The following is a 72,089-nucleotide window of genomic DNA, read 5'->3' as shown; positions in this document are numbered from 1 at the left end:
GATTGGCTGAAGAGGCTCCCCTCTTTAGCCAATCAGTGCTGCCTTGCATTAATTGGCTGAAGAGGAGAGCCGGGAATTTCAAACGGCTCCTCTTCAGCCAATCAGTGCTGCCTTGCATTGACTGGCTGAAGAAGGGAGCCGGGAATTTCAGACGGCTCCTCTTCAGCCAATCAGTGCTGAAGAGGAGCACTGATTGGCTGAAGAGGGGCCGTTTGGCTGAAGAGGGGAGCCGGGAATTTCAAACGGCTCCTCTTCAGCCAATCAGTGCTGAAGAGGAGCACTGATTGGCTGAAGAGGGGCCGTTTGAAATTCCCGGCTCCCCTCTTCAGCCAATCAGCGCACTGAAGAGCGGAGCCGGGGATGTCGAAGATCTGCGACGCGGAGCAGGTAACGTATGCTCGCGGAGGGGGCGATCGGGGCGGGGGGGGGGCGATTGGAGCGGCGGGGGTGGCAATCGAGTCGGCGCAGGGGCTGCGGATAACGGGGGGCCGGGCAGCGCGCGGCCGGACGATTTATGAACATGTTACAAGATCAAAATGAACGCTTTTTCGATCGTTCGCCGCGTTTACACATACGATTATCGTTCGAATTCGATCGTTATCGCGATTGGCCTGATAATCGTTTCGTGTAAACGTAGCATAATGCTGGGTTTACACGAAAAGATTATTGGCCCGATCGTATGATTAACAATGTCGGAGTACCGATTTTTTTTTTCTTCATAACGATCAGCATTTGGACGGTACGATATATCTTACGGAAAAATAGTTTTGCGATCGCACGCCCTCAGCCCAGCCCGCAGCCCGGCCCCCCGCTCATCCGCAGCCCGGCCCCACAGTCAACCGCAACCCCTTGCGCTGCCCTGATCGCCACCCCCGCCGCTCCGATCGCCACCCCCACCGCCGCCGCTCCGATAGCCACCGCCGCTCCGATCGCTGAAGAGGGGAGCTGGGGATTTCGAAGACCTGCTACGCGGAGAAGGTAACGTATTCTGGTGGCTGGGGCGATCGGAGCCGCGGCGGGGGTGGCGATCGTGGGCGGCGGGGTGGCGATCAGAGCGGCGGCGGCGGCGATCGGGGCGGCGGGGGTGGCGATCGAGCAGGGGCTGCGGATGAGCGGGGGGCCGGGCGGCGGGCGGCCGGACTTTCGCGCGACGACTGTTTACACGGAACGAACGACAATTTAAGAACAAGATAAAAGATCAAAATGAACGATTTCTCGCTCGCTGTTCGATTGTTTGCTGCGTTTACACGTACGATTATCATTCGAATTCGATTATCGTGCAAATTCGAACAATAATCGTTCCGTGTAAACCCAGCATAACATAAGACAGTATGAGCCTGTTTGGCCGATAACTGCCCTGTGTAAAACTGCTTTATATCTGAAAGGCTTCTTTCCTGTGTGCAAGGAGGACATTATTGGTGTGTTAAATATAAGCATCATTGTGTAAATACCCAAACATATTTTCTTGCAGGCTGTTGTGAATACCATGTGTGGGTATGGTGTGCAGACTCTTGACTACTTAGAAGCAGGAGAATTTATACATACAAATGGATGCATTGACAAACTGGTCAACTGGCTGCATAGCAATCTTTTCTTGCTTGGAGGGGTTGCATTAGGGCTGGCTATCCCACAGGTAACTTTGTATTATATATAAGACCTTGTATATTTCTAATATCTTTTGACATGTCATCAGACATGCCAAAACGTATTACTCGCAGTGGGTCTCACTGCTGAAATTTGATAAAATACAGCTAGAAGGAAAGCACAGCAGCACGTGACTCTCCCCGGCTGTTATATCCTTTTTGTGTCATCACAGTCTATTGGGCAAAAGAGTCAAATCTTTAGCCAGCCGGGGAGTGGCATGCACTGCCTTAATTTGTGTTGAGGTGAATTGTGTCTGTTTTTCTATTCCTGGATAACCATTTTAAAAGACTACACAGTCTTTTAATGAGATTTTTCTCGAACCATAGAAAGTTAAGGCCCTATTCCACCAACAGATCTGACGACAGATTATCTGCCAAAGATTTGAAGCCAAACCCAGGAGTGGATTTAAAAAGAGGAGAAATTCAGTCTTTCCTTTATGACATGATCTCTGATTATAGTCTGTTCCTGGGTTTGGTTTCAAATCTTTGGCAGATAATCTGTTGTCAGATCTGTTGGTGGAATAGGGCCTTTAGCTAAATATTTAAATGGTAACTGTGACAAAGTACACAGATCCGGCACTTGTAATATCCATTCAACTGGTGGAACTGCCCTTTTTATCCAGTTGGGCTTGTACACAATACCGACCTGGGGTGGTCGTATGTGAATAGCTGGACTTCCGGTGGCCAAATGAATTTAAAGGAGAAGTCCGGCGAATTTTTTTTTTAAGTATTGTATTGCCCCCCAAAAGTTATACAAATTACCACTATACACTTATTACAGGAAATGCACATAAAGTGCTTTTTTCCCTGCACTTCCTACTGCATCAAGGCTTCACTTCCTGGATAAAATGGTGATGTCACGACCCGACTCCCAGAGCTGTGCGGGCTGTGGCTGCTGGAGAGGATGATGGCAGGGGGACACTAAGGGACCCAGGGCACTGAACATCCCTCTGCCATCATCCTTTTCAGCAGCCACAGCCCGCACAGCTCTGGGAGTCGGGTCGTGACATCACCATTTTATCCAGGAAGTGAAGCCTTGATGCAGTAGTAAGTGCAGGGAAAAAAGCACTTTATAAGCATTTCCTGTAATAAGTGTATATTGGTAATTTGTATAACTTTTGGGGGAGGCAATACAATACTTAAAAAATCTTCCCTAGACTTCTCGTTTAATGTGTGCCAGGTCTGCGTACTTAAGAACAGGTATGATTTAAACACACATGTTTTGTGAAAGAGGTTTTCCTGTTACACAACTTGGAACTACAGTTTTTATGTTAATTTTCTATTTTACAGTCTATATTTTCAAATAATCCTGATATCTTGTAGTTTCCATTCTGACTATTTGGCCTAACATTAAACTCATATGCAAAGACCATTTCCCTAACACAATACAGTGGTACCTCTGTTCTCAAACTCAAACGTTTTTCCATAGGAAATAATGTAAATGTATTTAATTGGTTCCAGCACCCACCAATAATTAACTACAGTACCCATATATTACACGGAAGTGCCTAGTTTAATCCCTACAGTATAGAACACTACTTTACTGTCAGCGTCTGGTATGGCAAAAGGCAGTCAGACAAGACAAGGACAGTGAGCCCTAAGCTGACCCCGCCAACTGTCCCTGCCTACTTGCCATAAGACAGTCCTAGGCGACTGTGGACAACCACGATGGCAGTCCCTATACTCAATAGGGTTAAACACAGAATAGTGACAGACAAACAAACACAATATATCCAAGGTCGACAATCCAGGTTGGTAACGGCAGACAGCAAAAGTACAAAATCAGCAGACAAGTTGGGTAAACAAAAATAGGCTTTAAGTCAGGGCAGGCAGCAGACAGGATAGAGAGGGAACAGGCAAGGGTCAGAGAAACACACAGCAGAAACCAGAGAGAGTACACTTAGCCTAGATTGCTCTAATAGCCACCATCTAGCTGTTGGCCATGCTTACTACTTATGAGGACCAGAAGTCGGGTCCAGATCCCCATTGGACTGGTGTTCAGATCCACAAAGGCTCTAACTGGTAAAGACACCTGCCTGTCAATGGAAACACCACACTGCTCAGCTGCAGGAATCAAGCTAGCTGAGTAGCTAAGAGGCAAAGCAAGTGGGGCTGAACAAATAAAAACAGAACCTTGTTCAGACCAGGTTCAGTGCCTAACTGAGAAGTGCAAAGGCACATTCCTGATATTTACTGTACAGTACATTTAAAACAAGAAAATTTCAACAAAACTAGCAGTTATAGTACAGTAGTCAACTCCCCACTCATACTTAACTGTATGGTGCATCCCCACCCCAGCACTGTAACAGATGGGAGAAGGTGGTACACTGACTGTACTACTACTACTATACTACTACTACTGTACTGTATATGCACTCCAGCAATATTATATAGTACTGTACTTATGTAAAGCTTCTCCAGTGCTAAACTAACCACATACAACCAACAATCCGCTCAAGTTCCGAATGCTACTTCTAGGTAAATTTTCATTCGAATACCGAACAGTTCAAGTTTGTTTGAACACTGAGGTATTACTGTATATAGCTACCAGAGGTACACATAGTAGCTGCTACTCAAAACACTGTGTACTCTTCCCTGATTGACCTCTGTAAAGGTCACTTTCTCATTTGAATGGGACAGGTCCTGTCCATTGTGTTATATAGTTCATGAGGCTTGCTGTAAAGAATGTCTTTTAAATGCTGTTAAAATAGCTCAGACATAGAAATAGAAACAAGCTAAAAAAAACAAGCAAACATGTTTTATAATGAGGCTTTGATCAGTAAAAAAAAAAAAATCTAGGCGATATTACATTACCTTTAAATGGAGCTGTGGTGTACTTTCCTGAACAGTGAGTGGACAGGAGCATGTGTGAGGTAATGTGTCACCTCAGATAATAAAACCTGTTCTTTTATTCCAATCTGTTTCTATTTTCTGAGTTTAATTTTTATTTATTCCACTATTTGTACATTGTAATGGGGGCTGTCATATTGCCTGGGCTGTTTTTAACAGCATTCAGTGACATGCTTTTCAGCGAGACTCATGGACATAGATGATGATAGGAAGGCTCTGTCCCCCTTGAGATGAATGTAAAACATCATTGAGCATGCCCTGTGACCTTTGAAAAAGTCATTCCACATGGAGCTGCTATTGTCTTGTATTGATGCTATCTGCCTACTGGTGTCAAAGGTGTATTGCTGTGATCAAGCAGTAATAGGCTTTTTTTCTTCACCCGTGTTTGGAATAAGCGCTAGGTTAGGGCTCGGCCACACTAGCGTTTTTCTTTGTTTCTAACGGATCTATATTAATTAAACGGATGAGCATAAACTGATGAGCAGACTGATGCAAACTGATTGCAAAATGTTCATCTTTTTTTAATGGTCCGTTTGTATTTTGGCTTTAAAAAACTGACTTTTGTACATCAGTTTGCATCCGTTTGCATCAGTCAGCATCCGTTTTTCTATCAGTTTATTTTTATTCTTTGGTTCCTTGCTGCTTCTGCGCATGCTCAGTGCAAAAACGGATGAAAAAAACGGATGTGAACGGAAATGCCTTCCGTTTTAGATCCGTCCTCATTGACTACAATGTAAAAAGAAAACGGAAGTGCACTTTCCGTTCGTGATCCGTTTTTTTTAAGCTGAAAGAAAAATACTGCAAACACTATTTTTTCTTCCGTTCAAAAAAAACGGATCTTGAACGGATTGCATGCAAACGGAGCACAATTAGGGCAAACGGAGCACACTAAAATAGCATGGGAATCTATTGGGATTTTAACGGATCCGACAGTTTCCGTTTTGCTTACTCTAAAACGAAAAAAGGTAGACGGAATGGTGCCGAATGGTCAAACGCTAATGTGAAAGTAGCCTTAGAGAGAAAAGAGACAGCCACTTCTGTGTATTGAATACACACAACTTTATGTTATGTGTGTATGTTATCTGACATTATTCGAACCTGAACAGTCAGCGTTTGATTCCATGAGGCTGCAAAACCTGGACGTGGGCCTAATGCTGCCAGGAAAACATGGATACAGCCTGTGACTGTATCTATGTTTTTCAGGATTTCCTAGGGTGGCACCCTTCTTCTGCAGCCATGGGGAATTAAACATTGCCTGTTCAGGTTCTGATAACTGTCAAACTCAAACATTTTGACAGATTTGCTTAACACTAATAGGGAATTATTCTTTAAATGTACTTTGGTTAATAATTTACTACTAACAAATGTAGAAATAAATATTGCAGCATTGTACGGTTGTTTCTAAGCCGTAATTGAAATAATCAAATCATGATGGTGCAAGAACTTGAAAAACTTGAAATACCCATTAGTAATTCTTGTCTGTTGTTTTCTTTCTTTTACAAAAGCTGGTTGGAATTCTCCTTTCTCAGGTTCTGATTAACCAGATTAAAGACCAAATCAAGCTCCTAAGATATAACATGCAGCATCGGTCAGACCCCTGGTACTAGATGTTTCAGCCCAAAGTTGCTCTGAACAGCAACAGTGCAGCAAGCAGGGAAAGACTGCCAAGTAACCAGTGTGGTGATGAAGCAGGAACCAACAGCACAGACAGATCAGCAGTGCATCATCTGTCTGCATCAGAACCTTGTCATTGTTGTATTTACTTGTTACATATTTAGAGGACTAAAATGAACACTTGTCACCAAGCCTCTGTACTGTTACAATGATAAGGTAATGGTAAGATTACATATTTAAATAACACTATAGAACTTTTTGAATGAAATAGTTCTTGGTTTAGGTACAGTGTATCTCCGGTACTAGTATATGCATTGCTGCATTGACTAAATTAAAAATTTACAAATGATTCTCTTAATACCTGATAAAATTATGAAATTATTACTCTTAAAGGGAATCTGTCAGCTGTAATTCGTACACTGTTAGATAGCTATTAGGTCAAGGAAACACATACCTTTCATATATCTGTCTGTGCTTCCACAACATAGAAACACAGTCAGAGATGGTGGGACTTGCAGCCGTCTTATCTAGAACAGAAATTAAAGTATACATAAACGGCAAAGGAGATTTCGTAATGATTGACTGAATACATTCAGCGTTTTTGAAAGTGCAGTAGCAATCACTTCATAAGTTATATGGCAGTATTTTACTGCAGGGTGTAATTTCTTTTGTGATCTTATATCAGAAATGGTTTTATTGTTTAACTGTTAAATTATTTTTTTATGTGTACAATAATCTGATATGATGGTCAAATCTTTATTGAAGTTTCAAAAAAGTGGCATATATGGACATTAAAGGGGGTACTCCAGTGGGGGGGGGGCACTTTTTTGCTGGGACCGGGGATGAGGTGGCCGAGGGAAAAGACGTCCACTCACCTCCCCAGTTCCAGCAGCGGGTCCCGCTTCGCGGCGCTCCGTTGCCCGGCCGTTTCCGGGCGTCTGATGCGGGCCCGAGACGTGACGTCTTAGGTCCACTCAGCCACTCAGTGACAGAGGCGGGATCCGCTTCGTATCGTCTCGGGCCCGCGTCAGACACCCGGAAGCGCCGCGATGCAGGACCCACCGCAAAAAAATGCCCCCCTGCTGGAGTACCCCTTTAAAGTGGTTATCCAGTTGTGTAAAATACATGTTCGTTGCACACATAGGTTGGAAAATTGTGTACTCTTGTATCCGTGCACAGAGAGGCACGGGTCCTGTTACTTTTAGTGGTCCAAACTTAAACAGCAAGTGACTATGTTCAGGTCATTTCTTGCATGTATACAAGTTTCTTTCTCAGACTAAAAAACATGGATTGCCACACTTTTGAGTATAAGACAAAACTTTTGTACTTTTGGAAAATGACCAGAAAGCTGTTACTAGCTATGTCTAGGCCATTGAAAGTAATGGAGCCTGTGCCTCTCCTTGCATTGATACGTCGGCACTCCATTTTCAAATTTTTTGGCATATCCCTGTCATTGTTTGAATGAGCCCTTATACTATTGGTGATTTTTGGTGTGGGCACAAATGTTATTGTTACTCTTGCATATGTTCCTGCATATTTAGGATCTGAGTAGAGTTTGACTTCAGTACCAACCTATAGACTGAACTCAAGTAAGTTGTATAGAAGTTTTCTAGTATCAAAATGTGCCTAAGGCTGGGTTCACACACAGTATATTTCAGTGAGTATTTGGTAACCTCAACCAGGAGTGGATTGAAAACACAGAAAGGATCTGTTCACACACTGTTGAAATTGAGTGGATGGCCGCCATATAACGGTAAAGAACAGCCGTTGTTTTTAAATAACAGCAAATATTTGCTGTTAAATGGTGGCCATCCACTTAATTTCAACAGTGTGTGAACAGATCCTTTCTGTGTTTTCAATCCACTCCTGGTTTTGGTTACAATATGAGGACCAAAATACAGAGCAAAAATACTGTGTGTGAACCCAGCCTACGTTCACACAACGTAACTTTTCGTAAAAGTACGGCCGTTGTGGCAGTATTTTTACATAAACCTACGCTGCTTAGCCTTTTATGGGATCCTGGCCGGAGCGTATACACATGGTATACGCTCAGGCTGTGATCTCCCACGGCACCGCAAAGAACTAACGTGTCAGTTTTTTGCGGCTGCTATTCAGTGAATAGCAGCCGCATAAATCTCTGTCAGTTCCCACAATGCTGTGGGGAGTTCTGATGCGGGCGCACACGGTTGCGCCCGCATCAGAACTCTGCGAGCCGAAAGATCTGTATTTTTGGATATTTTACAAAATAAAGTGACCTATTTTCTTATTCTTGTAAAGCTGTGTGTATGTAAGTACGAAAAGTATTTTTTAAATGTTCATTCTTTTTGGACTGTAGTGTATTGTATGTAGAAACATGGTTACTAGAGGATGAAATATAACACAATGTAGTAACATTACTGTCTCACTTGTATATTTTGAACACATGAAGGTTTAGTCTGTACAGTAGCGTGAGTTACCAGATACTAATTCAGGAGAAATTTGAGGAATGAAGAGAACAAGGTTTTAGAGTTTTCTACCTGGACTTCTATGGGTTCCAGTGAACTAAAACTAATTTGCCATAGAGTCTAATAGAAATTAGTTTGATTTACTTGAACCACAGGAAGTCTAGTAGGTTAAGATAGTAATAATCAATACAGAGGAAAATAGATACATTTTTATGACACCCTCAGTGAATGCAGATGTTTTACAGTCCCGAAATACTTAGATAATGTAGCATGCCAGATTTAGAAATACTTGTCTGGACAGGAATAATAATGATTCACTCATCTGGTAGCAGCTCAGTCCTAAAGATTGAGAAAGATGAGTGTGCATTACATATATCACTGTAACTTGGAAAATCCCGGCATCCTGACATCTCGCTCAGCCAATCGGTGTGCTGTCCTGCCTCAGCCAATTTATCCAAAAGGTTATAGATGGGGTTCAGGCCAGGGCTCTATGTGGGACAGTCAAGTTACTCCATACCAAATGCACACCCATGTCTTTGTGCACTGGGGCTCAGTGATGCTGAAACAGAAAAGTACCTTCCCCAAACTGTTGAAAGTATATAGTTGGTTCCAGTGTTAGGCTAGGTTTACACAACATCAAAGAAAGAGAAAAGGCATCCATTTTTTCTATTTTAAAGGACGTCAGTTATTGCCATGATTTAACTGACTCCAATGCAATGCATGGAAGTCAATGCAATGATGGACGTTCAATGCACACAGTGTATAAAATAACAGACTTTACCTGCGCGGACGTCAAAGTAATGATCATGTCAATTATTTTCGGACGTCTTTTGTAAACAGCGGACATTATTTTTTTGTTGTTCACACACAGTTTTTCTTTTTTCAACGTCCTTTCTCAGTTTTTACTATTAAATTCAATGGACTTTTCAATTAAAGACCCAAACTAGAATAATGTATCACCAGCAGCCATTGTACCGGGCGGCCAATCCTCAAAATAACAGACATCATTTTTAAAAATTATAAACAGAAAAGAAAAAAATGTTGTGGGAACATAGCCTTACAGAGGGAAGTGATTTTTTCATCAGATGATGTTGTTGGAGTGTTGAGAGAGCCTCATACACTTTATACTGATGACCAAACAAAAGTATAAAGTGTATGGGGAATTAAGATGGTTCCACCTGTCACTACTCATTTATATTAGTAAATTACACTATGAACACAAGGGAAAACAAAATAGGAAATAGGATTAATCTAATCAGATGGTCAAGCTTAAACTATCACTTTACAAGCAGTAGCCAGTAATACTGCCATACACCAGGTCTAGAGTATTGCTGCACTGCAGACTATACAGCATGGTCTAGAATACAACACTAATCAAATGCCATCATGGGCAGAATACACAATTACAAAGGACTAACCTATTTTAGTAAATCCCTGTATTCCCCATAAAATTGTGTCACTGTGAAATGTATTCCTTGTATCAAAGAGATGTTTCACAATATAGTTTCACAGTATTCAGTTAATGGTGGCTTTAGTAGGGCACGTTCTGTAGACAAAGTAAAGTCACTGCAACTTGCTTCACTCTGAGGGTACGGTCTGTTTAATTTGGCTGATTGCTGCACCTGTGCGACGGAGCCCACCTGTCTGTCTGCAAGTACCCCTACCCCCTCACCTGAGACAGGTGTCGGAACACAAATGAATAGGTGCCCATGGCCAGAAATGTGTGTCTGACCCACAACTTCCACCAGTCTACTCTTCTGTGCAGCTTTCGCCATTTTCAACAGAGGGGTGAGCAGTTTTTTTTTTTTAAGCGATAAGTTCTAGTTCTGGCAACAGTGTCTCATTTGTATCATTTGGGGACAATATCTGATGTTTATTTAATGCATTAATAGGTCTGCAGTGGATGGCCGCCATTTAACAGCAAATATTTGCTGTTATTTCAATACAATGGCTGTTGTACTGAAATAATGGTAGTTATTTACCGTTATATGGCGGCCATCCACTCAATTTCACCATAGCCTTTCTGTGTTTTCAATCCACTCCTGGTTTTGGATGCAATATGAGGACCACAATACTGACTGAAATATACTGTGTGTGTTCACACTACGTATATGTCCGGCCATAGTTCGTACGCGGCCGGACCTGTGCGGCTGAAACTACGGCCGTGGGAAAAAATAGACATGCAGCCGGATTGCGAACATGTGGGCGAACCGCGAACATACGCCCGCAGTACAGTTATGCTTCCCTAGCTTGTTTCGAAGCGATCTGAGGCAGGTCATTTGCTTGGAAATCTTCGCCCAGCCCAGTAAACCACACAGAACCTTTTGGATCTAAAAATCAAGTACGATTTGGCTGAAAAAAGTATTCTGTACGGGACCGAATTAAAATCCACGGCCGTGAGTTGGAACAGTTCCGTCCTCAAACAATGGTCTTGTTCATTTTTCACGGTGCTGCATACGATCCGGCCATAGGCTCATATGTAGTGTGCACTGTGGAGCCGTATATCATATACTTTCCAGCGTACGCATCAACCTCATAACTACGGGCGTATATTCGCGGTTCGCACTACGGCCGGAAATATACGTAGTGTGAACATAGCCTAATGTTGTAATTACTCCCATATGTCCTCATTGCATTCACACATATCTATAAAGTTTCATTCAATTCTAACTCTATCACCTTTTTGGGACTTTTTTTTTTTGTCAAATAGTGTATTTCAGTAGAAGTGATGTTTATTCAACCTCAAGAGGGCACTAGTGCTTCATTCAAAATGCAAGTTTTCTCTTTGAATGGAGGCCAGCTCTTCCACTCTTTCCTGTAGCCTAATACTGTAGGTTTAAGAGCTATGTGTCTCCATGTGAGTCACATGAGATGAGATGGGAGAAAAAGCAGGTATCTGCCAGTAAAAACTAAGGACAGAGCAGGACAGGTTAAGGCTGCGTTCACACTACGTATATTTCAGTCAGTATATGTATATTTCAGTCAGTATTGCAACCAAAACCAGGAGTGGATTAATAACACAGAAAGGATCTGTTCACACAATGTTGAAATTGAGTGGATGGCCGCCATTTAATGGCAAATATTTGCTGTTATTTTAAAACAACGGCTGTTATATTGAAATAATGGCCGTTATTTACTGTTATATGGCGGCCATCCACTCAATTTTAACATTGTGTGAACAAATCCTTTCTGTGTTTTTAATCCACTCCTGGTTTTGGTTGCAATACTGACTGAAATATACGTAGTGTGAACACAGCCTAAGCTACACCATGCACTTTACCTTTTCTGCTGTTTCTAATGCGTCTTCACATTTCTCTCTTCTTACATAGTTATAATACTAATTTACACATATTTTTACTTGTTGTGGAAATGACCACAGGCTCATTCTCTAAAGCCACATATGTTCCCAAATGCATATGAGAGTGCTAATTTTTAGGACCATGGCAACCAGACTTGTTACACTTCATTAGGGCAATTGTACAAGTGGCAGATTTTTTTCAAGCAGATCTATCACAATTAAGCCGCAATATCCATAAAAATTATGCTGCGTTTACACGGAACGATTATCGTGCGAATTCACACAATAACTATCGAATTCGAACGATAATCGTAAGTGTAAACGCAGCGAACGATCAAACGACGAGCGAGAAATTGTTCATTTTGATCTTTCAACAACTTCTCAAATTGTCGTTGATCGTTCGCCAAAAATTCGCAGATCGTTCCATGTGAACAGTCGATGGACACCGGACAGAGAATTCTCCCTCTGTAGAGGGAGAATTCTCTGTTCGGAGCCCTATAGATGCTGCGGTCGTGCTGACCGCAGTATCTATAGAGTTAACTCTCAGCAACGGAGCGCAGCGGGGATTATTTACTAAGTCCGGCGTTTTCTGTATAAATGTCCCCGCAGCTCCGACAGTATGGAGATTTATGTAGAGGTGCACTGTCTCTACATAAATGCCGTGCATGCGCCAGGAAACCTACACCAGCTCAGAGCTGTAGTAGGTTTCCTGATTTTTTTATTGCGAACCAAATGATGAATTGAGCGGACTCTGAGTCCGCCCCCTCCACACCCCCTCCCCGCCGCCCTGGCGTACCAAGCGGAAAATGGCCAGATGCAAATATTCATTCGCAAAACGGCCGTTTGCAAACACATTTATTCGCATCTGGCCATTTTCCTACAAAAAATATGCATTTTTTTCATTGATAAATGTCCCCCTATGTGTGAACATAGCCTTAAAGTGAGTCTCTGTAATGGAGCTCCTTTAAGAGAATTTCCCTTTTTACAGATTGGGAGTCAATGGATTGGGAACCTGAATCTATACTTGTAGCTCATTTCAATCATCAGAAAGCTATATAATTCAGTAATCCTCTCTCTTCGACAACTTACCTCACCTGGGTCAACATGTCATGTGAGAAAAAGATCAACAAGATCATAAAGGCTTCATTGTTTTCATAGTCATACTTTCCTCTTGGCACCTACAAAAAGAAGACATCACAGTGCTGTGTTTATCCTGTTTTATTCACCAAAATGTCATGGCGATATGGAATACTATAGGTGATAGCTGAAGAAAATGATGAATATTACAAGGTTACAGAAAAAGCTACAAAGTTATGAGCTAGTCAGCAAAGAGTTAAAATATTGAAGCATGACTTAACTGTGAGGGTGGGCACTGGGCCTGTGAGACAGGAGGAGGTACAGGGGAAGGGATGCAGAGCAGACCACACACACAGCCTCCTAATCCTCTGTGTTTGGAGCAAGCAGGGCAGAAAGCAGCCAAAAGAGGGGAAAGAAAAACACCCATGTTACCCCACACTGCCAGGGCTGAAGAATTGCTCTTCGGGTCGACTTTCCCCTCACAAATGGCAAGAATGTTAGGAATTCTGCAAAGAGAGCAGAAAAACAGCCGTACATTATTAAAGATGAATGTTTCTTAGAACCAGGTACACAGTGCTTTACTGAACACTACAGAACACAGAGCGCACACTAGCATGTACTTGACCGAGAGAACTACATTCAGGATATTTAGCATCATATGCATCATTCTTTATGTCTGGAAATAGCTGTCCCTGTTCTTTTCTTTAATACATTACAGTCAAATTCAGGGGAAATCTCTACCTCTATGGCCAGCTATACATATTACATTGGACTCATGTGCATATAAAGAATAACAATGGTGTTAGTGTGAAAATGATCATCACCCACAGCCCATTGGCTCCAACTACAAATGTAGACAGAAAATAAATACTATATCTATATGCTATACTATAAATACTATATCTTACAGCAGAAGCAGCAAGCTCTATAAAAAGTGCAGTTAAACCCTGTTTATTACATCGCACTCACATTCACAAAGTGCACTAAAAAGGGCCAAGTTTACAGGATATGTTTTTTTTTTTTTTTTTTTTTAAACACATGCTACATTTTAAGGTGAGATTTAGTTATTGCAGGTAAAAGATGCACAGGGCAATGTACATTTCATAATTCATAGCTTTCTCAAGGTCATCTTTTGTGGGAGAGGTTTTATTATTGAATGGCACCATATTGGGATTAATGTAACTTATTAATATAATGTAACTTATTAATTAATTTAAGGGAGATAAGGAAATATATATTTTTTTATAAATTAATAATATCATTATTTTTAATGTTACATTTACAGCATTTACTATGCAGTACACAAAGAACAAATCATATATATATATATATATATATATATATATATATATATATATATATATGGATAGATAGATAGTGGTACCTTGGTTTAAGAGTAACTTAAAATTGTGACTTGGTTTAAGAGCATTGCTTTGGTTAAAGAGCTCCCTGTACTGGGAGGGAGGGGGAGTGGAGGAGGGGCATGGTCTGCATAGCGGGGTCTACAGCCCTGTACTCTGACCCAGAAGGTCTCCCTCACCTTCCAAATCATAGCAGATCCTCTTCAGGCTGGAGCTTGCATCAGGGGACAGGACTGTGGAGGTAATCTCTCCATAGCTATTACCCCTCTCTCTCTGGACAGAGAGCGCTGCATGTATGTGCCCACATCTGCCCTGCTCATTCCTTCATGCTCCCTGCAGTCTCTGTCAGCCCTTGTGTTTCCTATCCTCTCCATTACTGTACAGTAACTTATAATATCACACATTCTGCTGTTTCTGAGGCCCCCTTCACACATCCGGAAAAACTGTCTGGATTTCCTATCAGGAAATCCGGACGGATTTCCGGACCCATAGGATTACATTAATCACGGACACCCTTCCGGATTTTTCCGGAAGGGTGTCCGTTCCGGAAAATAGGTCAGGATTTTTTAGATCCTGTCCTATTTTCATCCGGAATTCCGGCACGGACACTCCCATAGAACTCTATGGGAGCGCCGGAAAACAGGACGCTTTCCTGATGTACATCAGGAAAGCATTCGGAGTTCCGGATTGCCCGGCCGCCCGACTCCCCCAAGCCCCCCTACCTGGCATCAGCGCACTGCCCCGGACCGTGGCAGCGCTGGATCCTGGGACCTCACCGCTGCCCTGCTGGCCGCCCGACCTCTCCGTTCATCCCCCCGGACCAGGGGCGCTGCTGAGGTCTGGAGGGGAGTCAGGATCTAGCGCTGCCCGGCCTCCGACCCCCTATCCCTCACCCCCTCAGCGACGCTGCGCTGCAGGCCCCCGGCCCCGCCATCACTCCCCTCTCCCCTGCACCTGGATGCCAGCCCCCACCCCGGCCTCCGAACCCCCATTCCCTCCCCCCCTCAGCGGCGCTGCCTGGTCTCAACTCCACCCCCCCCCCCCCCCCCAAACCCCTGTGCTGACCTGCCCGACCCCCTAACCACATCTCTCCTCTGCATCCTGCCACCTCGGGGACCTCGACAGAAATTAAGGAGAACAGCAGGATCCAGGACAGGTGAGACTACCCCTTAAACTACAACTCCCATCATGCCCTGCGGCCATCCAGGTTGCAGAACTACAGCTCCCATCATGAATTGCCATCAGGGCATAATGGGAGTTGTAGTTTTGCAACCTGTGGTCATCCAGGTAGCAGAATTACAACTCCTATCATGTGCTATTGGCAGTTCAAATGGGAGTTGTAGTTCTGCAACAAATTAAAGGTTGACACGGTATAGGAGGGGGGAGACAGTGGCACAGTAGAACTACAACTCCCAGCATGGTGTGTAATAATATGCAGGACTACATCACATAATGGGAGTTGTAGTTCTGCAACAGATAAAAGGATGAAACATGGTATAAGGGGGAGATGGTGACACAGTACACAAGGGGTAAGGACACACGGGGGCAGGCGGTGGTATGGTACATGAGGGGCAGGCGGTGGTATGGTACATGAGGGGGAGACGTTGGCACAGTGCACTAGGAGCGATGTGGATACTGGTGATGTATGTTGGCATATTAGACCATATTGATATCCTGAAGGCATTTCCTGATGGTTTCCTGAAGGTAAAAAACAGATAAATGTCATCAGGAAAGTATCAGGATTTCCTGACAGTAGAGGTCTCCTGATCAGGATTTCCTGACAGTAAAAACTGACACTGACGTGTGAATGGGGCCTGAATGTTTGTTTCATCTGTTTTACATGTTATTCAGAATAATAAATCATTATTTTTGGGGTGTGGAACCAATTGTCTGCATTTCTATTATTTCTTATGGGAAAATTTGCTTTGGTTTAAGAGTGGATTTGGATTGTGAGAAAATGTGTAGTTACTATTGATATCATTTTGGTTACTATGACCCTTTGGTTGCTTGTTTAGTCATTTTGTAAAGGCTTAACCTTGCATGGTATTATTTCATATAAAACTTGTGCTGTGGAGTCTAATACGCTGATTCTCTCTTAATAATCACATTCAGTGTGAGAATTCTGAAGTGCGAGACTTTCCATCACTCCTACAATTGGAACTAATATATTATGCATCTCTGGTAGGTCTATCAGGGTGTTCTTGGCAACACAATTTATGACTGTTCACTATGTATTGATGCCAGAACTTGCCAAGCTGCTTTTCAGTGTTGGCCAGAAAACACAGCTCCTGATGTTCCAGGCATGTATGGGTGTGGTCACCATTTTAAAGTGGTTAGCTGTCATTTTAAAACTTGCTGAAAGCATCATTTCAAGATGAGACCTAGATGGAGTAACTTTTTAATGCATGAGGCAATTTCTATGGTTGCATACAGACTGTAGCTGTATAAAGATAAGCGATAATATCAAAACTATCTTCCCATGTGCTTTCAAACCAGCTCTGACTTGTTGAGACAGAGACTTCACAAGACCTCTTACAGTATCCGGTGGTATCTGGCATTAGCAGATCCTTTAAATCCTATAAATTGCATGACCCAGTCATCACGGATCAGACATTTTTTTTATTCCCAGCAAATCCCCCAGATGCTCAGCTTGATTCAATTTTGGGCAATTTGGAAATCAATCAACAACTTAAACTCGTCATGTTAAGCAAAATTCTAAAAAAATTTTGAAGTGTGGGAGGGCTAGTTATTCAGCTAAAATAGGCCACCTCCATTGTTGCAATGATGGGGCATACTTGGTCTGCAACCATGTTTAGGTATGTGGTACAAGTCAAAGAAACATTAACATTTCCAAGCAAAAGCATTGCCAGAGAATTGCATTACCTGTACCAACTTGTCTTCTCCCGATGCATCTTGGTCAAACTGTATTTCTTTCCCAGATGGGCTACACACACACCTGGCTATGCACATGACATAAAAGAAAATATGACTCATTAGGCCAGGCCATCTTCTTCTATTGATCAGCAGTGTAGTATTGTTGCTCAGTTTGCCCATTGCAAGCACTCTTAAAGGTGTAGAAGGGTCAGCATGGGCATTCCCATTAGTCTGTGTCACTACAGCCCCTTATGCCGCAGGCTGAGATGCAATGTTTATTGCAATTCTTTTTTATCATAGTCATCATTACCTTTTCAGCCATTTATGCTCCAATAACTTCTATCTGGCATCACACCAGATTTCTAATTCACCCATTGTCTTTCCTTGGACCACTATTGGTAGGAACTAAGCACTGCTTCCAACACATCAATTTCACATCAGCTGAGGGAGAAATGTATCAAGCCTGTATGTCACTTATATATAAATGTTTGTACATTCCATGGTTTTGCCCAATAATGTGCAACTTTTTGCCTTTCTGCACCAGCCATGGCACTTTTTCCTCCATGGCCCAGCAGATTTATCAGTAGCTATGAGGTAACATCGGGGACTGTAACTGCATGTGGTCATGTCCGTTATCCACTACCTGCTGCAGGTTGCTCTGTCCTGTGGTCAACTGTACACTTTCCTGCTCTAAGCTGGTTCCCTGGAGGATTGGGATCCCTCTAGTGGCAGGGGTGTGCCTGTTCACCTGTATTTATAGCTCAGCCCACAGGTTCTGGAGAATTCTAACCTGTTCACCTGAGGGTATATATAACCACCACCTCCACACCTCTCTGCTCAGCTGTTGGTGTGTTTCAGTCAGCAGACCACGTCTGTGCTCCCTGGCTATCTGACAATTCCTCGCTTCCTAGCGTCCTTCCAGCCATTTGGATTGTGTTCCATTTCTAATTTGCTGTTCAGTTACAGTCTGAACAGCACCTTCTCATATTTTGAAGTGTGACCGCAGAAAAGAGCATCTAGTTCCAAGCTCTTGTATTTCTTCTCCATCAGTCAGTGGTCACTGGGGAACTTCTCTAAGAGTGCTCCTTGGAGAACATATATCAGAACTCCTCTGTGATCCAGGGGATCCACCTCCTTTTGCCTGGTCCAATCATTACAGGGACAAAGTCAGAACTATACCAGAGTCAGAACCAGGATGGAACTGTGGAAGCAGGAAAACAGGGAAACATGGCAGAGGTAAGAACACAAAAGATCCAATTAGCAGGAGATACATGCATGTGAAATACTGGAGGTACCAATCACAGGCGACTATGGCCAGTAGCTGTTGGAAATCTGGCGGTGTGAGGCAACATCAGACACCAGCATTAAACCTGATTGGCCTGATGTCTGAGATCAGCCCCTGTCATTGGGACTGGTGGCCAAAACTGGTAGCTGCTGGATTGGATTAAAATACCCACTTTCTATGTGGATGTTGTTTTTGAAATTTTTAAATCAGCCTTTCTGTATGAATGGAAAGGCTAATTTTTAACCTCTTCTCAGGGCCAAAACATCTCCAATGACCAAGATACTGAATGATCCCTGTACCCCTTGGGGACCTTAAACTCCAGTCCCCCCTGTACATTGATTGGAGAAGAATTATATATATTGAGCAAAGATTTGTGAAACACATTATAAATTTTGAGAAATTCTGGTAGTTTAAGACAAAAAAAGATGATTAATAGTAAATGTAGTAAATTCATAAGGACCAAGTACTGAGGAGTCAATTTACAGGAAGGCACTTTGAACCCTTAATGTCAGCTGAACCTGACATTTGCATCTTACCCCTCTCCTCCCCATAGAGAACACAGGAATGTTTGTCGTGTATGGAGAGGATGGGAGAAAAAAGTTGTTGGCCAAATACTCGTTTGGCCAACAGTTTTTGAAGGTGTATGACCACCTTTAGTTCTTTGTAGAAGGCTACACTTTATTGTCAACCGAGACATTAGGACCCTGAGAGCGACTCCTGTAAGACGCTTTTTTTTTTTTTCAAGAATGACCTTAGATTTACCCACAATGTAAACAGTTCCTTAGCTGCCATAACCACTCCAGATTATTAGAAGGCAATGAGGAAAATAAACAATTACCAGGATGAAATAAAAATTATTCTAATGTTTGATCAAATCTCTCAGTCTGTCCATTAGTGTCTCACTGAAAGGCAAGGGCCAGAAATTAAAAAAGTGCCAGCCTTGTAGGGTTTTATTGTGAAGCAGTGTTTAGAACATCCAGCTAAAGGAGATCCTGTGGACAAAATCTCAACTTGTCAGCAAAAAGGGTCAGAGGAGGAAAATTGTTCTGATGAACAGGATGGGCACAGTCAAGGAAATCATAGTGGAACACAACGCTGCTGCTCCAACCAATATGTCCAAATGCACAACTTCTTGTTCTTTAGCACAAATGATCTATAACAGCAGACAGCCATTTTGAGTGACATTGATAAATCCCCTCCAAAGTTCTGCATTAGATTAAAGTTCAGACAATAGAATTCTGGTGCATTTGTAATAGCAAATCTGCCTATGGTCTGTTGATTTTAGACTAATGTTCTGTTCCATGCTGACAGGAGGGTCAGAAATAGGTGCATCATAATAATGCTTTTATTTGTAAAACGCAAACTGTTTCCGCAGCACTTGATACAGTTTGTCAATTTTGATGAACCCCTCCTACCAGATGTCCACTGTTCAGGCAGGAGGAGGTGGTGTTACTTTGTTCTCTTCCCACACCCTCTCTTTCCAGTTATATCTCCAGATTTCCTTATTACCTAAGGCATGAAAAACTGCTATCCTGTTGCCACGGGGTGCATCCATGATGGGGAGAGCACCACACCACCCTGATAGGTAGCCCCTTAAGTCCCACTCAGTTGCGAGTATTGGAACATAAATAGGGAAACAACAGGGTGGCCCCTTTTTGTCAATGTCTAACTCAAAGTGCGACTATTGCGATCATGACAAGGGCTTGCCAAGGCAGGCTTCCATCCACAGACAGCCATTTCGGGGTATTTGGCCCTCGTCAGTTTGGAGCAGGATTCTGGCTAGTTGGGGCAATGATAAATCAACCAACAAAACACAGTAATCACTAAACTCAAGGAGAACAGTGAAAAAATTCCAATGAAGTACTCAATCAAGAGTCTCCACTGATGCCCCCAAAAATTTAAATATGCAAAACAAGAGTCCGTGGAGCCTCGGTTGCGAGTCTCAAAACACGGGATAGCCAGATATTTCTAGCCTGTTGCCACGGAGTGCTTCCATTATGGGGAAAGCACCACAGCACCCTGATAAATAGACCCTTAAGTCCCACTCAATTGCGAGTATTGGAACATAAATAGGGAAACAACAGGGTGGCCCCTTTTTGACACATTGAGTTAGACATTGACAAAAAGGGGCCACCCTGTTGTTTCCCTATTTATGTTCCAATATTCGCAACTGAGTGGGACTTAAAGGGCTATCTATCAGGGTGGTGTGGTGCTCTCCCCATCATGGAGGCACCCCCTGGTAACAGGCTAGAGATATCTGGCTATCCCGTGTTTTGAGACTCGCAACCGAGAATCCACGGATTCTTGTTTTGCATATTTAAATTTTTGGGGGCATCAGTGGAGACTCTTGATTGAGTACTTCATTGGAATTTTTTCACTGATCTCCTTGAGTTCAGTGATTACTGTGTTTTGTTAGATGAAAAACTGCTAGAAACACATTGAGAGTACTTTTTTTTAGTAGGGGACAGAATTTCCAAAATGTCACTAATGAGGAGATTGGGATGGGTGTCACGGCCATGGGTTTCCTGCCTGTGGTTCCTGACGCCTGTTCTTCCTACCATCTGCCCTGCTGCCTGTGGTATCAGCCGTGTGTCCTGCTGGATTCTTGCCTGCCAACGTGTCTCCAGCTGCATCACACATACCACCACTAGGAAACCCAGCCAGGGGTAGTGGCCTGGGGGTCGCATGCTGCAGCAAGTCCATCCCGTCTTGCAGCGGGTCCTGGTGAAGACCAATGGCCCCTTGTTGGTCTGCTCCCTTGTACGGCTTACGTCATGGCTAGTGGTAGTACAGCGGATCCACAACTTCAGTCGTTACAGTGGGTCAGTTTCTGGTCTAAATCTCAATTTAGTGCCAGACAGAACTTTTCCTTGTAGATAAAATGTTGTATTACATGGTATCCATTGAGGTAAATAGCTATATGACAAGTAGATTGGCTCTCTGTTCAATATAGATGAACCCGAGCGTTCGGCATTTGATTAGCGGTGGCTGCTGAAGTTGGATAAAGCCCTAAGGCTATCTGTAAAACATGGATATAGTCATTGGCTGTATCCATGTTTTCCAGACAACCTTAGAGTTTTATCCAACTTCAGCAGCCCCGCTAATCAAATGGCGAATGCTTGGGTTCGGATGAATTCGAGCAAGCTCGAGGTTCGCTCATCTCTAATAGCCAAGATGTCAGGCTTACCTGTACTAGAAAAATAAAATGTGGAATCTGACTGCTTTCTGTAAAATCCATTATTTTTATATAACAGCTGCCAGAACCAAGTGTTGTCATGCAATGCAGAGAATATGTTTTTATACATTTGTACAGCTAGAGCAAGCTAGAAGTAGTCTGTGATCATGGTGAAAGTGCGTGACCAGTACATAAAATGACAATGCTAGCGTTATGTGTGGATCTTCACTTGAGCCCTGCTTTTCCTCAAGCACTCACCACTGACCTTAACAAAGGAGAGTGGAGGCATTCATATTAGTCCCTAAAATGGTCACAATTTCATCCAGAATATTGATAGAGATGTAAACAGTCTGTGGAAGGAATCTTAACTAACATCTTGTGTGTCCTCTTCAAGAACATACTGGTGGAAGGGGGAGACAGTATCAATATACAGTCTCATAGGGAGACAAATATATTTTATGTACTCTTAAAGAGGTTGGCCATTTTTTGGGTGTGTTTTGTTGCCTCAATGAGTGCATTACTGATGATTCCACCCTCCCTTATTTCTAGCTTTCCCTGACGCATTCCCATCTTTGACATGCCGCGTATAAGGGGGACATGTGACCATTACATCACTCAGCCTCCTCCTTAGATAAACACTTATCCTGACACAGACCTTTTAAATGTGAAGGTGCTGGAATGATCCAGGAGGTGGTGGTAGCCTCATGTGCAGTAGGGGACATTGAATAAAAAGTGGACAGTAGAAGTATAGAGAAAAAAAAATGTAGTATAAAATGTTTGTCCATGTTTCCTTTGTTGTGTTACACAATAAAGACGGGATCTTATCAGCAGGCAAGAACGCTCACTGGCAAAAACTGGCCTATGTTAAACAGCCAGCGATTAACCAATGAACAAGAGATCGTTTGTTGGTTGATCGTATCTTTTGTGTAGGCATTAAAATCAATGATAAGTAGCTGCAAATCTTACTGTTTAAATAGGAATAGGCAGAAAACTATGAAATTAGGGCTGCACAAAAGAATCAGATCTTGCTGAACGGCGCATGTTTTCGGCACATGTAGGGAGGGATGGTCCGAACCTGCCAAAGTTCGGGTTTGTATGAACCCGAACACTCGGCATCAGATTCCCGCTGTCTGGCCGCTCCATGCAGCGGGTGGATACAGTGGGAGGACCGCCTGGAAAACTGGGATACAGCCTATGGTTATGGCTGTATCCCAGTTTTCCAGGCGGTCCTCCGGCTGTATCTACCCTCTCCACAGAGCGGGCAGACAGCGGAAATCATTTCCGAGAGTTTGGGTTCGTACGAACCCGAACCGAAGCAGGTTTGGACCATCCCTACACGTAGGGGGTGTAAATGGACCCTTAGGCTAGAAACACGTAGCAGAAATGCTACAGATTTTCTGGAGCAGAAAATGAGTCAAAGCTAGAAGTGGATTCAAAAGGTGTTGTATGTCTCCTTCTTGGCTCTTTGCTGTCATTGCAGTGCATTTAACTATAAGCACTCATTAGGAGTGCTTATAGTTAAAGAAATAAGGTGCTGATGCTGGTGGCCAACTGGGGGACTGGCCAGGGAGAGATGATGCCAGCCTTCATGCTCCTAATTTGAATGGGTGGATCAAGTTTACTCTGCGTTGTTTTGATATGACCTTTTTATCTGTGTTGTTGACGTCTCCTCTTTAGGATACTGATTTGACTTTCACGTGGCCTCCTGGTATTGACTCGGCTTAAGGTATTGCTCTTGGTTATCCCCTTTGACTGTTTTCTCTGGTTTTGATGTATGACTGAGACTTTTGGTTCTGCTTGAGTTCTTATTTGGCATTTGCTGTGTACTTTGACTTGGCATGTAAACATTGCTTTTGGCTCTTTTTTCTTTGATCAGTTGTCCTGGTTCTGACATCTGTCTGGGACTTGTGGTTCTTTTTCTTATTTTGGATTGGCTGTAACCTTCTATGCTTTTCCTAGACTGGTGGTTAGAGATGAGCAAATTGCTTATCTAAACAAAGCAAATCACTTCATTTGATCAGTATGCGGCTTATCACCTGCCTGCCTTTTAACTCTGTTCCGCTCCCTGCTGTTCCTCCCCGGGTGTCAGAAAAAGCTGGATCCAGTCCTGGGAAACTGTGAGAAGTTTCCCAGGACTAGATGCAGCTTTTCCTAAAACTAGAGGCAGAGGGACAGGGAGCGGAAGAGAGTTAAAGGGGTCATCCAGTGCTACAAAAACATGGCCACTTTTCCCCCTCTCCATTGAAGTAAATGGAGCTTAATTGCAAACCACACCTTAACTGGAGACAAGAGAGGGGGGAAAAGTGGGCATGTTTTTGTAGCACTGGATAACCCCTTTAAAAAGCAGAAGGCTAATAAGCCGATTACCGATCAAATGAAGTGCTTCACTTCATTTAGATAGGTGATTCGCTCATCTCTACTCATTACTTATCTATTTCACCACCACACCACCCCCATCCTGTGCATATAGTCAATGTAGGGACCATCACCAAGTTAAAGGCTGCCGCCAACCTGCTAATTCAGGTTGTTCAAGTAGGCAGGAACAGGAGGCTGGGCCCAATTTAGGGCTCACTACTTCTCTGCCCCAGACATGACAGCATTATAAAGGATAAGTTATATAACTTACACATGATATGCAACACTATGCATTATTTTATGATTGTATGCAGGTTAGTCCCTTTTCCTCAGGAGAGCTTACAATTAATTTTCATATCAGAGACACATACGGTACATGCTACAGTCATTTTCCCTCTATTATTTGTTACACTGAAGGGGCCTGATAAAATTACAGCAAGAATGCAATAACAACCTATCCAGAAAATAAAACTTTCAGAAAAACATTACAAGAGCTGCACCCATTACACTCCGCTAGAATCCAGAACCTAGAGAGCTAGAATCTGTCTTGCCAAGGCACCCAGCCCGTACAATCCAGGATGCCCATTGCAAAAGGGCATGTGCAGCTGGTATCAATGCATTTAAATGGCTGTACAAATGATGCAGTGATCCTTCGTGCACCCTGGGTGCTCGATTAATCGTGCCTTGTAAAGGAACAGCCTTGTCCGACTGCGCCCAGCTGAAGATTGTCTAATATGAATGTACCCTAAGAGGTGGCGCAAGACAACTGCCCAGACAGGAAGTAGACGCGGTAAGCAGCAGCAGTGTGCATAGCAATTGGCAGCAATGAGTCAGGCAGGTGGTGAAGTGCCGTGGCAATTGGTGGTGGCGAACATAGTAACCGACAGTGTGGGTGGGACAATCAGTGACATGGATCTAAAGAGGTAAAAACAAAAAGTGTGCAGAGGGGCTGACCAAGCGGCTTGAAGAAGAGAGTGTGGTCCTCTGGCTGCACCCAGTGGTCATAGCGATGCGCCTCTTAGTGAATCCCCAGGGTAATTGAGGCATAATTTAAGACTAGCGTACTCATATGCTTGTCTTTATAAATGTCCTCCAAAGACTTTTGGGAACAGGTACTGGGAAAGATGAAGAGTTGTCCGGGGGTATGTGCTGTTTCCTGCTGGCTTCTGCATCTAAGACATTGCTGAAACCACATCTGCTCAGAGGTGGATGTGTGCAGGGGGTGCTTTGTGGACACCTGGAGCTTGTGCTGGAAGCTTGTGTGATTCAGGGTGGACCGGTTACCTGAGAGATAAATAGTGGCTAGTCACCAAAAGGGCAACCTACTGGTGCCACCACTGCTGTATTGAGCTATAATCTTTAATAGAGTTCCTACTAAAGTGTGTTGTGTATGACTTTCAGTCTCTTCCTTTATTTTGGCATAAATGTCAGCATGACTTGAGCTGGAAACTCTTCAGAGGCCACCAGCAGTTCAGTCCTGGGAGCTGTTTCAAGAATGTACCAATGTTTGATATAAAGTCGCTGCCACTGACAAACTGGGTAGAGCTTTTTAGAACTGTTGCCAGGCTTTACCAAGTGCCATAGGTCCATAGGGCTGATTTTGCTCTGAATTAGAAGGGGATGTCTAGAAGGTTGTGTTACCCTTGGAGCAGAGGAGCATCATGTACTATGTGGGTTACAATGGTGCCTCCTGATATCCTGTTTGAAGAATTGTGTTTTTGGTGTATTTGAATTGCAGCACATACAGAATCTGGTGCAGATTTGCAGATATCAATGTAACTAAATACATGAATCAATCTGCAGCAGATCCTGTATGTGTGATTGCATCAATATGCAGCAGATCCTTTATGTGTGATTGCATCAATCTGCAGCAGATCCTCTATGTGTGATTGCATCAATCTGCAGCAGATCCTGTATGCGTGATTGCATCAATCTGCAGCAGATCCTGTATGAGTGATTGCATCTTTGAATTAAAAAGTATAGAAATGTCTATAAAATTGTCCTACAGTGAACCACAAGTGTCCCTTTTTGGCCGTCCAAAAAGTTGGGAGGTATGTAAATGTCTTAGCCATACGTATCATACATGGATGTAATTATAGCTGTAGGAATCATTACAATTGCTATGAGGCCCAGAGGTTGGGGGGGGGGTCCCACTCAGGTGGGAGAACATTGCATCTTTTTGTAGGGAAGTTCACATCTTACTGTTAAGTTGGAGCACTGAGTGTGTTCCATAATACATGGTGTTATTACTTATACCTTTAATTTTTACTCCTCATGCTGCTGTTTCAATTTCTCGTCGCTAGGTAGTGGGGCCAATTCTATTTTGCTATGGAGCCCTATGAACTTTAGTCATGCCCATGCTTGCATACACCATTCTTGCTGCTGACATGCTTTATACTGTGACTGGTCAGTATGTATAGTAGGATGACTCTCAGCTGGATGACTATGCTGTAAACTTTGCTGTAGTACTGTAAACAGTTACTGTATGAGGGAGGAAGCAGTCAATCACTGCGACTGCATTAATGTGTCTGTCTGAGACATACTGTATGGTGGGAGGGCAGTAATTCTCCCAAAGACTAGTTGTCTGCCCATAATAACATCAGCATTACAAAGTTACAATAGTAATAAGAATATGATACAAACCTTTATGCTGCCCTCACCTTTAAATATTGTAATGTGATATGTGTTTTTTCTGCATTGGAATAACACATGAAATCCTTGTGGCAGCCAATGCAGTTTTGTGAGCAAAACACAGGAGTGATATACAGTATGTTATCATAATATAGTACCTACTATGTGCTGCGCAAGCCACTTGGAGGCAGTAATCTAAGGAATCTGTGTGCCTCTACCACTCCTTTGACATCTCACAGCTGCTGTCTCCCTTCAGGTCTCCCTTCAATCCCCTATGTAAAACATAACACTGTACAACTATGCAGGTGTCTGAACTATTTTAGGCATAATAACTTATTGTTGCTTTTCTGGCGCCTGAACTGATTTATTATTGTTAGGCCCCGTTCCCACTGAGCAAAACTAGTGGAATTCCGCCGTGGAAAGCCGTTAGCTTCCCGCTCATAATGGGAGTCTATGGGAGGCGCGCGCTCCTGCTCTCCCCACGCTGAAGAATGAACATGTTCATTCTTCAGCGCGGATAAAGCGTGAGCGCGCACCTCCCATAGACTCCCATTATGAGAGGGAGACTAATGGCTTTCCGCGGCTGACAATTCCGCCACGGAATTCCGCTAGTTTTGCTCAATGGGAACGATAATCTGAACAATAATCGTCCGGTGGAATAGGGCTCTAACAGGGCAGGAAGCCCTGTCAGTGGTGGCAGATATGGGCAGTGCTGGACTGGAGTATATGGGGCCCACCAGAGGAATTACTTCTGATGGCCAGGGCCGCCATCAGGAATTTCGGGGCCCCATACAACCAAAGTGTCTGGGCCCCCCACATTAATAAAAAAAAAATTGTGTGTTCGACCCACGCCTTGCTGGGAGGTATAATTTGGTTCAGATCAATTCTAGAGAACTGGCTCATATACCCCATTTTCCCCAGTGGCTTAAAATGTAACCTCTGTTATACAGTTATAAAATTGTAGAAACTAAATGTGAACAAGGTGCAATTTAAATGTCACCATACAGACACTTACTTGTATAGCTGTCTCTTGTGCTCTGTATACAGTGCATTATATTCACCCCTGCAACGTACAATTTATAGCGTGTCTACAAGCCCAGCAGGGCTCATTATGATGGAGACTAAAACTTATACAAGAGTGGGGTAGGGGTTCCCCTGTTTTCAGAATGCTGTTGAGCACTAGGCAATGCCCCGTTTGGGGTTATTGAATTTTAAGGGTCTGGGGGGCTGTTTGATTTGTATATGTTCACCAATATCCCCCCCCCCCCCGGTATGCTCACTAACCTAGAATATGTTGATAAGGCTAATATAATGAGGCTGTTCCATGTTAGTGAGCATATACAAATCACCCCGCCCCCCGGGCAGACTAGTTTAGCTCACCCAAGACAGTGATAGCCAATACATGGCGGTGAGAACGCTTTCTAGGAGATCCTGTTTGTGCAGCAGAGGTGTCTTTATCCTGCTCTGATTAGACTCTCGAAATTCAATAATCCCAGACGGGGCATTGCCTAGTACTCAACAGCATTCTGAATACAGGGGAACCCCTACCCCACTCTTGTATAAGTTTTAGTCTCCATCATAATGAGCCCCGCTGGGCTTGTAGACACGCTATAAATTGTACGTTGCAAGGGTGAATATAATGCACTGCATACAGAGCACAAGAGACAGCTATACAAGTAAGTGTCTATTTGAATTGCACCTTGTTCACATTTAGGTTCTACAATTTTATAACTGTATAACAGAGGTTACATTTTAAGCCACTGGGGAAAATGGGATATATGAGCCAGTTCTCTAGAATTGATCTCACACACAGACACCAGCACACATGTATACAGACACCAGCACACATGTATACACACATACAGACACCAGCACACATGTATACAGACACCAGCACACCAGGGCACGATGAAGTTTGAACTTCTGCAACCTGGAGAAATCACCTGATATCACCTGCAGTCCTATGTAACACCACATAACACAGTGGTATCTCTGAGTACAGATAATGTAGATTTCACCTGCAGTCCTATGTAACAGCACAGATAACACAGCGATATCTCTGAGTACAGATCATGTAGTAGTCACCTGCAGTCCTATGTAACACAACAGATAACACAGTGATATCTCTGAGTACAGATAATGTAGATGTCACCTGCAGTCCTATGTAACACAACAGATAACACAGTGATATCTCTGAGTACAGATAATGTAGATGTCACCTGCAGTCCTATGTAACAGCACAGATAACACAGTGATATCTCTGAGTACAGATAATGTAGATGTCACCTGCAGTCCTATGTAACACCACAGATAACACAGTGATATCTCTTGAGTACAGATAATGTAGTAGCTGTCACTTTGGGGCGCCCCTACTAAATAATGTTCTACAAAATAAGAAAAGTGTCATACAGTGACTCACAGGTGACGTCTTCTTTGATCTGAGGCGTCACTTTCCCTTTTCCTCTCCATCCGGCCCAGTCCTCCATAATGATTTCTTCCAGATATGTTTCATCTTTTCAGAACCTGCGAGACAAACAATTTAGGCTCCGCACATTTCTAACAGCTTCCTTTCCTTTCTCCCTCCTGTCGGCTCCCATAGTAACTGCGCTGTGTGGGATGCCCCCTGTATGTAGGATCCCCTGCTGTGCCCCCATGAGCTAATAATGCCCCCAGAGATGCCCCCATGAGTTAATAATGCCCCCAGAGGTGCCCCCATGAACTAATAATGCCCCAAGAGGTGCCCCCATATACTAATAATGCCCCCAGAGGTGCCCCCATGAGCTAATAATGCCCCCAGAGGTGCCCCCATATACTAATAATGCCCCCAGAAGTGCCCCCATGAACTAATAATGCCCCCAGAGGTGCCCCTATATACTAATAATGCCCCCAGAGGTGTCCCCATGAGCTAATAATGCCCCCAGAGGTGCCCCCATATACTAATAATGCCCCCAGAAGTGCCCCCATGAACTAATATTGCCCCCAGAGGTACCCCCATATACTAATAATGCCCCCAGAGGTGCCCCCATGAGCTAATAATGCCCCTAGAGGTGCCCCCATATACTAATAATGCCCCCGGAGGTGCCCCATGAACTAATAATGCCCCCAGAGGTGCCCCCATGAACTAATAATGCCTCCAGAGGTGCCCCCATATACTAATAATGCCCCCAGAGGTGCCCCCATATACTAATAATGCCCCCAGAGGTGCCCCCATATACTAATAATTCCCCCAGAGGTGCCCCCATGAACTAATAATGCCCCCAGAGGTGCCCCCATGAACTAATAATGCCCCCAGAGGTGCCCCCATATACTAATAATGCCCCCGGAGGTGCCCCCATGAACTAATAATGCCCCCAGAGGTGCCCCCATACACTAATAATGCCCCCAGAGGTGCCCCCATATACTAATAATGCCCCCAGAGGTGCCCCCATACACTAAAAATGCCCCCAGAGGTGCCCCCATATACTAATAATGCCCCCAGAGGTGCCCCCATGAACTAATAATGCCCCCAGAGGTGCCCCCATACACTAATAATGCCCCCAGAGGTGCCCCCATACACTAATAATGCCCCCAGAGGTGCCCCCATACACTAATAATGCCCCCAGAGGTGCCCCCATATACGAATAATGCCCCCAGAGGTGCCCCCATGAACTAATAATGCCCCCAGAGGTGCCCCCATATACTAATAATGCCCCCAGAGGTGCCCCCCATGAGCTAATAATGCCCCCAGAGGTGCCCCCATGAGCTAATAATGCCCCCAGAGGTGCCACCATATACTAATAATGCCCCCAGAGGTGCCCCCATATACTAATAATGCCCCCAGTGGTGCCCCCATATACTAATAATGCCCCCAGAGGTGCCCCCATACACTAATAATGCCCCTAAAAAAAAAAAACATCATACTCACCTAATCGGCGCTGTGTGGCTGCAGGCAGCAGCTCTCCTCCTCCTCTTCGGGCTCCATCTTGCGAGCCGCAGGGACGGGACTTCCGGCAGGCGTGATGACGTCACATGATCACGCCTGCCGGAGAGGTCACGGCCCGGCCTCCCATAGGCTGCTGGTATGAAGTGGCGGCAGCCTATGGGAGGGAATACAGGAGTAGGACGCTGACAGGTCCTGCTCCTGTATTCTGATCGCTTTAATGTTCCGCCCGCTCAATGTGCGGGCGGAACATCAAAGCAATCTGTGCATCCCGAGAAGCTGCGCGGCCGCAGCTTCTCGGGATGCTCAAAAACAGGTGGCAAGGGGGGCTGTGCGGGCCCCCCTAGCGTAGCGGACGGGGGGCGGCGGCTGGCGGGCCCCCCCCCCCATGTCTCTTAGGGTTCGGGCCCCATACGGCAGTACCACTTGTACTGCCCTATCGGCGGCCCTGCTGATGGCCCACCTTCCTTCTGTACAAACGAATGAAACAAGGTGGTTTGGTGCACTGGGGCTGGTACTATGTCCAGCCCCTTCTATTGAATAGTGAGGCAATGCTCTGCAATGCCATCACTCCAGTGCTCAACTATACAGAGTGTCAGATAAACATTAATAAAAGAGGGGTGAGCAGGGCAGATCAATCCACTGATCAGTACCCCCACCCACAGTGCACCAAGCCACCTCATATGCTCATAGTCATATGCACAAGTCAAGATTTCCTGAAAATTGGAAAACTGAGAATAAAGGTAAGAAAATTACCTTTATCCTCAGCATCCCGGCTCCATGGGAACATAACAGCAGGTTAGAAGACTAGAGTTTTCCTTAAATTTCTCTTACAAAAACTGTGGGGACAGACAAGGCAAAGTGTTTCCCTGCGGCCTCCTCATAGCATTGATGCACATATCTGTATTGTAATGGATAGAAGTAAAAAGACATGGGAGTTACTAACATTGCATGCTGCGGAAAACCATTTACCATCAAACCATGTTCCCTAAGGAAATGTACTGATAGAAGTCATAACCTTATAAAACTGCTTCATCATTACTGCCACAAACCCGTCACCTGCGGCGCTATCAGAACCGCTGTCTTACAAAAAAATGGACATCAGGTGAAAACTTAGCGTCAGGGTACAAACCCACTTGCCGGATCCGCAGCGAATCCTCTCGCTGCGGATCCCGGCCCTATTCTTTCAATGGCAGACAAAATCGCAGCCGGGATGTACATCCCGGCTGCGAGTTTGTCCCCAGCCCACCCCGTTAACCCCCCGGCCGTCGGAGCATATACTTTACCTGATTCCGGCTCCGGCTTGCTTCGGCGGTTCCCGGTGTCTTCAGCAAGCCAGCCTACCTTTTCTGCTCCCTTCCTCTTTGCTTCTCACATCGTTGTCTTCATATTTTCTCACATGTGCAACAACCAGCCAGAGGAGAGTATGAGTCATTGGAATGGCTGAGGAGCTTGTGTCTTAATTAGCCTTGGCTTTATGGTGTGCCACAGCCTTTTTCATGGTATCTGATAGCCATACAGGGTAGTAAAGCAAGTCCAACACTCCTTTGGGTAAGCTGTAGTCATAAGGAGGTCCACACAAGGTATTAGTGGAGTGGTTCCCTTTAGGCACACCCTGATTTTGGTATCATGGCTCATGGTATTTCAGGTGCCCTTGATGTTGGGGTGTTGCGGATGAAGAAAGAAAACCCCACCATGGTCAATGAAATAACTTAAAATAGACAAAAGTAATAATAATTTTCGATTGATTGAAAATATGAAGGTGCCCTTAATATTTTGTTGCAAATCCTTTTGAGGCAAACAGTGCATAGAAATGATTTCTGTAACTTAGTTCACAGATATTTTGTCCCAGTGTTTGTGGCTCATTGCTCCGACTAGACCAGGGCTTACAGAAGCAACCACAGCATAGACCAATGCTTTCCTTTTAGCCTTTCTTGGATATTTTTAGTTATGTGTTTTCGGTCATTATCCTGTTGGAGGACCTATGACCTTTGGTTGAGACCAAGCTTTCTGACACTATTCTAGAAAGACTTGATGAGACTTCATTGTAGCCTGCACATGTTCAAGATGGAGCAAATAATCAAGCCTTCTCCATGTTTCACAGTAGTTTTTTTTTTTTTTATATGCTTCATTTTTGTGTCTGTGAACATAGAGTTCCCATTTTGTCTCATCTGTTTAAAAGACATTCTCCCAGACTCTTGACTTCTCAATATGCATTTTGGGAATTCCAGTCTATCTTTTTCATGGTTTCCTTTTAAGAGCCTGAAGAGACTTACCACAGAGTCACACAGTCTTCATGAGCTGCCATTAAGGCTCTAGGATTTTAGGTCTTATTAATATTGTGGAGTGGAGAGTTGCTACCAAGTAAAGAATGAACACGGGAGGTGCAGTGGATTTTTTTTACGTTTGGTTTTAGTGAATTCATCCCTGTAAGTATTCCCTCAGTGACACCACAGCGGAAATTGTGACAACCATATCAATGGTTTTCTGTGTAATGGAATTGAGGAAAGGAGAAGGTGTACGGTCCAGCACTCCAAAATGTTCGGGGAAAAAATATGCTAATAAAACATAACTTTTAATCTATGCTGTTAAAATAACGTGTTTAAAACCAACGCGTTTCGCGCCATGGCGCTTAACCATGATTAAGCGCCATGGCGCGAAACGCGTTGGTTTTAAACACGTTATTTTAACAGCATAGATTAAAAGTTATGTTTTATTAGCATATTTTTTCCCCGAACATTTTGGAGTGCTGGACCGTACACCTTCTCCTTTCCTCAATTCCTACTGTGAACCCACGCTCGGCCGCGTGCAGGATCCGTGCACCCACCCATCCCCCTCCAACATCCAGGGAGCCTGTTGTCTGCCATTTCCAGGTGAGCTGATCCACTCCTTCACAACCTTCTGCATTTTCTGTGTAATGCAGGTTAAGATAGGTTCTTCAAAGCGACAGACGCTCTTTTTAATTAGTCAACAATCTAGCTAGGCGATGGATTAGGATAAACAGAGGACCTCTATTAACTCAAACTTCCCTAATAGGGTGTATAAAAATATTTGTCTAAATTGAACAAACCCCTTTAAAGTTAGTTTCAATAATGCACAGACCCCATACTCTATTGTAAACTCCCACTATTCTTCAGCTGTAGCAGTGCATAAACTCTACTGTGTATGCACAACCCTTCTTTGGCATAAGGAACATGATAGCAATGCTTATTCATGCACAGAGGCACCAGTGCATGCTATCAATTTAGCACCTTAACACTAATTGGATTGTCACTCATGGATTGTCACCAGTGACAACCAAACTCCCAAGTAGAGGAGACACATGGAGGAATAGAAAGTTCCAACAATATAGTCCTTTAGGCATTGTACCAGACAATTTTGTGAGACTTTGTTTATTTCTAAAATTTATTTTCTGTACACTGCTTTGATGTATTAATGGATGCTGTAATTGTATATTCTTCCATTCACTACAATGATGCCTAATGCTGGGTTTACAGGTAGCGATAATGCGCCCGATCACACATAGATTAAATCGGTGAAAGACTGTTTACACGGAACGATCTGCGAATTTTTTGCGAACGACCAACGATGATTTGAGAACATGTTCAAAAATCAAAATGAACTATTTCTCGCTTGTGGCTTGATCGTTCGCTGCATTTACACGTACGATTATCGTTCGAATTCTATTGTTATCGTGCAAATTTGCACGATAATCGTTCCGTGTAAAGGCAGCATTATGTTCCTTAATAAAACAAGTTCTAGCGGGTGATCGCTAGATCGTCAATGCAGCTCATAGCCTACAGCAGCAGTCTGCTGCCGCTACTCCTATTCCACGGAGCGACCGCAGTAGAACGCTGCTATATGAGTCGTTTGTCTTTCAACATGTTTGAAAGACAAACAACGCAATGATCAGCTGACATGAACAATGCCGGCTGATCATTGCCTTCTATTCCTCGGGACGATTATTGGCCGTAATGGCCGATAGTTGCTTCAATCACCCCTTGAATGAGAATCGGTGTACTGTATATCTGGGCACTAAAGCTGTATCCTTCATGGAGCATATCAGCTTCCATAGACAAAGCATTGGATCCTTTAGTGGCTGGGAAGACAATGTGGTGGGAGATGCAGAGAGTGGAGGAGGAGGAGGAATAAGAACAGCAATAGCCCAGATCAGATTACATTCCTCCTCTCCCTACAAAGTCCTTTCCTGGCCCCTTTAATACTAATATAAGGAGTTCTGGATGTAACTTACCTAGGAATAGTTGCTATCTACATGTCAGACCACTGAAGTCCCCCACATCTGGGTATTTACTAACAGGGGGTGAATACACAAGACCTTGGGGTTAAAGTAATATAAAGTGCTGGTAATAGTAAAGAGTGTGATCTCTTTCCCTGTGATCTGTGCTGATCTAGGGACCAGGCAGGATCCCTGTGTGAGTGTGAGGAAACTTTGCTGAGTGTGAGGTAGTAGTGGGAGATGTGAGAGTGAGGAGGCAGAGAGTGGAGGAGGAGGAGGAGGCAGCAGCAGCCATAGCCGGGATCAGATTACATTCTTTCACTCCTCTCCCTACAAATCCCCTTCCTGTAAGTTTTCCCGATGTGGAAAGAAGTGACTTGTTGTAGCTAAACAAGCTGCGGGTCCCAGCCATCTCTTTGGGAGTTTAGGACACCTTGGCTGGAGCTGAAGTTCTACTCCACAAAGTTGTTTTACGCTGCATGAGAAGAGAGCAAAATGGAGGAGGGCAAACTGCAAGAGAGGGGGACAGACGTGCACCCATCCTGCTGAACAGAGACAAAGCCAGGCTGCGCTGACTGCTGGAGACGAGAGTGGACGGAGTCTCCCATCCTCCCCCTTCCCTCTCCTAAACATGTCCTCCTCCATGGAGCTCTGGCTCTGCTGCATCATGGGGCTTTGGCTCTTGGATTCCATCTCCAGAACTAGAGGGGCTCAGTTCAATGAGTCTTTTTACATGGATAGATGCAAGAAGAGCACCACTTGTGAGCCCATGAGGTACAACGTGTGCCTGGGCTCCACTCTGCCCTACAGCCTGACATCCACTGTCCTGGCCGAGGACTCGGCGTCTCAGGAAGAAGTTCATGACAAACTCCTGCTCTGGTCTGGTGAGTAGTGGCCGACTCTCCCACCACACACCACTACTCTGCTGCCCACCACACACCACTACTCTGCTGCTGCTGCTGCCCACCACACACCACTACTCTGCTGCTGCTGCCCACCACACACCACTACTCTGCTGCTGCCCACCACACACCACTACTCTGCTGCTGCTGCCCACCACACACCACTACTCTGCTGCTGCTGCCCACCACACACCACTACTCTGCTGCCCACCACACACCACTACTCTGCTGCTGCTGCCCACCACACACCACTACTCTGCTGCTGCTGCCCACCACACACCACTACTCTGCTGCTGCTGCCCACCACACACCACTACTCTGCTGCCCACCACACACCACTACTCTGCTGCTGCTGCCCACCACACACCACTACTCTGCTGCTGCTGCCCACCACACACCACTACTCTGCTGCTGCTGCCCACCACACACCACTACTCTGCTGCTGCTGCCGCCCACCACACACCACTACTCTGCTGCTGCTGCCCACCACACACCACTACTCTGCTGCTGCTGCCCACCACACACCACTACTCTGCTGCTGCTGCCGCCCACCACACACCACTACTCTGCTGCTGCCCACCACACACCACTACTCTGCTGCTGCTGCTGCCCACCACCACCACTACTCTGCTGCTGCTGCCCACCACACACCACTACTCTGCTGCTGCTGCCGCCCACCACACACCACTACTCTGCTGCTGCCCACCACACACCACTACTCTGCTGCTGCTGCTGCCCACCACCACCACACACCACTACTCTGCTGCTGCTGCCCACCACACACCACTACTCTGCTGCTGCTGCCCACCACACACCACTACTCTGCTGCTGCCCACCACACACCACTACTCTGCTGCTGCCCACCACACACCACTACTCTGCTGCTGCCCACCACACACCACTACTCTGCTGCTGCCCACCACACACCACTACTCTGCTGCTGCCCACCACACACCACTACTCTGCTGCTGCTGCCCACCACACACCACTACTCTGCTGCTGCCGCCCACCACACACCACTACTCTGCTGCTGCTGCCCACCACACACCACTACTCTGCTGCTGCTGCCCACCACACACCACTACTCTGCTGCTGCCCACCACACACCACTACTCTGCTGCTGCTGCCCACCACACACCACTACTCTGCTGCCCACCACGCACCACTACTCTGCTGCTGCTGCTGCCCACCACACACCACTACTCTGCTGCTGCTGCCCACCACGCACCACTACTCTGCTGCTGCTGCTGCCCACCACACACCACTACTCTGCTGCTGCCCACCACACACCACTACTCTGCTGCTGCTGCTGCCCACCACACACCACTACTCTGCTGCTGCCCACCACACACCACTACTCTGCTGCTGCCCACCACACACCACTACTCTGCTGCTGCTGCCCACCACACACCACTACTCTGCTGCTGCTGCCCACCACGCACCACTACTCTGCTGCTGCTGCCCACCACGCACCACTACTCTGCTGCTGCTGCCCACCACGCACCACTACTCTGCTGCTGCTGCCCACCACGCACCACTACTCTGCTGCTGCTGCTGCCCACCACACACCACTACTCTGCTGCTGCCCACCACACACCACTACTCTGCTGCTGCTGCTGCCCACCACACACCACTACTCTGCTGCTGCCCACCACACACCACTACTCTGCTGCTGCCCACCACACACCACTACTCTGCTGCTGCCCACCACACACCACTACTCTGCTGCTGCCCACCACACACCACTACTCTGCTGCTGCCCACCACTACTCTGCTGCTGCCCACCACACACCACTACTCTGCTGCTGCCCACCACACACCACTACTCTGCTGCTGCCCACCACACACCACTACTCTGCTGCTGCTGCTGCCCACCACTACTCTGCTGCTGCCCACCACACACCACTACTCTGCTGCTGCCCACCACACACCACTACTCTGCTGCTGCCCACCACACACCACTACTCTGCTGCTGCCCACCACACACCACTACTCTGCTGCTGCCCACCACACACCACTACTCTGCTGCTGCCCACCACACACCACTACTCTGCTGCTGCTGCCCACCACGCACCACTACTCTGCTGCCCACCACACACCACTACTCTGCTGCCCACCACACACCACTACTCTGCTGCTGCCCACCACCATTTGGTTGCTAAGTTAATTAGCAGTGAGCTGTTAACTGTTTGCAGGCAAGGCTGGAGTTTCTGTCTCCTTTGTTACTATGCACAGGTGCCAGTAAACTTGGCTCGGGGGTTTACATATAGGGTCCTCAGATCCTGTTCACACAGCAGTTATGTGTACATGGACAGTGAGTGCGGTATTGTTATGGGGTGATCTGTGGCCCTTTTCTCTCTGGCTCAGGTCACGTGATTGTGTTGCGCTCTGATTGCTGATGAGGACACTTCCCATGCTGTAGGGGGCACTGTTTTTCCTATGGCAGTCATTGCCTTATAGTAACAGTTAATCACATTTAATCTAACTTACACTGACAATTCTTGTTGCTGCGGACAACTGCTTGTCAATTTGTCAGTATTAGGCCAGTTTAGGGTCCATTTATACAGAAAGATTGTCTGCCAAAGATTTGAAGCCAAAGCCAGAAACATCCTAAGATAATAAGAATGGAAACACTAAAAGGGTAGACTAGATGAACCCAGTGATCTTTTTCTGCCGACAATCTTCTATGTTTCTATGTAACAGAGATCTGGTCATAAAGGAAAGCCTGAGATGTCTCCTCTTTTCAAATTCATTCCTCGCTTTGGCTTCAAATCTCTGGTAGTTAATCTGTCAGATAATCTTTCTGTGTAAATGGACCCTTACTGACTATATTTAACCCCTTAAGGACCGGGGCAATTTTGATTTTTGCGTTTTCGTTTTTTCCTCCTTGTGCATAAAAGGCCATAGCAGTTGCATTTTTTCACCTAGAAACCCACATAAGCCCTTATTTTTTACGTCACTAATTGTACTTTGCAATGACAGGCTGAATTTTTGCATAAAGTACACTGCAAAAGCAGGAAAAAATTCAATGTGTGGTGAAATTGAAAAAAAACAAACACATTTTGTGTTTTTAGTGGATATGTGTTTTTACACTGTTCGCCCTGGGGTAAAACTGACTTGTTATATATGTTCCACAAGTCGTTATGATTAAAACGATATATAACATGTATAACTTATATTGTATCTGATGGCCTGTAAAAAATTCAAACCATTGTTTACAAATATACGTTCCTTAACCCCTTAACGACAAAGGGCGTATAGGTACGCCCTATTGCCAGTAAGGGCGTTCAGAGCGGGGCCGCGCAGCGACCCCGCTCTGAACCGCGGCGGTCCCGGGTGGCGCGTGTAGCCCGGGACCGTAGGTATTAGCGGGCACGGTCCGATCGCCGTGCCCGCTAATACAGTAATCAGATGCAGCTGTCAAACATGACAGCTGCATCCGATTACCGGATCCAGCATCTCCCTGGTGTCTAGTGGCGGAGATCGCTCCTCCGGGATGTTATCCCGGAGGAGCGATCTCCGTTTCTGAAGCCGGCCGGGGACCGCTCCAAGATGGCGCCGTCCCCGGCTCGGCACTCGTTTGTTTCCGGCTGCAGCCAAAAGCAAACGAGTGCCGATCTCATGGATCTCTGCAGCATATCTATGCTGCAGAGATCTCAATGAGAGATCAAAGTGTATATACTAGAAGTCCCCCAGGGGGGCTTCTAGTATATGTGTAAAAAAAATAAGAAAAGTGTTGTTGTGAATAAAAAGCCCCCTCCCCTAATAAAAGTCTGAATCACCCCCCTTTTCCCAGGTTATAAATAAAAGTAAATAAATAAATAAACAAACATGTTTGCTATCGCCGCTTGCGTAATCGCCCGAACTATTAATTAATCACATTCCTGATCTCGTACGGTAAATGGCGTAAGCGCCAAAAAATCCCAAAGTGCAAAATTGCACATTTTTGGTCGCATCAAATCCAGAAAAATTGTAATAAAAAGCGATCAAAAAGTCGTATATGTGCAATCAAGGTACCGATAGAAAGAACACATCATGGCGCAAAGAATGACACCTCACACAGCCCCATAGACCAAAGGATAAAAGTGCTATAAGCCTGGGAACGGAGCGCTTTTAAGTGACGTATATTTGTTGACAATGGTTTGAATTTTTTACAGGCCATCAGATACAATATAAGTTATACATGTTACATATCGTTTTAATCGTAACGACTTGAGGAACATGCATAACAAGTCAGTTTTACCCCAGGGCGAATGGCGTAAAAACACATTTCCCCCAAATAAACAAAATGCGTTTTTTTTTTCAATTTCACCACACTTTGAATTTTTTTCTGGTTTCGCAGTGTACTTTATGCAAAAATTCAGCCTGTAATTGCAAAGTACAATTAGTGACGCAAAAAATAAGGGCTCATGTGGGTTTCTAGGTGGAAAAATGCAACTGCTATGGCCTTTTATGCACAAGGAGGAAAAAACGAAAATACAAAAATCGAAATTGGCTCTGTCCTTAAGGGGTTAAAATCGCTCCATTCCCATGCTTATAGCACTTTTATAAAAAAAAATAAAAAATTCACTGCCACCTGTGATATATAATACCCTCAATTTCAAATGTATCACTGCCAAGGGTAAACTAAAACTTAACTTTAAATGTATCTCCAATAAAATTGTTCACCCAATTGATGCAGCTATAAACACAAACCAGCACCAAAACAAATCGATTAATCAAAAAAGAAAAGAAAAAATGCACTAAGGTATATACACACTGTCACAATCACATTATCCAACTGTGACATGTGACATCATGCCAGCTTGTTGGCTGGACTTACTCCACCACGACCCTGTGTATACAGGAAAAAAGAGAGAGGGGACACTATGGATGGGGGTCCCTACTCCTACTGGTGGTGTGGTACTTGATGACTCAGGGTAGGTAAGCTGGGGGCGTGTAGGGCATCTAGATTGGACGCCCCCTGCACCCAATCCTAACCCTAATTCTCCTCGTACTGCCCCTAAATAGGGTGGCTAACTGTCTCACTGATGATCCCTAGGCTGACTTATCAAGCTAGTGACAGATATAGCCTTCTCACACAGGATAAATTACTATGAGGGGTCAGAGAGAGAGAAGTGCGGGCTATTCAAACAGATGGTTGTAAATGTGAATTATATTTACACGGGGTTAGACACGGAGCGATCTCCCCACTAGACACCAGGGATGATGCTGCAAACGGTAATCGGATGCAGCTGTCAACTTTGACAGCTGCATCCGATTACTGTATTAGCGGGCACTGCGATCGGACCGTGCCCGCTAATACCTGCGGTCCCGGGCTACAAGCGGCACCCGGGACCGCAGCGGTTCAGAGCGCGGCCGCCGCGCGGCCCCGCTCTGAACGTACTTACCGCCCGTTAAGGGGTTAAAGGGGGTTTCCTATCAGAATCTTCTGATCCGTTCTGGGAGTCAGTCCGACCATTTGGGCATGCTTTAGTCCTGTTTCTTGGTGGAACGCAGGCCACAATTACTCTTTCATTATTATATGAACAGTTTAAAGGGGTAGTGCGGCGCCAAACATTTATTCACTAAATAACACACATTACAAAGGTATACAGCTTTGTAATGTGTGTTATGTAAGTGAATGCCCCCCTTTCCCGTGTTCCCCCCACACCGGAAGTGTGGTGCATTATACTCACCGCATTACTGTCGACCCCGTCCGCCATCTTAGGACAATGACGACATTTCCGGGAGGCCGGACAAACTGCTCCAGCCGTCCCTCATGCCAGCCCCCCTCTGCCGCGTCATCAGCTTCTTAGCCGCAATTGGCTGAGCACAGTTATGCTCAGCCAATCGCGGCTGAGTAGCTGATGACACGGCAGAGGGGGGACGGCTTGAGCGGTTCGGCCGGCCTCCCGAAGATGTCTTCATTGTCCATAGATGGCGGCCGGGGGTCGACAGTAATGCGGGGAAGTTGTATAACTTTGTAATGTGTGTTATTTAGTGAATAAATGTTTAACGCCGCTCTACCCCTTTTAAGGAAACTTCCTAGTAAAAGCACTGGGCAGTCTCTATAGTATGACATCATCATTGATGGCACATTAAGTGACGTGTATCTACGACCATGGGTTTAAAACAGGTAGGGGGCATAACACTTGTGTTGTAGTTATACTTATGGAAACATTGGTGAATTGCTGGATCCCTCGTGCCCAACAGACTTCTCTGACTTCTCTCTTGCAATTTTTAGGCTATGTTCACACACACAGTATTTTTGCTCAGTATTTTTCAACCAAAACCAGGAGTGGATTAAAAACACAAAAAGGCTGTGTTCACACACTGTGGAAATGTAGCGCATGGCCGTCATTCAACGGCAATTAATGGACATTATTTCAAAACAACGCTCGTCATTTTAAAATAATGGTAATTGCCATTAAATGGTGGCCTTCACTCATTTCCAACAGTGTGTGAACAGAGCCTTTCTGTGTTTTCAATCCACCCCTGGTTTTGGTTGCAAAATACTGACCAAAAATACTGACCAAAAATACTGAGGAATTGCACAGTCAGCAGTGCTATCCCATAGAGAGGTATGCAGTAAAAAATCTCTCCTGTGTGGTATACACTGTTGCCTGTGGGTGACAGATCCCAATGAGTGGCTTCCATTACATCTGACTGAGCTTCTACCAGCAGGGTGAACACAACCTAAGGCTATGTTCACATTACGTATCAGACCGGCCATTCCCGTGCCTGGATCATCGCGGCCCGTACTTATAATCCGTCCGGCCGCAAAGCTCTGATGCGGGCGCATCAGCGTGCGCCCGCATCAGAGCTTCCCATAGCCCACAGTGCTATGGGGCTATATTGCAAATAACTTTATTTACAATCAGTCATTAAAAAAAAAAAAAAACATGGCATACTGCAAAACATCCCAGGATGAAAGACAGCACAGAAAAACAACATACAACACGCAGCTAAAGACCCCACATTGTACATATTACACACTGCACTACAAAAACATTAATAAAGCTCATGTCAAGTGATAAGTGTAAGGGTCAGCCATAGGGTCGCTTATTGAGACACACCAAGGGGAGAGGGGGTGCCCAGTGCCTGGTTTATAACCAGATGTTTCTTGGCAAGCCACTAAGTGTGCTTATAACCGTTCATACCGTCCTGCTTACCGTGGCTGGGATACCAGTAACAGGCTGCTGGCCTGTTTTACACCACTTGAACTTGGCTGTTTTCAGCATCCCAGTCAGCTGAACTTTGTACAGTTCAGTGTGAAGAGATGCAGCTCACACAGGGCGGTTGGGTTGCTGAGGCCCCACTGTCAGGCATCCCTTAGGTTCCGTTAACACGGGGCAAAACTGGCGGAATGACAGTCTATGGGAACATGCCCATTCTTCAGCGCGGAGAGAGGAGGCACATGAGCCTTCCATAGACTCCCATTATGACAGGGAGGCTGGTGGGATTCTGAGGAATTCCGCCAGTTTTGATTCATGTGAACGGAACCTTACAACCTCTCTTTAAAGTTAAAGGAGTTGTTCACCCCCCCCCAAAAAAAAAATTCCTTCTAATCAACTGGTGCCAAAGATTTGTAATTTACTATTACTATTAAAAAATCCCCAGTACTTATCAGCTGCTGAATGTCCTGCAGAAAGTGGTGTATTCTCTCCTGTCTGACACATTGCTCTCTGATGCACAATTTCGTACACAATCACTGTATCCAAGTGTCAAAGAGGAGTCTTAATGAGGCGCTCATGCCTCACTGTGGCACACCTCACCACTCCTTCCCTCCCCTCTTCATGAATATTCTGCACCGGATGGCCTTCTGCACACTCGTGCCAGACTCCATGTTTGCGCGTGTGCTGATGCTGTCAAGAGCTGTGCGCACTGTCTTGACGGTTTGCCACTGATATCACAGGCTACACGCGTCTTCTTCTTATTGTTTGCTCAGGCACCGTAGACTGGGAAAGCAGCACATGCGTGCTGAGGGGCTATAGCCGATGCCCACAATCGGGACACGAAGCATGTGTGCTCCGCTCTTCTGGTCTACAGTGCCTGCGCGACCAATGAGAAGAGGGCGCAGCCTGTGATATCTGTGGCAAACTCTCACTGCAAATTCGAAGCGTGAAATCCACTGCGGATGCGGTACGTGTGAAGCTACCCTAAAAGTGACTCTGTACCCACAATCTGACCCCCCCCCAAACCACTTGTACCTTCAGATAGCTGCTTTTAATCCAAGATCTATCCTGGGGTCCGCTCGGCAGGTGATGCAGTTATTGTCCTAAAAACAACTTGCAGCCCTGTGCCAAACTTTGCACCACCCCTCCGGCCCTCTCACTCCATTTTTCCTATTCCTGCAGTGAAAACTACACAGGTGTCTTAACGATCCAGCCTATGTGCCGTGCTGACACAGGTGACGAATAGGGGACAATCTGCCTGGAGCATTCCTAATGATGAGGAGGGTGGGGAGGAGGGACAGAGAGGCTGTGCCAGCCTAATGCATACGCAATCTAGGCCACGGCCGTTGGGCACAGGGCTGCACGTTTAAGGGTGCCTTCACACGTACCGTATCGCTGCTTATTTCTCGCACAAAACTCGCATCAAACTTGCATGAAAGTAGCTGCGTTTTTTGTGGTGTTGCACTCGCCTGTGAAAATCATATGAATCAAAACTCGCATGTAAAAATCGCACCAAACACGCAGTGAGAATACACATACATTGGCTTGATAGCAATCAGTATCACTGTGGATTTATGTGCGAGAAACTCGCAGCGGTAAATACACAGCGATATGGTACGTGTGAAGGCACCCTAAGGGTACAAACACACACACCGTATATGCAGCAGATACGCAGCCGATACGCAGCAGATCTGCAGCAAATTTGATGGTGCAGATTTGATGCTGTGTTCAGTTATTTAGATCTAATCTGCTGCGTATCGCAGCAGTAAATACGCTGCTTATACGGTGTGTGTGTTTGTACCCTAAGTTGTTTTTTAGAACAATAACTGCATCACCTGCCGAACGGACCCCAGGAGAGATCTTGGATTAAAAGCAGCTATCCGAAGGTACAAGCAGTTTAGGGGGTCAGATTGTGGGTACAGAGTCACTTAAACATAAACAGATAATATAGAACTATTAATGCAACATGCCAGGGAAAGCTAGGGGTGGTATTTGAGTTTAGCTCCTTTCACTTCAATGGACCTTAGCTGCAATCCCCCACATAAAATCAGGACAAGAGTGGTGATAACACCTTTAACCCCTTCAAGCAAATGGGCGCATATGTATGTTCACAGGATAACAGTCACAAAAGCAGTCTCTTTTATCTGCTGTGTGCCTGGCTGTCACATATTGCTGCATTCAGATCCTGACAGTTAACCCTTCAGATGCTGCAGTTAATGCAACCACAGCATTTAACATGTCGGCACTCAGCGAAGCGATAACAAATGGCTGATGCTAGCAACAGCATCCCTAGGCCTCAGTCTGGCTTTTGGTTATGTCTAGAGATGAGTGAATTTACAGAAATAATGAAGTAAATCTCTGAAATTCGCTCATCTCTGCAATTTGCTTACTGATGCTCCTCCCTGGGTGGTGGGAAAAGCTGAATCCTGGGAGAAGTTTTCCAGGACTGGATCCAGCTTTTCCCAGCACCTGGGGAGAAGCAGCAGTCAGTTAAGCCCCTTTCCACGGGCCGTTGAGGGGAGCAAAATAGCACTGTCAGTGCTCGTTTGCTCCTCGTTCCCCGCTCGCTGCCATGGCTATAACACGAGGCAGCAGGTGAGTCCGGGGGGGGGGGCTGTCCAGGTGATCGCTAGATCGTCCAGGCAGCTCATAGCATATAGCAGCGGTCTGCTGCCGCTGTTCCTATTCCACGGAGCGACGGCAGCAAATCGCTGCTATCCCAGTCGTTTGTCTTTCAACATGTTTGAAAGACAAATGACGCAACGATCAGCCGACATGAATAATGTCGGCTGATCGTTGCCTTCTATTCCACAGGACGATTATCGGCTGAATACAGCCAAAATACACTGCAGTACACCTTGGTACTACTGTGTATTATACCTGCGATCAGAAAATCACAGTCGTCTTCCCAGTGGGACAGTAAAAAAAGGAGAATTTAAACACACAACCCCCATTTAGAAACATGACAAAAAACTAACTTTTTTTTAACAATAAATAGTTTTTACTACATAAGGCTATGTTGACACTACAGATTTCTACGGAACTTACGTAGTGCTGCCGTCTATGGAATCCCGGCCGGAGTGCATACACATAGGGGGAGATTTATCAAACTGGTGTAAAGTAGAACTGGCTCAGTTGCCCCTAGCAACCAATCACATTCCATTTTTCATTCCTCACAGATGCTTTGAAAAATGAAAGGTGAAATCTGATTGGTTGCTAGGGGCAACTAAGACAATTCTACTTTACACCAGTTTGATAAATCTCCCCCATAATATACACTCCTGTCGGGATCCCTAGCGGCGCCGCAAAAAACTGACGGCTGTACACACAGTGGAGCGTCACAGAACAGCCAGTGTCTTACGCCATGTGAACATAGCCTAAAAGTAGAAAACCATTTAAAAAAAATACATAAAATGTGTATAACCGCAATCAAACTGACCTGCAGAATAAAGGTACCATGTAAAAAACGAAAACGCAAAAACGAAAATTGACCCCGTCCTGTATGTGAATCACTCCCTTCCCGTGTTCCCCGACCCCCACCCCTGTACCCGGAAGTGTAGTGTAGTATACATACCTGATCCGTGTCGACCGACCCCGTCTGTAATCTTGTCAAAGACGTCATCTTTGGGAGGCCGGCCGACCCGCTCCTGCCGTCCCTCATGCCGGCCCCCCTCTGCCGCGTCATAACTGTGCTCAGCCGCAATTGGCTGAGCACAGTTATGCTCAGCCAATCGTGGCTGAGCAGCTGATGACGCGGCAGAGGGGGGCTGGCATCAGGGGCGGCTGCAGCGATTCGGCTGGCCTCCCGAAGATTACGTCGTTGACAGAAGATCCGGGACGGGGGTCGACACGCATCAGGTATCTATGGTACACTACACTTCCGGGTCCACGTGCGGGGGTGGGGGAACACGGGGAAGGGGGCGATTCACATACATAACATACATTACAAAGTTGTATAACTTTGTAATGTGTGTTATTTTGTGAATAGTTTCTTTGCGCCGCACTACCCCTTTAACCTCTTGGCTTTACTATCATGAGGCAGTTTTCAATCCTCTAGATGCCGGCTCCAGACCCCACTGCTCTCTGATGTGACTAGCCAATTGATTGCTGTTTATACTAGAAGTTGCTTTCTGTATGCAGCTCTTTGAGTGTCTCAGAGTTACATACAGAAACTTACTTCCTGTCTACACAATAAAAAAGAGAAACATTTATTTGGTATGTCATCATGTTCTAAGAGCCAAAAGCAGAATATTATTTACAATAATATTTTCACTTATGAGGAACTGCGTGAGGGCTTATTTTCTGGGCAAATAGTAGTGTGTGTGTGTGTGTGTGTTGTTTTTTTTTTTTGTACCATGTTTGTTTTTTCCCCTCTTTTAGAGGAAAGATGACCAATAAACTGCAAATCTGGCATGGTTTTTAGGTAGTTACAGATATAGGACTATGGATTTTTTTTTTTCCTCAAAAGGTGCAGGTGCTCTTACTATATTGTACATGTAAGGCTATGTTCACACAACATTTTGTTTTTCCTATTTCTACGGCTGTTGTTACCGATTAACAAAATACGTTGGCCGGGTGTCCATGGGATCCCGGCCGGAGCGTTTACACATAGTATACGCTGTGCCCGGGACCCCTAGCGGCACCGCAAACCATGTCAGTGCACACTATGGAGCGAGCAGCTGCGGCCGCAAGCTTCATAGAGTGCAGTGGGGAGTTCTGATGCGGGCGCGCACGGATGCGCCCACATCAGAACACATCAGGGCCAAAAGATCATCCGGCCGCCCGGTCTCCAAACTGCGGCCCTCCAGCTGTTGCAAAACCACAATTCCCATCATGTCCAAACAGCTAAAGCTTTGGGTTTGGCTGTCCAGGCATGATGGGAAATGTAGTATTGCAACAGCTGGAGGGCTGCACTTTGGAGACCCATGTATTTGACCATTCTTTATGGCAGAACCATAATAATAAATGTGTAGTCCGGCATGGTAAATGTAAGCCTTATGACTTCTGAGCACCAAGTCCTTTATAAGTCACATGCCTTCTAATGCACATTATGCCACTGTTTTAATTTTTTATCAATGTGCCCAAGTGTATGGACATACAGTGGTTTAATGTCTCTGTATAAAATGTACAGTGTAAGAAGCATTACATACAATACGTTTATCACAGCTGAACTGTCCGCTAGTTTACTATATATACATTTAATGAAATATAAACTTGTTTTTGTTTGTTAGGGTTACGGAATGCTCCACGCTGCTGGGAGGCGATACAACCCTTGCTGTGTGCTGTGTACATGCCAAAGTGTGAGGGGGGTAAAGTAGAGCTGCCAAGTCAAGGCTTGTGTCTGGCTACACGTGGCCCTTGTGCTATAGTGGAGCGTGAGAGGGGCTGGCCTGATTTTCTCAAGTGTTCCACAGATCGATTCCCAGAGGGATGCCCGGTAAGCAGTTACATATCGGTTGTTCAAACCTACTTTCTGCATGTTTATACTTGAAAAAAAAATCATGAAAACTGTTTTCATAAAACACAAAGTAAAAAGAAAATGAAATGTCATGTTATTACTGGCCAGTAATACAGATAAGAGTCAGACTGCAATACAGCAATGTGAAAAAACTGCTCTCTGTATCAGTGTCCTTTGTCATAGAGACATGTCAAAAGTTTTAATCGGTCCAGGTCTAAGTGTTCATACCTGTACCAATCGTCAGAACGAGGCGGGAGAAGCCTGCGCTAGTCACAGTCCCTCTCCTGGCTCTGTGTCATGTGATGAGTTGGGCTCCTAGTGTAAGTCTAGTGAGCCCTACTCTTTCAATGACACAGAGCTGGGAACGGACCACAATCCCGCTCGTTCTCACGATTGATATGGGTTTGAACACTCAGACCCGGACCGATCAAAACTTTTGACATGTGTCTATGACATGTGAAAGGTTTTTAAAAACACTGACACTTAAACCTCTCATATTGTCATAGCAACATGTCAGAATTTATGATGCTGGCCCCTTCATTTTTGTTCACCCTTCCTTGGAAAGCCAAGCACCGACTCTAAGACTGTCATGGTTGTCTGTTCTGCATTGTATGGAAAGCCTTATAATAAAGTGGTCACTTTTTATAGATGGGAATAAATCTTTATTCTAAATACATGATGGTATTCTCTCAGTCTGACGTGTGTGACCAGGCAGCACTTCCCTGAGATGTTGTGTAAGCCCAGGTGCCAGTCTACTGTGGTTTGCCTCAAAGCCACAATGTAATGAGGAGGCCAGAAAAGTGAAAGATGAGACACAAGACTTGAGTAATACTTTGCTAATCATTTTTTATTATCCATTATGTTACACTGTGCAGTGAGAATGTTACGGGCATTGTAGGCCCTTTATCAGGCTAGAAATAGTTAGAGGCATACAGAAGATAACACATTATGCTAATGCATAAGCGTCACATACTGTGTTACATATGGATCAAAATGTGATGATACTCTGTTATATCTTTGTAAAAATGGAAAAATTTTCAATAAAATATATTGAATCAGAAGAGAGCTATGTGAAGGGGGACTATGTGACTTGGAGTTCTACTCTGGCATATGCTGCTGCCTACTACCATTGCTTTCATTTTTTACTTCATTATTCCTAGCTTGAAGAAGGACCTGAAACACTTGAAAATTTGCACATTTTCTTACTTTTTGTGCATAGATAATAAAAATGCATCAGCAAAGTGTCAAGTCTTTGAGTTTAGCTTGATCCCATCTTATACCCCTCATGAAGGAAAATATCAATATGTTTGACTGTCTCATCAGAAAGTAATATATTTAGTAGAGCTTCCAAAAAGCTGTAACTAAAGGAAATAATACAAGCTGTAGGAGCATGTTTCATGTTTTTCGTCTCTGAACATCTAGCAGACTAACCACCTTTCTTTGCCAACATACATACCGATATTTATTTCTAAGATCTCACTAAAATTTTTGTTCTATTTAAAGGGATACTCTGGAGAGTAAGTTTTTTTCTTTTTTTAATACATTGCTTTAATACAGTTTTATTACTAATGCAACACAGTCCGTCTATCCACATATGTTTTTATCCTTCTGTTCCCTTGTTTGCAGAATGAGGTGCAAAACATCAAGTTCAATAGCTCAGGCCGCTGTGAGGCGCCACTGGTCCGCACCGACAATCCTAAGAGTTGGTACGAGGATGTGGAAGGCTGTGGTATTCAGTGCGAGAACCCACTGTTTACTCCAAAGGAGCATCGAGAGATGCACGTCTACATTGCCATATTCAGCTCCGTCACTATATTTTTCACCTTCTTTACTTTGGTAAGATTCTGGCCAGTGGAGTATACCAATTATTTCTTACTACAGTGTTACCACAGGTACATTATCAATGTTAACCTGTATTCACAATGCATCCTGATGAACACATTTATTGTATGCCCAAAGAAAGCTCCTAATGCATCCACTAAGTAGAGCCACAGACTCCAATGTTCCTGATTTTTTGGCCTCCTCCCAGCTGCTATGCATCAGCAACACTTTGCTTTTCAGTGCTCCACCGCACAGAAACATACTGCATGGTACATAGATTTCACTACATGGCTATACAGTGGTGTATGTAAGGTGTATACATTGAGGCGTACTCCTCGCGCATAGACTAATTGTTGTGTGGACATAGCCTTAGTGCCACGAGGACCCACTGAGCCAAACTTCCATGGTGATTTTAGCTTAGTTCAGCAAGAAACTAAACCCCTAATTAATTTCCTTATTTTTTCCAGGCTACATTTCTTTCAGATTGGAAAAATTCCAACCGATACCCTGCTGTTATCCTTTTTTACGTTAACGCTTGTTTCTTCATGGGCAGCATTGGGTGGCTAGCACAGTTCATGGATGGTGCTCGGAAAGAAATAGTTTGTCGTGGAGATGGTACCATGAGACTTGGAGAACCCACGTAAGCTCCAATAATTCTGTAATCTTTTTTTTATTTTTTAGATTGACTTGTGCCAAATGTATAGATAATAATGGCACAGGTGGCATACATAATTTGCCACAACCTACTATGGGAGTTAGATATATTTCCATATACAATCCCATGGCCACAATATATGTACACATATGAAAGCTTCTATGAGAGGTTTTCCAGATTAGAAAAACATGGCTGTTTTTCTTCCAAAAGGAGCACATCTTTTGTCCCTAATTTGAGTGTGGTTTTGCATCCCAGTTCCATTAAAGTGAATAGAGTAAATAAAGAAACAAAGTGGCGGAATTCCCATCAGCCTCCCTGTCACAATAACAGTTTGTTGGATGCTCGCGCCTCCTCTCTCCGCGCTGAAGAGTTAACATATTCATTCTTCAGCGCAGGAAGAAGAGGCGTGCAAGCCTCCCATAGTCTGCCATTATGACAGGAAGGCTGACTGGATTCTGCGGCGGAGAATTCCACTGTGGAATTCCGCCAGTTTTGCTCCATGTGAACGGAGTTAAAGCCCCTTTGGTAACACAACCTGTTTGACTGTTTACAAGCCACTGATGCTCACATTTTGTGGTTATGTGGCCACTTTTATCTTGCTATTAAATTTTACTTGTATGTAAGTAGAAAATAGTGTAGATGTTCATGCAACTTTTTCCTTTCTGCTTTTCTCAGATCAAATGAAACTCTTTCCTGTGTCATCATATTTGTCATTGTTTACTACTCCATGATGTCTGGGGTGATCTGGTTTGTCATGCTGACATATGCTTGGCACACATCCTTCAAAGCCCTGGGTACCACTCACCAACCACTCTCTGGCAGGACTTCATACTTCCATTTGATCACATGGTCCATTCCCTTTGTGCTGACTGTGGCTATCCTGGCGGTTGCTCAGGTAAGACCAGATAACACTGTTATAATTGTGGTAAAAGGGTTGTCCAGGATTTTTTTTAAAAAGTCAAATTTTCTTTCCCAAAAACTGGGCTGTGTATGGCAGCTCATTTGAGTTACGGCTAACCCACATTACTAGACACTGCCTATGGTCAATAGTAGCGTTGTAGTAGCAGTCCCAGTAACCCTGGACAACCATTTTTGGGTGCTTTCGCCCACAGTGTTATTTCTGCAGTTTTCTGTGTAAATAAAAAGCAACAAGTGGATCTAAGAGGAAGAAGAAATATTTGCTTTGAAATCTGTGCAGAATCTGCATCCACAACACCAGCAGCCTTTGATGCAGATTTATTTACAACCTGATGGATTCTTTTTTTTTTTTTTTTTTTTGTACAACACAAGTATATTGCAACAGGATGCCGTAGGATGTTAAATAGAAATACAAACCAATGCTAACTGGTCATTCAAAAAAAAAGGTTTAGCATTAAAAAGTTGATGTTTTTCACACCTTAGCAGCCACTGGCTATAATGCACAAAGAAGGAAATGCAAACTGCTAAATTTTATAAACATGAACAAGAATTTAGTGGAAATGAAAAGTAGTTGTATAGCAGTTAATCCATTTCTAGCATAAATTAATAGTGTGCTTTTTTTTTCGTTCGCTGTTATTGCCAGCATGTAAAAAAAAGTTTTGATTTTTTTTTTTTTCCCCAAATGCATTTATGCTGCATTTCAAAATGGAACAATTACTAAACACACACCATGTGAGTCAGAAACAGAATGCATATGTTTTTTCTATGGGCAGTTCCTTCTTTTTATTTTATTTTTAATAGCTCTAAAAGTGTATTCTACAAACTGCCCACAAGGTGGCATTTTAGAACCATTTCTTACAGATGAACATATGCTATTAGGCCTTATCCCTATAACTGTATACAAGATCTGTATTGCAAAAATTGTCCATGAGTAAAAAAACATAATTAGAAAAACTGAAATTGTGTCCATGGACCCATATTGTGTTATTGTGTACACTGTATGCCTCTGTGCATGTGGCCTCATGCCTCAATACTAAAGCTAGGTAAGGAATAAAATATAAAGAATACACTTGGCTTAGTACATTTACGTATTTTTCTTGACAGGTGGATGGTGACTCTGTGAGCGGTATTTGCTTTGTGGGATACAAAAACTATAGGTATAGAGCTGGCTTTGTTTTGGCTCCAATTGGAATTGTCCTGATTGTTGGAGGTTACTTCCTTATCAGAGGTGAGCATATGAAACTAACACACACATAAATATATATGTGTGTGTGTGTGTATATATATATATAATATATCTTCATGAAATCATGTCTGTTTTAAACTAGAAACATCTAGAATTCAGGCTTGTCGATAGACTTGCAGCTGTCTCTAAATAGACTGTCTCCGTTGTGATAATGGAGACTCTCTGTTTTACTAAACATGCAATTCTTTTATAGGCGTGATGACTCTGTTTTCCATCAAAAGCAATCACCCTGGACTACTTAGTGAGAAAGCAGCCAGTAAAATCAATGAAACCATGCTGCGGCTAGGTAAGGCTTTTCTAGTTATATTCACTTAATAAAAAGTCAGTCCATTTCCTTGCTGGGATGTGGTGTCACACAGAGAATACATGTTACAAAATGCAGCATCAGTGGCTCACATGTTTCTATAGCCAATAATGGCAAAAATGTTTTTGCATAAATCAGAACAGTAAGTTATATTGGAAATTGAATGATTACCCTCATGGACTAAACACTATCTCTATGTCTATAACATCAAGTGTTTTGCAATTAACAGCGCTCTAAAATTACAGGAGAATTCTCAGAGCCTGTGTGTCAGGACTGGCAGGCGTAGACAAGACAAGAGACAGTGGGCCCTAGATCTGAACCCACCCACTGTCACCTGCCTACTTGCCTCAGTCGGCCCTAGGCGGCCGTGGACAACCACGTTGACGTTCCCTGCGCTAAATACGTGCACACGGAACAAGACGGACAAACAACACAAAAGAATGGTCAAACAAGCCGGGTCCAAAATCCAAACAGGCAAAGCAGTACAAAATCAGCAAGCAAACGGGTAGTCAAAAAGTCAGGCAGGAGGTCAGGGATCAAGTCGAGCAAAACAGAGGGATTAGGAGTGGGGATCGCAGGAGTAGACAAGGGAAGCTGGGATCAGGGTATTAAGCTAATAACCAGCACTGGAACTCTGTCTTAGCTTCCTATTTATGCTGAACCAGAGCCCAGTCCGAATCCCCCATTGGACCGGCGCTCAGATATCCAGGTTCCAGATAGGCAGAGATTCCTGTCAGTCTAAAGACCTACTCAGCTGGAAAGATCAAGTCTCCTAGGAAATCAGATTAACTCCCGCATTGCCAGGTAGCAGAGAAGCAAGCGGGTGTGGCACACAGAAGCAAAAGCAGGTTCAGTTCACACCAGGTTTCAGCACAATCCTGACAGTACCCCCCCTCTTACGAGGGGCCTCAGGACCCTTATCCAATGGACCAGGCTTGGAAGGATTTAGTACGTGGTATCGCCGAACCAAGCGAGGAGCATGCATGTCTTTGACAGAAACCCACGTTCGTTCCTCTGGCCCAAAGCCCTTCCAGTGGACTAGATATTGCAGTGAACCTTGTACCCAACGAGAATTCAGAATCTTCTCCACCTCATACTCCAACTCACCCTGGATGATGAGTGGAGCAGGGGGAGATGACGGAGACACCGGAGGAACATACTTTTTTAGGAGAGCCTTATGAAACACATTGTGAATACGAAGTGATGCAGGCAGTTTTAATCTAAAAGTCACAGGATTAATAACTTCCACAATGGTATACGGACCGATATATTTGGGTGCTAGTTTAGCAGACTGTACTCTTAACCTTAAATTCCTGGTAGAGAGCCAGACCTTTTCCCCCAGTACGTATTGATGGCCAGGTATGCGTTTTTTATTAGCATGTTTTTGATATAACTCTTGGGCTTTAACCAAGCTCTGATGAGCTTGGGCCCAAACTGTGCACAGTTTCGTGAACAAGGCTTCAGCCGAAGGGTTAACTGAATCTGCGGAGTGAGTAGAAGAGTACCTAGGGTTAAAACCGTAATTGCAAAAGAATGGCGACATTTTAATTGAACGTTGTTCTTGATTGTTTAAGGCAAACTCTGCCAAAGAGATAAAGTCCCTCCATTTGTCTTGGGCATCAGCCACGAAACATCTTAGAAATTGCTCTAGAGACTGGTTGATTCTCTCGGTCTGCCCATTCGTCTGCGGGTGGAAGGCTGACGAGAAGGACAAGGAGATTCCCAACCGTCCACAGAACTCTCTCCAAAATTTCGCTACAAACTGAACGCCCCGGTCAGACACAATATTTTCAGGGATACCATGAAGGCGCAAAATGTGATTAACAAACAATGTAGCTAAGGTGCGAGCATTAGGCAGTTTACACAGAGGGATGAGATGGCACATCTTAGAAAATCTATCCACAACAACCCAAATTACAGTTTTTCCCTTAGACAGCGGCAGGTCAGTGATAAAGTCCATTGAAATGTGTGTCCAAGGTCTCGTAGGCACCGGCAGAGGACGTAAGAGACCCTCAGGTGGCCTACGGGGAACCTTAGACCGGGCACAGGTCTCACAAGCGTCAACAAAAGACTTTACGTCTCGGGCCCAGGAAGGCCACCAGTAATGACGCGCGAGCAAATACTTAGTTCCTGCCACCCCCGGGTGACCAGCCAACACCGAACCATGAATCTCCTCCAAGACCCGGAGACGAAGGTTGGGGGGTACAAACAATAGAGTTTCTGGAGTATTCTGGGAGTATTCTGGGGTGCAAGGGACTGAGACTCTGCAATCAAAGTCACCAGGTCAGGTTGTAAGACGGCCACTACTACACCAGGGTTCAGAATAGTATCGGGCTGGTCCCTATGAGTGCTCTCGAGGTCAAAGCTGCGAGACAAAGCATCAGCTTTGACATTTTTGGAGCCAGGCCGATAGGTGATCTCGAAGTTGAAGCAAGTAAAAAACAGGGCCCATCTGGCCTGCCTTGGTGTGAGACGTTTAGCTTTATCTAAGTATACAAGATTTTTGTGATCAGTAAGCACAACCACCTTATGTTTTGCCCCCTCTAGGAAGTGTCTCCATTCGTCGAACGCCATTTTTATAGCTAGTAACTCTCTGTTCCCAATATCATAGTTACACTCTGCCTTAGAGAACTTCCTAGAGAAGAAAGCAATGGGCCAGAGGTTGGTAAGAGTAGCTGACCCTTGAGACAGGACCGCTCCTACCCCCACCTCAGATGCGTCCACCTCCACAATAAAAGGACGCTCAAAGTCCGGTTGTGCCAGTACTGGAGCCTCTGAGAAACATTGTCTTAGTTTGTTGAATGCCCTGATAGCGTCTGGGGTCCAGTTTACCAGATCTGATCCCTTCCTGGTTAAATCCGTGAGGGGTTTGGCTATAAGCGAAAACCCCTTAATGAATTTTCTATAATAATTGGCGAACCCCAAAAACCTCTGCAGAGCCTTCAGGTTATTGGGACGCTCCCAGTTTTCGATGGCTATGACCTTAAGGGGGTCCATACCAAACGAGTTTGAAGTTATTTTGTACCCCAGAAATGAGACTTCCTGTATACCAAACTGGCATTTTGACAGCTTTGCACAAAGGTTATTGGCTCTCAGAAGCTCCATGACTGTACGGACATGCAGGATGTGTGAGGACCAATTGGGAGAAAAAATTAAAATATCATCAAGATACACAACTAAAAAACGACCCAGATACTCTCGGAATACATCATTTACGAAATGCTGGAAGACTGCTGGGGCATTGCATAAGCCGAAAGGCATAACAAGGTATTCGAAATGCCCTTCAGGGGTATTGAAAGCAGTCTTCCATTCATCACCCTCCTTGATCCTTATCAAGTTGTATGCTCCCCGCAAGTCAATCTTGGAGAACCATTTAGCACCCACTATCTGGTTGAACAAGTCAGGAATTAGGGGTAGCGGGTGTTGGTTCTTAACAGTGATCTTGTTCAACTCCCGGTAGTCTATACAGGGCCGAAGCCCACCATCCTTTTTACCCACAAAAAAGAACCCCGCCCCCAGAGGAGAGGAGGATGGGCGAATGTGGCCCTTACGGAGACTATCCTTAATATACTCCCGCATGGCCTCCCTCTCAGGACAAGACAGATTGAAGATACGACCCTTGGGATATTTGGCATCGGGAATTAAATCAATCGAACAGTCATATGGTCTGTGAGGAGGCAATCCGTCCACTGCACTTTCATCAAACACATCCACATAATCAGACAAGAACTCAGGAATTTCTCCCTCCCCAGGGGAACATTCTGCAAGAGACACAGCAACGCAATGGGAGGCACACTTAGGTCCCCATCGAACAAGTTCCCTGCTGGACCAATCGAATACAGGATTATGTGCTTCCAGCCAGGGTAAACCTAAAATCACATCAGAAGAAACATTTTGCATGAGAAGAAAATCCAGGGTTTCAACATGAACAGATCCCACCTTAACTTCAAGGCAGGGGGTAACATACTGTACATTCCCTTGAGCAAACGGGGCAGAGTCTGCTCCAGTGACATTTACTGGACACTTGAGCAGCAGGGGACATACCTCTAAACCTGACCAGAAAATGGGGTTAATAAAATTTGCAGAAGACCCAGAATCGACCTGGGCATACCCAGAAATACATCTCCCCCCCCCCCAACATCAGAGAAATAGGCAATAAGAGCTTGTTCTTTTTGGTGAAGGTTACCTGTGCGCCTGAGTGACCCCCTCGATAGTCACTCAGGCGCCTGGAGTTTTCTGGTGGTGGCACCGGCCTGGAAGGACATCCTCTTACACGATGTCCAGCCTTGCCACAGTATAGGCAGAGGTTGCTCAGAAGACGGTGAGCTCGTCTGGTCTTGGCGTCTGCTTCCATGGTTTCTCCCAGAGTGGGTATCACAGGTGGGAAAGGTTTAGGGAAGGAGGGTCTGGTATGGTCTAAAGTACCCCTTTCCTGCTGTCGGTCCCTCAATCGTCGGTCTACCCTAATGGCCAGGGTCATGCTTTCCTCAAGGGTGCCAGGCGTCGGGTAGGCCACTAACATGTCTTTAAGTCGGTCGCTCAACCCGGCCCGGAATTGGAACCGGAGGGCAGAGTCGTTCCACATGGAAGGACCGCTCCACTGCCTGAACTCCGAGCAGTAGTCCTCAACCGGTCGGTCACCTTGCCGTAGCATAGTCAGGCATCGCTCAGCATTGGCTGCACTGTCCGGGTCATCATAAAGCAGTCCCAATGCAGAGAAGAACCGGTCAACTGTCTGCAAGTCAGGGCAGTGAGGTGACAAAGAAAAAGCCCACTCCTGAGGGGGCCCCAGGAGAAGGGACATAACAATACCCACTCTCTGAGCCTCGTTACCTGAGGAGCGAGGACGCAGTCTAAAAAATAGTTTACAACCTTCCCGGAAGGCTTGGAAGCTTCTCCTGTCCCCCTGAAATTTCTCTGGGAGCTGGACGGGAGGCTCAGGAGGTACCGGGGAGGTCATGGTAATTTGTCGGGGAACCGTCTCTTGTACCTGGACCCGTTCAGCAAGCTCCTGGACTGAGGTATTGAGCTGCTGCATACGGTCCACTATCGTTGTCAGGGTGTCCATGACCCCAAGGCAATTTTTGGCTGGTTATTCTGTCAGGACTGGCAGGCGTAGACAAGACAAGAGACAGTGGGCCCTAGATCTGAACCCACCCACTGTCACCTGCCTACTTGCCTCAGTCGGCCCTAGGCGGCCGTGGACAACCACGTTGACGTTCCCTGCGCTAAATACGTGCACACGGAACAAGACGGACAAACAACACAAAAGAATGGTCAAACAAGCCGGGTCCAAAATCCAAACAGGCAAAGCAGTACAAAATCAGCAAGCAAACGGGTAGTCAAAAAGTCAGGCAGGAGGTCAGGGATCAAGTCGAGCAAAACAGAGGGATTAGGAGTGGGGGGATCGCAGGAGTAGACAAGGGAAGCTGGGATCAGGGTATTAAGCTAATAACCAGCACTGGAACTCTGTCTTAGCTTCCTATTTATACTGAACCAGAGCCCAGTCCGAATCCCCCATTGGACCGGCGCTCAGATATCCAGGTTCCAGATAGGTAGAGATTCCTGTCAGTCTAAAGACCTACTCAGCTGAAAAGATCAAGTCTCCTAGGAAATCAGATTAACTCCCGCATTGCCAGGTAGCAGAGAAGCAAGCGGGTGTGGCACACAGAAGCAAAAGCAGGTTCAGTTCACACCAGGTTTCAGCACAATCCTGACACTGTGTATATCTTGTATAGTGTGGTGGACTTATGCCTTTTTATCAAATCTGGCTCATCTTAATCCACCCTTTTTTCACCTAAGGCGTAATTTATTAGGAGGCTTGAGCCTTTTAAAGGGAAACTAACAGCAGGTTTGAAGACTGTATGTTCCTAATGGGACGCTGAGAATGAAGATAATTTTCTTACCTTCATCTTCAAAACCTATTTTGTTGAATCTTGCATTCTTTTAATATGTAAATTGGGGGTTTGATGCACTGGGGTTAGGACTACAAATCAGTGCACTGGTCCATCTGCCCCTCCATTAGTGCCATAGTGACAATCATTGCAGAGCGCCACCCCATTATTCATCAGGAGGGGTGGATGTATTGGTGCAAGTCTGTAGTCCCACCCCCAGTGCACCAAGGCATCTCATTTTATTAAAACTCAAGATTGCAAGAAAATGGCATTGAGGATGAAGGTAAGAAAAGTATTTTGTTTCTTAGTCTCCCTGGCTCTATGGAAACATAACAGCAGGTTAGATCCTTCCAAGTTGTTGTAGTTGTAGGTTTCCCTTTAATAAATTCGGCTCATCTTAAACCAGCTTTCTTTTACTTGAGACTTCTTCCATCTCATTGTTCTGACCGACCGGAGTTTAAGCAATGAGACCCCGACCCATCAAAACTTTTGCCATGTCCATGTGACATGTTTGTTTTTGTTTTATGACAGATAAGTTGCTGTCCATAGTACTGTAATAGTAATAAGTTTCTATCCATATGTTGAGACCATAAAACATCAGACTTTCCTGCCGTTGACACCATATGTGCACTGTAAATGTGGTCCGAACAAAAGTGAAGTGGATGTCATAATGTATAAATAGTATTGTTATAGCTATATTTTTGTAAAGTGTGGCACAGATTTTGTCCCGTGTAATTTTTGTCTCTTCATACACTGATTTAAAATAATAATAATCATAATCCAGAACTATGAAGATTTTGCTATACAAGACATATATTGGGCAGGCACTAACGTACCTTATAACCTCACATCCTATTGTTCCTACAATGAATCTGTGACTACTGGCACATGCTATTGGGCTGACAGCTGTGAACGGAGTGTCCCTCCCTTTCTAACATTTTTTCTGTTCTATAAAACCTTGTAACCCTGGATCTGTGCCAAGTAAATTAGACTTATTGTTTGTAGCAAATGACCAGTGTAGATTGACTCTCCATATGTTAACATTTAAAATGCATTTGCATCTGATCCCAGTTAAGCAGGCTTTGGTAATCCTGTACACATTCATGTAAGTCCCATAATGCAGATGTAATGCTGATATACTGGCCAGGATTAGAATGTTAGAGCTATCAAATACATTACAGTAAAAATATAAAAACACATGGCTGGAATAATGGTCCTGAGCTACCTTCAAATGTGTCCATATATTGGTGGAGGAAGATGCAGAGAAGTAAAGGTTACATGACTATGAAGTAGTGTTAGTTTCAGGTGATTTTCTGCCACACCACACCCATGCTCACCTTGGCAGAGATCTGTATGGTTTATGAGGCTATATCTTTATATTGTCACCTCCTGCATGAGCTACTGTATACATGGCCTCCAGCAGCAACCTATCACCATTCAGTCATATGTGGTGGTGTTACTAGAGGCTTGGGGGTACAAAGACTGCTGGGGGACCGGACAAGGCGAGCTTACTGAAGTATTTTTTTTCTTCCACTACAAAATGTGCACCAGACTTCGCAAGAATTAGTGCAGATTTTTTTTTTCCCTGCAAATTATGGGTCATATTTGCTGTGGAAATATCCACAGCAAATGTGACCTATGTGGATTTTATATTCAAGCATTGTCACGTGCCTAATGCCTGTCTTCATCATCTGTTTCAACATAGGAATATTTGGCTTCTTGGCATTTGGTTTTGTGCTAATCACCTTTAGCTGTCATTTTTATGACTTCTTCAACCAAGCTGAGTGGGAACGGAGTTTCCGTGAATATGTTCTGTAAGTATTGCAACTTGGTTAATGCAGAATGTATTTGGGCTGATAAAACTTTATAGGTGCCACCCATTCTGTCTACAATGACCATATGGCTGGTTTCACGTTGTGTATTGTGTCATGGCCTGTCCATGCTTCTGATAACCCTGAGATCTGTCTGTTTTAGTTGTCAGAATAGGGCAGGGTGTAGAAATGTGTCCGTAATTTGGTCAAAGCAATTTTTTATGATGTGCTGGGGTGGGGGAAGATAGATAAAAGAAATAATTCAGTTTAAAAATCTTTGAATAACAATTTATTTTTTACATATGCATTTAATTACTTTTCTACGGATTAGTGTATACGTATCAAAATAAGGAGTTGAGCAAAGAGACCAGCACTGTATATGTGCTATTTAGATTTACTTTTTTTTTCAGATGTGAAGCCAATGTGACCATTGCCTCTCAGACCAACAAGCCGATTCCAGAGTGTGAAATAAAGAACAGGCCTAGCCTCCTTGTGGAGAAGATTAATCTATTTGCCATGTTTGGAACTGGCATATCTATGAGCACATGGGTGTGGACCAAAGCAACAATTATTATCTGGAAGCGAGCCTGGTGCAGGTGAGGTCTTGGGATCATTGAACACACACTCCATGTCATATTTTCCAAAACTACATAAATCTAGCCTAGTATAAAGCAGCTCCCTGTGGAAGGACCTCCTCATAGGTCACAGAGTACACTGAGTAATGTTTTACATTCATCTCAACTAGACAGGTCCTGTTTATTGTCATTATGTCCATGAAGCTTGCAGTAAAGCATGTGACTAAATGCTGTTAAAAACAGCTCAGGCAAGATGGCAGCCCCCATAACAATGTACAAAAAGTGAAATAAAAAAATACATTCAGAAAATAGAAACTGGTTAGGATAAAAGACCATGTTTTAGTTTCCTACTCTAATCAGTAAAAAAAAAAGCTCTAGGTGATACGTTCTCTTTAAGCTTTAAGCCTTTCATTATACAGAGAAAGCTATTTATAAAGCAGCATAACCACATGTATGTATATGTGTGCTTGGTATTATTTTGATATATAGCAACCTACATATCAACTTTGCTTGTCAGGATTTTGGGTCGTAGTGATGATGAACCCAAGAGAATCAAGAAAAGTAAGATGATTGCAAAGGCATTTTCCAAACGGAAGGAGTTGCTTAACAACCCTGAGAAGGAACTGTCCTTCAGTCTGCACACAGTGTCCCATGATGGGCCAGTTGGTAAGTACACTGTCTATTTTAAAAAAACAAAACATGAAAAGGCTATATATGTGGAAGTGATAAGATGTAGCTGAAAAAAATACATTTCACCCATAGAAGGCAAGTAGGTCAGTGGCGGATTATAATATGTTAGCTGCCCCAGGGTCCATTGTAGGCCAAAATGAACATGTACTTTTTGCTGAATGTCTTTACTGCTGCAGCTCTGCTATGATTTGCGCAAAACTGCTTCATTTGAAGCGTAATTTGTTATAGATCATTGCAGGACTGCAGAAGACCTGTGACGTCTCCACAGGTATCCACTCCACATCAGCTTGAGGTATCTTAGAAAGGGAGGGAGGGGCAGGGTGACCAGTCTTAGGGCCCTATTAGACCAAGCAATTTTTAACGATTACAAACTTAATTGTTTATTGTTAACCTGAAATTGTTCACCATATTACACAGAACAATAGTCATTAATTAGGATCATTACAATTATCATTACTACAATCATTTAGTCCATCTGATCCCAGCAAAAGAAGGGACGATTTGGAATTACACCGAACGATTAGTGGACGATTAATTATGATTTTAGGGTCAGATCTAAATCAACGTTCAACAACACACAAGCTATTGTACAGTTGTTGCCTGCAATTACACAGGACGATTTTCTGCATGATAATCGCCTTGTGTAATAGGGCCCTTAGGTCAGCAGGGACCAAAAAGAGCAGGGCCATAGAAGCAGTGTGTGTAAGGTGGTGTGGTCCAAGGTCTGTATTTAGGGGTCTAGTTAAGGTCTAAAGAAATGTCCAGCTATGTGAACAGCCAGTGGCCTAGGGTACACTTAATCCACCCTTAATTATGTGTAATTGGGTAATAATTATGTGTGATCTTTTTAACTCCTAGCTGGTTTGAACTTTGACATTAATGAGCCATCAGCTGACATGTCTTCTGCATGGGCACAACATGTTACAAAGATGGTGGCTAGAAGAGGAGCCATTTTACCACAGGATGTATCTGTAACTCCAGTGGCGACTCCAGGTAATAAACAACTCTCATTTGTGCTATATTATAATTATTATTGTGTAACTTCTGCTTCTATACTCCTACATTGTGCCATTCTCTAATCAGTGTGGACAGGGTCAGGCTATGTAGGGCAATAAGATATCTATTGCCCTAGAGAATGGTGGTTGTTTTTTTAATCATACATTTTCAGGAGAAAAAAAAGAAAGAAACAGTGCAATGTAGTGATGTTCCCGAATTGTTGTTTCATGCATGTATTAACTAAAGACAGAGGAGGCAATTGATTTGCAATGTTTATATATTTAAAGGAACCAATTGCCACCAAAACGCCCACCTATCTGCTTTCCTCATATCCCCCAAAAATGAACTTTGTAAAACTCCTGTACCATATGTAAATTCTCCTTAGCTAGGCATGTAGGCAGTCCTCAGTGCTGAACTAGGTATGAGTGATGTGCTTGAGTTGGCGATAATCACGAATCTCTGGGAGCATTGCAGACATGCAGAAGGTTCCAGCACTGGTAATGACGCCTAGAGAGGCATAGTTATGCTGCATTTACACGGAACGATTATCGTGCAAATTCGCACAATAACGACCAAATTCGAACGATAATCGTATGTGTAAACGCTGCGAACAATCAAATGACGAACGAAAAATCGTTCATTTTGATCTTACAACATGTTTTAAAATCGTCGTTCACAAAAAATTTGCAGATCGTTCCGTGTAAACAGTCGTTCGCCGATTTAACCAATGTGTGAGATAGGCTTAAGCGATCGCAAAACGCAAATTTCCGTACAATATATCGTACCATCTAAACGCTGACCGTTATGGAAAAAAAATGTTACCCCAACATCGTTAATCGTACGATCGGGCCAATTATCGTTTCGTGTAAACCCAGCATTACAGCCAACTCAAGTGCAACATCTATGAATAGTTTGGCACTGAGGACCGCCCACATGCCTAGCTAAAGGTAATTTACATACACTGCAATATATTTACAAAGTTAAAAGGGTTCTCCAGCAAAATGTCAGAAAGTATACTTCGTTTTTTTACTTCTATTCAAAAATCTCAAGCCTTCCAGTACTTATCAGCTGCCGTTTGTCCTACAGGAATTGGTGTCTTTTTTCCAGTCTGATACAGTGCTCTCTGCTGCCACCTTTATCTAGAGCAGTAGGAAATCCCCATAGAAACATCTCCTACTTTGGACAGTTCCTGTCACAAACAGAGATGGCAGCAGAGATCACTGTGTCAGATTGGAAAAAGTACACCACTTTATGTAGGGCATACTGCAGCTGCTAAGTACTGGAAGGCTTGAGATATTTAAATAGAAGTAAATAACACCTCTGTATAACTGTGATATCAGTTGAAATGTGGGGGCTTCATTTCACTAAATGTATAGCATCATGGGCATTTTGACAAAGACTGGTTCCCTTTTAAGCTAAAATGTTTCCTTTATATTTAAAAAGGGGGGGGGGGTGACTTTAAAGGGGTTATCCAACTTTTCTTTTTTAAAATATACACTATAATAATAATTTATTTTATATAGCGCCAACAGATTCTGCAGCACTTTACAATGGACAAAAGTATTGGGTCCCACCTTTTACTAGTTCTGTACATTATCTAATTCGTTAGGATACACTTGGTTTTGGCTTCACACTTGTATCAGAAAACCTGAGCAAAAGTGCCATGTGTAATGTGGAGTGGTGTAAAGTAGAATATTTCATGTCCACACAAAACAAAAAGAAAGAAAGCCTGGGATAGATGAATAACTGCACATCGCACAGTATAACATTTAAATATGGTTTATTAGAAACAACAGACTAAAACCAAGAACTGTATAAAGTAATACAATTCTGGAGAAGAACCAGGATCCATCCCAAACAAGCAAATACCATATAATATAATATAATATAATGGTATGTAGTCCTCCCTCTCACAAAACAAGAAGATATATACAAGGAAACAACTAGTGCAAAGATGCAAAAATAAATGATAACCACAATTGTGTGAATGAATAGCACTATGCCTTGAGAGTATTACGGATGCTACAGATAATGAGGAGGGAGGAGCGATGCCGGCACCGAAACCCTGCCCCACACATTCAGTCAGCTATCTGCTGACTTCCTCAGGGTGCTTAACATTTTGGCCTAGATTTATCAAAGGGTGTAAAATATACACTGATGAAACCAATCACAGCTCCTCTTTCATTTTACCAGAGCTGGAAGCTGAGCTGTGATTGGTTGCTGTGGGCAGTTTACACTAGTCTATATTTTACACCCTTTGATAAATCCTCCCCTTAATATCTGTCTAATTGTGAGTGTTGGTGGAGGCGGGGTAATGCTATGGAGTTATCTTTGAGGGGTTGGCATAGGCACCTTAATTCCAGTGTGAAGAGAAATCTTAATTAACGTTGAGTGGATTTGTCAAACTGTTCGGGTTCAAACCTAAACACTTGACATTTGATTCCCTGTGGCAGCCTATGGCTGTATCCATGTTTTCCAGGACTCCCTAGGGCGGCATCTGAATTCTGCAGCTACCAGAAATCAAATGCTGAGCATTTGGGTTGCCGAACCAGAACAGTTTAACGGGTCCACTTAACAGTAATCTTAATGCTTCTTGGACAATTGTATGTTTCCAACCTTGTGGGAACAGTCTAGGAAGGCGCTTTCTGTTCCAGTGCATAAAGCAAGAGCCTGGATCTCACCCCCATCAAACATCTTTGGAATGAACCATAATGGACATTGGTAGACAGGCCCCCTCTTCCAACATCAATATTTTACTTTACAAATGCCTTTTTGGGATGAATTGGCTGCTGTGGTTAAATGTTGTGTAAAAATGTCATCACTTACGTTAACCAGAGACTAGTGGGGGGCCAGGAAAGTGTTGGCACCGAAACAGTTATTTTCACCACTTGAAGCTGTTATTTGTTTGCTCGATACATAGGGTTGGAAATCTAATTTTTTTGTTTTTGGTAAATATATCCGAATGCCATGCCTGTATTACAATAAGATTCATTTTATAGAATCAACAATGTATAAAAACATCTGTCTTTCTCTAGTGCCTCCTGAGGACAGGGAGAACATGTGGTTAGTAGAGGCAGACAATACTTATGGATTAGAAAAGAAGACTAAGAAGAAGAAAAGAAGAAGGAAGAAAGAGATTAGACCAGTGGAGGAAACAAGGGGTATGGACAACTATCCACCACAGACATCAACTGCTGTGCCACGTCTTCCAAAGCTTCCTGCTAAGCCTGGTCTGGTGACTAGGGCTAGAGGCCCACAGGAAATTGAAGAGGTTCTTCCAGGATCATACAGAGAGTTCAGGAGATGGCCACCTCTACAGGGAAGTCTATATCATGTTGAGAACAAGAATGACCATCATGAATACAGAAGATATGCTCACACAAATTTAATGTCCCATCCCTATTCTGCTGATGAGTTCCCTATTGCTGAACAAAGCAATGTTCACTTCATACCTCAACCAAAGCGTGATGGAATATTTCAGCATTCAAGTGGGCATCCCCACCTATATAGCATGGGGAATGGGCTTTATACTGAAAGAACTCAAACTAGAAGAGCAGGAATCCCCCCAATGCACTCCAGAGCAAACCTGATGGATGCAGAGCTAATGGATACAGACTCTGATTTCTAGCGGCTAGGTAGACATGCTGCAATCTGTTGTTAAAGGACGATACGTTAGAGTGAATAATCGTTTCAGACTGGCATCCTTACATCCTTTTTGTGCTGACTTGACAATTGTAAGAGATGGAAATATGTGTTGGTGTCAAATGACACCTGAATGTGGATATTTTTGAACATGAAATGGAGAAGACTGTCAGGTATTGACAAGAATTGGTCATCAATAGAATCCTTTTACTGTTCATTCATAAAGCAGCTATGCAGTGCACTCTTCTACGTGTACGATTTATCTGATGGAAGATGTTCTGCTGGACAATTATTTATTATGTACAGAACAAATGTATTATCCCAAGTAAGATGGAATTTTTAAGCAACTATATAACCATGGTAGACTGAAATCTGGTACTAATACTTTCTAAGGATAGCACTGAGTAAACTTCTGCTAAGCTGGAATAGGGGTACAGAGGTAGCAGTTACATCTAGTGCCTGAGAGAGTCCTAAAACCCTTCTGCCATGTTCAAGAACTCAACAGTATTATAAACGGATCATGGTTGTTTGGGGACTCTGGTAATAGGTTTACACTGTGGCCCAGGATCTGTATTAAAAAAGTTTTTGGTCCTTTTTATAAACCCTATGGGGGAGATTTATCAAACATGGTGCAAAGTAGAATTGTCTTAGTTGCCCCCAGCAACCAATCAGATTCCACTTTTTATTCCTCACAGACTTTAAAAAATGAAAGGTGGAATCTAATTGGTTTCTAGGGGCAACTGAGACAATTCTACTTTACACCAGTTTGATAAATCTTCCCCTATGTGCCTTACAGAGCAGATGGTTTTATCTGGACATTTCAGTATATCCCAGATATCAAAGCAATAACCTCCAAGGTGCTTAGACGAAAGAGGGCCCAGAATACCATTTTTGTGGAATTTGGACCTGCCTCTTTATGTGCTTTAATTTGTTACCTTTTGGCATAGAGAGAATATGCAGAAGTGTTAGATTAATGGAACTTTAGTGGGAAAAACACAATTTTGCAGGACATGTGATGATTCCCCATCTCTTCCTAAAACTAGTATTACATCTGGAATTGACAAGCTAGTGGTACACTATGGATTTATATTCTTGTTTACGGTGCATGATTGTATGTCTAAGGGTTTGTTCACATTTCATTTTAACTGATACATATGCCAAACTTAGCCATAGGTCACTAGTCACCCCACAAAGGCCAAAAGTATGTCATCTTGGCCTCTGTCTGTGTTTTATGTTATGCTATACCATTTTTTACTGTTTAGAAAAGCACAATAGACTGCCACAGCAAAAAGTACAGTGTGCCGTATGTTCTTTTTTTTGTGGCTATATAGTGGTATGAGATCCTGCCAAAAGAAAAAAAAAACAGTAATGTGATGTGAGCAAAGTCTTCGCTATACTGAGATGGGATTGCCTAGCCGTGTTGTTTAGTAAAGTATTAATATACTCATGTGCCATATGCACATGTTCTGTATACCACCATAAAATAAGGGGCTTTCTTTTTGACAATTCTTTCAAATTAATTTGATCCTTATGATCACAGGAGGTCTCTTTCATTAACCCCATGTACCCTAATGGGCAATATGGAAAAGGATAGCCCAGGGTGCAAAGTACCACACTGTACATGTCATGGCCAAAGCCTTTGGCTGTTAATTTATTAGTAGTGTCCTTATGCACTACTATGCGAATTTATTTTCTATACTAAATTATAATTTTAGTTAAAATGGCACCTAAGATTTTGGTACACTGTAACCCTTCCATATTAGCAGCTGACTGATACAAGTTTCACGTCAGTGAATTGTAATAGAGGTAATTGCCTTATTTTTTTGTCTGGTTAGTTTACTTTCCTATGGAAACTAAATATAGGCCTTAATCTACAGTTTATAGTTCTTCCTTTCATATAATGAGAAGCTTACATGACTTTGCTCTGGTGTAATATATTTTGATGTGCATAATATATATATATATATATATATATATATATATATATATATATATATATATATATATATAATGTGTGTGTGTGTGTGTGAATTTTTTTTTTTTATCCCTTTTAAAGGTTCACTAACGGTCATATGAAAGAAGCACAGAACAGCATCCGATCATTGTGTGTGTGTTTTTTTTTTTTCTTTTTATCAGAAACTAAAGGCCCTATTCCACCAACAGATCTTACAACAGATTATCTGTCAAAGATTTGAAGCCAAACCTAGGAGTGGATTTGAAAAGAGGAGAAATCCAGTCTTTTCTATATGACCTGATCTCTGATTATAGTCTGTTCCTGGGGTTGGCTTCAAATCTTTGGCAGATAATCTGTCGTCAGATCTGTTGGTGGAATAGGGCCTTTAGACCCTATTTATTAGAGCAGGATTAATTCTCTTTAATAAACTGTTGAAGAAGACAAAATAGCAAGGGGTAGTATAAGACATGCTCTTTGTTTATGGTAGCAAATCCTATAGTATCATGGGATTCTCTTTTTTGCTGGATTTTGCCTACATTTACCCCAGCATTATACTGTGTACTATGTCTCCTAAAACGCCTTGACCTGTACATGTGTGCGACTGATGTTCTCCAGGAGCAGAACATACACAGCAGAGCTGAGATACTGGCTTGGGGTCCTTTTACACATACACAGATTTCTTCACCATGGGGGCCACAAACGAGCACCAATCAGCCAGTTCGGAGGCCTGTTTGCGGTGCCTTTACATAATACAAGAAATCGAGCAGATGGGCTGCATGAACAATCCTTGTATCGTTTGTGCATCCCTGGAAACTGACAGCACAGATCTCAGTTTCCAAATCACAAGCAGCAGTCTATACATACTAGCCACAGTGCTTGTCATCCTGTTCTCTGGATTTCCGGTCCTCATACCAGCTATATCTTCAGGCCCCCCTGCTCAGGCTGAAGTTATAGCAGCGGATGGAGGACTGGAGAGCCAGAGAACAGGATCACAAGCAGCATGGCTGGTATGTATAGACTGCTGGATACTGGCAGCACAGATATATACACATCTGTGCTTTCATTATCACTTTATCTTTCTTGGCTGCACAAACAGGGAGATGTGCAGCTGGTAAAGATAAATTTTTAAGCAGGCTCAAAAGATGCAATCAGCCAATAATCGGGTGTTTGCCTGGTCTTTGGCTGATATATGTCACTTTTACATGGGCCAATTATTGGCTGCTGGAGTATCTCTAGCAATGCTAATGGCGGTTAATTGGCCCATGTAAAAGGACCCTTAGGGTCCATTTACACAGATTATCTGACAGATCGCCTGCCGAAGATTTGAAGCCAAAGCCATAAATGGATTTGAAAAGAGGAGAAATCCCAGGCTTTCCTTTATGACCTGATCTCTTTTTTTATAGTCTGTTTGTGGCTTTGGATTCAAATCTTTGGCAGATAATCTGTCAGATAATCTTTCTGTGTAAATGGACCCTTAGGGTGGTATTACAGGGGCCGAGCAGGGCCCGATAATACCTGTAAACGAGCAGCGATCTGCTAGATCGTTGCTCGTTTACTGGGCCTATTACACGGCCCGATAATCGTTTGACAAGAGCTGCAAGGACATCGTTAGCGATGTCCTTGCAGCCCTTGCTAAACTGGCATACATTACCCATCCACGTTCCAGGGCTGCTCCTGCCGTCCGCCTCTCCCGGGGTCCCGTGCGCGCTGTAGCTTCACAGCGGCCTGTCAGCTGGTAGGCCGCTCAGCCAATCACAGGCCGGGACCGCCGCGGTCACAGGCCGGGACCGCTGACAGGCCTCTGTGAAGCTAGAGCGCGCGCGGGACCCTGGGAGAAGCGGACGGCAGGAGCAGTCCTGGAACGTGGATGGGTAATGTATATCGTTAGTCGCCAGCCACGAACCGCTATTACACGCAGCGGTGCGTGGTCGGCGCCCGACGAAAATAGGGTCTAACCTATATCAACGATCAGCCGATGATCGTTGTCATCGGCTGATTGTTGCATTTATTACACGGAGCGATAATCGGCCGAATCGAGCCAATTCGGCCGATTATCGTTCCGTGTAATAGTACCCTTAGGCTGCATTCACACATCTCATGTTAGCTCCATGAAGCATGAATGGCAGGGACATGGAATCCCTGTAGTGGAGTCTCTGCACGGTGTGATGGCATGAAACCCCAAGCAGAGGCCACGTGGCGGAATCTGCTTGAATCCTCTGTGCGTATACTGTAGTGTGCATATACATTTATGCAATAATTGAAAGTTACGCAGACAGCTCTGAAGTATGAGGCTTTGTACACACATGGTGTTTTTTGTCACAATTTTCCTGCTATTGTGCAGCAAATTGTGCATTTTCAGTAAAATAATGGGGAAATTGTGGCAAAAACACAATAGAAACACCATTGTGTTCACATGTGCTCTACTCCTGGATAACATTAGAGGCAAAGCAAAGGGATATTGTGGGATATAGTGCACAGTATAATATTGGTAAAAATGGAGGCAACATCCAGCATCCCCCATTTATCCAAATATAATGAACTGCATTGTGCTAGTGGTGACAGACCAGGAAGAAAAGCTTTTATCTGTCCCCTGCTTTTCATGTTAACAACCCGTTTACCTGTGTGCTTGGACTGGTTGCGTCTGTAGGACAATGACAGTAGCCATTTTGGCTAAGGTATACCGTTACCTAGACAAAGTAAACATTTATTTAAAAAAAAGTGTGTAGTAAAATCTTTATTTAAGCACCTAGTAATGTATTTTTTATTATGCGATTTCTTTTTATTCCCTGGAAGATCCCTTTTAAGTAGATTCTTAGTGCTTTAGAAAAACATTCTGTTACGACAACTTTACATAACGACTTTCTTTCCTACCAAGAACTCCTGAAATTGAAAATTGCCCAAGTGTGCTGCGTCATATAAGCTTTCAACCAGTATTTTCATTGCTACAATTTATCTCAAATGAAAAAGAGCCAACTTTACATATAGTCTTCATTACAAATTTCCTCCAATTTGGGGGGTATTTAGGAAATGTGTACCCTGCTCATCTGCTGGGTGGGCAGAGGGTCACAAAGAGGAGGCATGGCCTGCTAACAGGCGTAAATCATGGCAGAAATATACACCAGCTCCAGGGCTGTTTTGGATCCAGCGGGCCTGTGCCTTTTAGTAAATCCACCATGCGGGCAGGGCTTTATGTAATACCGACATACTTGTATGCATACTTGCTGCAATACATCTGCATTGTAACAGATAAACTCTGTGTGATTTGATCCTGCACCCATATTGCCTTTTATCTGCCTTATGTTA

The 72,089-nt window shown here is 44.1% G+C and overlaps 2 protein-coding genes across 2 annotated transcripts in view; both read left to right on the top strand.

Annotated features, from left to right (window-relative positions):
- TSPAN33 (tetraspanin 33) overlaps positions 1-6,465 on the top strand; it is a 24,324-nt gene extending 17,859 nt beyond the window's left edge. The window contains exons 7-8 of the mRNA XM_069979397.1: positions 1,472-1,633; positions 5,999-6,465. Of these exons, the coding sequence (XP_069835498.1) occupies positions 1,472-1,633; positions 5,999-6,100 (264 nt within the window). The 3' untranslated portion in view covers positions 6,101-6,465. The remainder of the gene's footprint in view (positions 1-1,471; positions 1,634-5,998) is intronic.
- A 28,558-nt stretch (positions 6,466-35,023) lies between these two features.
- On the top strand, positions 35,024-67,459 carry SMO (smoothened, frizzled class receptor). Its single transcript, XM_069956266.1, is given in 13 exon segments — positions 35,024-35,309; positions 35,312-35,647; positions 48,054-48,259; positions 49,907-50,116; positions 50,569-50,741; positions 51,432-51,651; positions 52,779-52,902; positions 53,114-53,206; positions 60,824-60,932; positions 61,340-61,525; positions 62,022-62,170; positions 63,053-63,187; positions 66,226-67,459. Coding segments are annotated over 13 exon segments (2,601 nt in total). The 5' UTR covers positions 35,024-35,242; the 3' UTR covers positions 66,819-67,459.
- Positions 67,460-72,089: the final 4,630 nt, after the last annotated feature.

Source organism: Dendropsophus ebraccatus, chromosome 1 (assembly GCF_027789765.1).
Source record: "Dendropsophus ebraccatus isolate aDenEbr1 chromosome 1, aDenEbr1.pat, whole genome shotgun sequence".
Taxonomy (NCBI): domain Eukaryota; kingdom Metazoa; phylum Chordata; class Amphibia; order Anura; family Hylidae; genus Dendropsophus; species Dendropsophus ebraccatus.
This window is presented reverse-complemented; position numbering and strand designations above follow the sequence as displayed.